The sequence below is a fragment of the Zingiber officinale genome, chromosome 10B (genome assembly GCF_018446385.1).
Source record: "Zingiber officinale cultivar Zhangliang chromosome 10B, Zo_v1.1, whole genome shotgun sequence".
Classification (NCBI taxonomy): domain Eukaryota; kingdom Viridiplantae; phylum Streptophyta; class Magnoliopsida; order Zingiberales; family Zingiberaceae; genus Zingiber; species Zingiber officinale.
The window spans coordinates 6,308,961-6,381,049 of record NC_056005.1 but is presented as its reverse complement, the minus strand read 5'-3'; the positions used below and the strand labels follow the sequence as shown (position 1 = coordinate 6,381,049).

At 38.7% G+C, this 72,089-nt stretch overlaps 3 protein-coding genes and 1 long non-coding RNA gene across 4 annotated transcripts; 2 read left to right on the top strand and 2 right to left on the bottom strand.

Moving 5' to 3' along the window:
* Positions 1-17,082: 17,082 nt before the first annotated feature.
* LOC122030356 lies at positions 17,083-29,790 on the bottom strand. Its single transcript, XR_006125402.1, has 2 exons — positions 29,160-29,790; positions 17,083-17,176 (listed from the first exon to the last, which is right to left on the bottom strand). It is a non-coding gene; the product is annotated as an uncharacterized LOC122030356 (long non-coding RNA).
* Positions 29,791-54,904: 25,114 nt separating this feature from the next.
* Positions 54,905-60,609, top strand: LOC122029564 (J domain-containing protein required for chloroplast accumulation response 1-like). The gene is made up of 9 exons (XM_042588605.1): positions 54,905-55,605; positions 56,096-56,715; positions 57,031-57,422; positions 57,518-57,629; positions 58,417-58,493; positions 59,714-59,779; positions 59,858-59,935; positions 60,165-60,341; positions 60,445-60,609. Exons 1-9 carry the CDS (start codon positions 55,175-55,177, stop codon positions 60,484-60,486), a joined length of 1,995 nt encoding a protein of 664 aa, XP_042444539.1. The 5' UTR covers positions 54,905-55,174; the 3' UTR covers positions 60,487-60,609.
* Positions 60,610-62,063: 1,454 nt separating this feature from the next.
* LOC122028576 (deSI-like protein At4g17486) lies at positions 62,064-67,530 on the top strand. Its single transcript, XM_042587418.1, has 4 exons — positions 62,064-62,361; positions 63,249-63,460; positions 64,947-65,234; positions 67,146-67,530. Exons 2-4 carry the CDS (start codon positions 63,253-63,255, stop codon positions 67,388-67,390), a joined length of 741 nt encoding a protein of 246 aa, XP_042443352.1. The 5' UTR covers positions 62,064-62,361; positions 63,249-63,252; the 3' UTR covers positions 67,391-67,530.
* A 1,692-nt stretch (positions 67,531-69,222) lies between these two features.
* On the bottom strand, positions 69,223-70,224 carry LOC122030421 (UPF0496 protein 1-like). The gene has a single exon (XM_042589624.1). The coding sequence runs from the start codon at positions 70,222-70,224 to the stop codon at positions 69,223-69,225; it is 1,002 nt and encodes a 333-aa protein (XP_042445558.1).
* Between the last annotated feature and the right edge of the window lie 1,865 nt (positions 70,225-72,089).

Sequence of the window (72,089 nt, the reverse complement as noted above, 5' to 3'; positions counted from 1 at the left end):
TTTGGTTTTAAATTTTGAAAAGTGTCATTTTATGGTAGAGCATGGCATTGTTTTAGGTCATATAGTCTCTAGGAAGGGCATTGAAGTAGATCCTGCTAAAGTTAGCGCTATATCTTCTTTATCTTACCCCGCATGCGTGCGGGAGGTGCGAGCTTTTCTTGGTCATGCAGGATTCTACAGGAGATTTATTAGAGACTTCAGTAAGATTGCTCTACCATTATCGCAGCTACTTCAGAAGGATGTCATGTTTGATTTCGATCAGGGGTGCAGAGAGGCTTTTGACAGATTGAAGGAGGCTCTTACTTCAGCACCGATTATCAGACCCCCAGACTGGTCCTTACCTTTCGAGTTGATGTGTGATGTTTCAGATTATGCAGTGGGAGCTATACTAGCACAGAGAGTGGATGGAGCACCACATGTTATTTGCTATGCTTCCAAGACTTTGGACTTAGCTCAAGCAAACTACACAACAACAGAAAAAGAGCTTCTTTCTATTGTTTTTGCTTTAGATAAATTCAGATCATATCTTCTTTGTTCTCATGTGATTATTTTTTTTGATCATGCAGCTTTGAAGTATCTCCTCAAGAAGCCTGATGCAAAGCCTAGATTAATCAGATGGATGCTTCTGCTTCAAGAATTCGACGTAGAGATACGTGATAGGAGCGGGAAGGAGAACTTGGTTGCCGATCACTTGAGCAGGATTGAAGGAGACTTGGACCATTCGGCCATTGATGATGATTTCAGGGATGAGCAGCTTCTACAGCTGCAGGGTGAGTCTCCATGGTATGCGGATCTAGTGAATTTCTTAGTTGCACATGTTTATCCCAAACAATTTTCAAAAGCTCAAAAAGATAAATTAAAAAGTGATTCAAAATTCTATGTTTGGGATGATCCTTATTTGTGGAAATTTTATAGTGATCAGATCATTAGGAGATGCATACCTGACTCTGAGTTTCAGTCTGTACTTACTTTTTGTCATTCTTTTGAGTGTGGAGGACATTTTGGACCACAAAGAACTGCTAGGAAAATATTAGAATGTGGTTTGTATTGGCCTACCCTTTTTCGTGATGCTTATGCTTTTTATCGATCATGTGATAGGTGTCAACGAACTGGGAACATAGGACTTAGAAATGAAATGCCTTAACAATTCATATTATTTTGTGAGATTTTTAATGTTTGGAGTATTGACTTTATGGGTACATTTCCTGCCTCTTTTGGTTTTGTTTACATTTTATTGGCAGTTGATTATGTTTCCAAATGGGTGGAGGCCATTCCCACTCGGACTGATGACTCTTCTGTTGTTGTTAGTTTTGTCAGGTCTCACATATTTTGCAGGTTTGGAGTACCCAGGGCGATCATAAGTGATCAAGGGTCTCATTTTTGTAACAGACACATGAAGGCTTTGCTACATAAGTACGGGGTTACACATAAAGTTTCTACATCCTATCACCCGCAAACAAATGGGCAAGCAGAAGTGTCTAACATGGAGGTGAAATCAATTCTTGAAAAGACTATGAGACCGGATAGAAAAGATTGGAGCAAAAGACTTGAAGATGCACTTTGGGCGTATAGGACAACTTTCAAAACCCCTATTGGAATGTCCCTTTACAGGATTGTGTATGGAAAAGCATGTCATTTGCCTGTGGAGGTTGAACATAGGGCGTATTGGGCGGTTAAAGCATGCAACCTTGATAGTGACACGGTTGTAGAAGAACGAAAGTTGCAACTTCAAGAACTTGAAGAGATTAGATTGGAAGCCTATGAAAACTCACGGATTTATAAAGAAAAGGCCAAGAAATTTCATGACAAGCAAATTGAGGTGAAAGAATTCCAAATTGGTGACAAAGTACTTCTATATCGATCTCGTCTCAAATTGATCAAAGGTAAGTTGAGATCTAGATGGGAAGGACCTTATTGTGTTACTAATGTTTTCTTTTATGGAGTGGTTGAGATTCAGAATATGTCTACTGGCCGGATTTTTAAAGTTAATGGACAAAGGCTTAAAAAGTTTCATGAAGAAGTGAAGGGCTTGGTGGTGGAGGAAATGGAACATGTTGATGCTATCTACCCGAGTTAGAGGGGAGTTTCACTTTATCTTTTGTTTCTTTGCAAATTAATAAATTTTAGGTGTAGGTAGTTTTCTTATTTGTTTAGGTAAAATTTCGGTTTCATTTAGAATTTTCTTGCATAAATAAATTTTGAGTTACATTAGTACTTTTTATTTTTGCATAGTTATAGTTTTGGAATTTAGGTTTTATGATAGTTACCATTTCTTTGAGTTTGTTAGTCTTTGTTTTAGGAATAAATGGTACTTCCTTCTTTTGACATTTCTTTGTATCATTTTTGGGGATTTGAAAAGGAATGTTAAATTTGATTATCAAGTTTAAAGACTATATTGCATGAATGAACTCTAGGATTGCAAGAGGTTGATACTAGTGATGGATTCTTGATTGATGAAATGGTATGATAACTTTTATTTACCTAGTGAGGTTTGAGCCTATTTGAGTGATGCACTTGTAGCTTATTTCACTCTAGAACTTGCTTTAAATCTATTTAATACCATTAGAACAATATTAAGTTATTTTCATGAAGGTTACTCCATTGTCACATTGCCCTCACCTATTTTTGCTATTTCTCTTGTCATAAATCATCATATCTTTATTCTTTTCTCATGTTTTATTTCTTTGGATGTGGTTATCTTGAATGATATGTGATAATTTTATTTTGGCCGGGACGGACAAAAGAGTAAGTGTGGGGGAGGTGTGTAATTGAAAATTGAGTTCTTTTGTTATGGTGGAGAATGTTTTGATTGAGAAAATGAATTCTGCAGAATTAAGTAGTTCAGTGGATGAAAATTGCTGTGTGTTATTGTGCCAATTTTTGATACATTTGAGTGTTTGATGAAGTATTAAATCAGATTGGAATTATGGAAGATGTGGAAAACTGTAGAATTCAAGTTAGTGCTGAAATGTTGTATCAAGTTTTGTATCAAAATCAGAATGCAAGATTTAAAGTGAAGGAAGTTTAGTTGGAATTTGAGAAGATGTGGTAACAAATGGTATGCAGGAATTTGGTGTATTTAACAGTGAGGTAAAAGTGCAAATGCAGAATTAAAAAAATTCTGAAATTTCAGCAACCTTGAAGTGATGTTATTGGAGATAATTGTTGAAGCTTGAATTAAGTCAACTGTAATCTCAGATGAAGATATCAAGAGTTCAAACCTGAAATTCAGAATTCTGTGTGAGGTTTGAGTGAGTTGAAAGCTTGCAAAGCTAGAAATTTTGGAATGAATGGAGTATTAAGAATTCAGCAATGGACTCAAGGAGAAGAGAAGCTCAGAATGAAGTGCTGAATTGAGAAGTAACAAATGGAACGTTAGCATAAATAGCTTCTACAAAAATGCAAATCAATCACTGACAACTAGGCAAGACAAGGCATTTTACAGCATTTTAAGGCTGAATTTTGGTGAAAGGGAAGAGTAAAAGAAGACAATGATAGCTCTCAAATTGGGAAGTGAAACTCAATTCAAAGAAGAACAAGTGAAAATTGAAAGGAATGGATTGGTGAAATGACATGAATGAGTATAGTGTAGAAAATCAGAAGATGCAGTTTTGTAGGAAATGGAAATCAGAAGGCGCAGTTTTGCAGTTTTGTGCCAATTTGGAATGATAATTGCGATGAGCCAGAGCTGCTGGAAAATAGAAGACCTTTGGATATGCATTGTAAAGGTTCTGAAGAGGCAAGATGAAGAAGTGTTGGAAATTTTTAAGGCTTAACAGGGGCAAGTTGGTACAAAGTGCAGCATTGAAGATAAAACTGAAATCAGCAATGCGAAATGGAATTCAAAGTTTTATCTTCATGAAAATTTTAAACCCATATGTAAATTTTGTTGGAGTGTATACTGAAAGCCTAAGCTTTTGTAAACATTTATGTTAAATAAAGAATCACATTTGGTCAATTTATCTACATTTGTTTGTAGTTGTTCAATTAATTTATATTGTAAATAACATAGTATGTGGTGTCACATATAGAAGATGATATTATCAGTACCTTATAAATTATAAACAGAAGCTCACGACCAAAATGGAAAGGAACAAACCATTGGAAGGTCGTAGTGTAATTAGGAATTAGTTTATCTTGACTATATAATTACACTAGTACACTTAGAGTGTATTGAGTAGGACCATTTGAGGTTGTTTCTTTTATACTGACTTTATAAAGGAACAAATACCTCAGTTATTATGGAAGTGTGTGCTCTTAATCCTAATATAATAACAAGCACATATATTTGATATTTATTTCTTTAATTTATCAATGGGTGAGATTTAGTTCGATGAATCAATAAACCCGATAAGTTGGGAAATGATATCACTTATAGTGTGTGTTGTTGATTATAGAAGGAAACTGTGTCCTAGAGATACTAGGTTGATAATGTCCCCAAGAGGAGCTCATAAGGATTGTCATGTTAAACCCTGCAGGTGGACTTAGTCCGACATGACGATAAGGCTGAGTGGTACTACTCTTGGACTAAGATATTAATTAAATGTTAGTAACTCACTTAATTAGTGGACATTCGATATCTTAAACACAGTGAGACTAACACACTCATAATAAGAAGGAGCCCAAAATGTAATTGGGATCGTGCGGTAGTTCAATAATAGTTCTCAGTGGAATGAATTATTATCGATAAAATTAAATTGTGTGTTTGGGGCAACACGGATGCTTAATTTTATCGGAGACCAAACCAATTCCTCCTCTCATTCCTATCGTAGCCTCTTATTTATGGAGTCCTATACCCACCCATACCCACCTTCTATACCCACCTAAAGGGGATGGGTTTAGGATTTAGGCCGACCTAAGCATGGTTTAGGGTGGCCGGCCCTAGCTTGAACCCAAGCTAGAGAGGGCCGGCCATAATTAAATTAAAAAGAATTTTTAATTTTAATTTTAATTTTTATTATGTAGAAGATATAATTTATTAAAGAGAATTAAAATTAAAATATCTCTCTTAAAAGGATCTACAAAAGATTAAAGAAAGAGATTAGATCTCTTTCCTTATTTGTAGATTGGAAAGATATTTTATTTTTTCTCTTTAAAAATTATTCACATGATTGAAAATTAAAATTATAGAAATTTCTTTTTATCAACCATGAAGGGATTTTAAAGGAAAATTTTATTTTTTAAAATTTCCAAAGACAAATAAGGAAGTTTTAATTGTTGATTAAAAATTAGCTTATTTGTTCTCCATGAGGTGGTCGGCCACAATTCAATTAATTAGGAAATTTTATTTATTTTTTCTTAATTAATTATTATCAAATAAAGTTAAGGAAATTTTATTATAAATAAATTTCCTTATTTGACAAAGCCAAGGAATATAAAAGAAGGGGTAGGGGTGCCTTCATGAGGTACAACTTCTATTATTTCTCTCCCTCTCTTATTCCTTGGTGTGGCCGGCCATCCTCTCTTTTCCTAAAAAAAAAAAAAATGTGGAACCGCCACATCAGCGGCCCCCCTAGAGCCGGTCCCACGGATATGGAGGGAGGTAAATGCAGGTACACAGGTGGAAAGTGCATAGCGGAGACGTTAACCCCAGGTAGTGACACCCCGGGGATCGACCCCTGGACCTTTTAGCGACAGAACTATGCACTCCCCATCTGTGCTACGCCCTGGGGACAAAAATATGTCATCCTCTCTTTTCCTCTTCCTCTTTGTGGTGGCTGAACCTCACTCTCTTCCTTTGGAGCTTTTGTGGTGGTCGGATACTACTTGGAGAAGAAGAAGAAGAAGGAGAGAAAGCTTGCATCCCTTGGAGCTTGGTTGGTGTTTTTCTTTCATCCGTGGTGAAGCTTTCTTTGTGTTGGCCGAACCTAGCTAGGAGGAGAAGAAGGTTCATTGGTGGTTTCTCATCTCGGAAGATCGTTGCCCACACAACGTCCGAGGTTAGAAGAGGAATACGGTAGAAGATCAAGAGGTTTTTCTAAAAGGTATAACTAGTAATTTTACTTTCCGCATCATACTAGTTATTTTTTGGAAATAATACCAAATACAAGAGGCTTACGTTCTAGTATTTCGAATATGTTTTTCGAAGTTGTGTTTTTTTGTTTTATTTATCCTTGTGATTTGATTGTTCTTTTCGGTTAACCTAAAGTTATTTTAGGAAATTAAATATTAGATTTCTATAAAAGGTTTTGTCTAGTCGGTGGTGGTTGCTCCCATATCCAAGAAGGTCATGTGCCTCGCCACGTCAGTACTGGGAACCAATTATGGAAATTAATATTTAATGGAATTAATAACTTAAGGTGATTTGGGTCGAACGTGTTAAGTTCCACAGGAGATCCAAGTCAAAACCTGTAACAACCACCCTTCTTACTACTACTCTCTAAGGGCGACCATTACCTAACTCCTACTCTACTTACTAGTGTCACTTATGCTATTATTAGCGACACTTAGATTTATCACGGTTCAGAGAAATTCCTACCGAAAAATTTCGGCAGAGTCTCCCCTGTACCGGTGACCAAATCTATAATACACAAGATATATACACAGCCACATGCGGCTGGATCACAATTTATTCACAACCACGCAGTAATAAATCATATCATAATCAAAAACTAATCTAGCAACATGAACTAAACTCAAGCTCCCAGAATGAAGCATAATAAGCTACAATGCACATCAAACTCAATCATAAACTCATAATTTCATAACAGAAATAAGGAAAATAAACTAGACATAAACTCTAAATAAATGAGTCTTGCTAGTCCCCTCTGGACCTCTCCATAGTTCAGCCACCACACACATCCATCATCACCACCACCCTGTCGCCTCCCTTCATATCTTAGCTTTTCCTTTATCTGCAGTAGGAGGAAAGAAAACAAGATCTATAAGCGAAAACGCTTAGTAAGTACTAATCTATCTCACAAAACTCGAAATGCATAAATGAAATGCATAAGTGCTGAAACTGAAATAATAAAGCTATCTGCATGTGCTCATGGTATACAGAAAATGAACGGAATACAAATCATACTCAGTATCAAGCAGGATAACAAGAAACTAACAATGTAAACTTAGAATCAAAGAAACTAACCATTCTTATTTATTCTAAGCTTGGAACTTATTTCATTTCTTGTATCCTTGTGTTAGAAATTAATCTTTTAATTTCTATCTTTTACTTTCTTCTTCTTTCTTTCTTCCTTCTTACTTAACTTTTCTTTTCTTTCTTAGGTTTTCTTTTCTTGGGCGCAGGCTTAGTACCAACTCATGCGCGTTCCCTAATAGGTTGGGGTTGCGAGCCACCAATCCTAAAAGAGCAGACCTCGGTCTACCAGGGCCAAGATCTCGGAAATGGTCACCTGGATTTGTTTAACGACAAGCTCTTGGATGTCGGGTACTAGCCTCTTACTTTAATTTACTTGTTATCTCTTTTTAATTAGACCTTGGTCTTTTTCTTTACTCATACTTCTCATAATCCTTTATTAGAGCTTATTAGAATCTTTTAGATATATATCTAACAAGTATAGGATTACAACTAACCAAGCATGCTATATAAAGAAAATAACACAAAGGAAAATAAATCTGAACTCCCTAAGCCTGTTATAAAATAGAGCAAAGAAAAGCAAATCTGGACTTTCTAAACATGCTGTAAAATAGGGCAAAAATGCTACTTTAGGGATTCCAATCATGTTATAAAACATAGACAAAGAATACTACTTTAGGGTTTCTTAAGCATGCTGTAAAATAGACAAAGGATGCTACCTTTAGTGATCCTAATCATGCTGTAAAAACAAACAGACATAGAATGCTACTCAACTTCTTAAACATGCTGTAAAAACAAATCTCTAATCAACTTTAACTATGTACAACATGACCTTAAAGCAAGGAAATTCATGTACAACATACAATTCAAAGCATTCAACAGCAAGCCAAGACAATGCATCCTTAAGTGAACTCATGGCAGCGACATGGGATAACCATAGCAATCTGTACGGTATGATCCAAAACAGGGCAGCAAGGAACCAACCAGAAACTCAACTGTGCATGGCAAAATCCCTAGCAAAAATTAAGGATAGAATGCATAACACAACAACCCTAGCATACAATTCTACCCGGCACCAAAATTAAGGTATCGGAACCATGCCTCATGCTCAATTAGCCTAAACAAGTTTGTGGGTTATTCCGTTGTGAAGCTCACGGTAGAACCTCAAAAGAAAACCAAAGTTCCCCAATTCTTTCCACATAGAACTCACGGCAGATTCAAACACAAGGAGAACCAAGACCTCAAACAAGGGATGTTCGGTCTGCTACAATTGGAGCATGTCCATTCCAAAACTCAAAACTCTAATGCAATTAGGTATAACCGTTCGGCTTGACAAACAGAGCAAGGAAGGAAAACCCTAGCATAAAGTTCTACTCGGCACTATGAAAACCGGAAGCAAAGAAATCAAATCGAAGCCCGGAGCAACTCCTACCGCAGGTGAGTAGTACTTACCGCGATGTGCTTGCACTTACAACTGAAGGAGAGGGCTGCTAGGGTTCGGCGAGACTTGAAATCACCGCGCCTTCTTCGCGTCTACGTACTCTTCACGTCGAGGAGGTCACAAGGATGAGAAGGATTCTCGGAAAAACCCCTCGCCGGTCGCCGGAGGAAGCGCCCTACCTCGGCTTCGTCTTCGCCCAAGCACAGCGCCGTCGCACGCGTCGGGAGAGAAAGAAAAGGAGATAGGGTTTAATTTCTGATCCTTACTATAACTTAAACATATTTCGTTTCATATCTTTTCACGAAATACCCGCGGATCAGTTGGTTGGCTTGGTTCGGTTAAGGCTCGGTTCAAGTCCGAGGTCCATGGTTCGAATCTCGGCTTGAATATTATTTTTGCTGAAACTTCTTTCATTTAGTAAAAATACCAAACGATCTCCAAAAATTACGTAAAAATACTCTAAAAATTCCTAAAAATCTCTAGAATATTTTAAAGGTATTCACCAATATTTTTATGGACTTTTAGAACTTGAAATAGGGAAAATTGGGTTGTTACAATCCCCCATACCTTATAAAAAGTTTGTCCTCGAACTTAGAATAGCTCTGGATACTTTTGTCTCATACTGTCCTCCCGCTCCCAAGTGATTTCCTCGTGCTTCTGGTTCTGCCAGACGACCTTCACTAGTGGTACTTCTTTGTTTCTCAATCTCTTGACTGCTCTGTCCTCTATCTGTGTATCTCTTAGATCTGCACTGACTGAGGCTGAATCACTTGGCTCGGGTCATGGAGACACTTCTTTAGCATGGAGACATGAAATACATTGTGTATTGCTGACATGTCTTGTGGTAAGTCCAGCCTGTAAGCTACTTTCCCAATCCTCTCTATGATTAGGTAAAGTCCTACGTAGCGAGGACTTAATTTGCCCTTCTTGCCAAATCTCATCACTCCCTTCATAGGAGCGACCTTGAGGAAAACCGAATCTCCTACTTGAATTCCAACGCCTACTGCGGTCAAGATAACTCTTCTATCTACTCCGCGCCTCATTCTCTCGATCTTGAATAGCCCGAGTAGTCTCATCTATCACCTCGAATGCCCACTCGACTCCATTTCTTTCTCTCACCGCTTGCCAAAGAATGGGTGATATGCATTTTGCCTCATAAGGTGCCATCTTGATGATGGCCTGATAGCTATTGTTGTAGGCGAATTCAGCTAAGCACAAATACTTGCACCAACTTCCTTTGAAATCTAGTGCACAAGCTTTGAGCATATCTTCTAGAATCTGATTTACTCGCTCTGTTTGTCCATCAGTCTGAGCTTGAGTTTGGTGCCTAGTGCAGTCTGAATACACTCCCAAAAGTGAGAGGTGAAGCGCCCATCTCTATCAGAAACAATAGATTTAGGAACTCCGTGAAGTCTGATCACCTCTTTAACATATAACTGCGCCAACTGCTCTATAGAGTGGGACACCTTGATGGCTAGAAAATGAGCAGACTTGGTCAATTTGTCCACTATCACCCATATCGCATCATATCCATTTGTGGTTCTTGGAAGACCTGTTATGAAGTCCATGGATATGTCTTCCCACTTCCACTCTGGTATAGGAAGAGGTTGTAGAACTCCTCCTGGTCTCTGGTGTTCTGCTTTGACCCTCTGACATGTCAGGCAGGTACTGACATATTTAGCTACATCTCTTTTGAGTCCAGACCACCAGAATCTCTGTTTCACGTCTTGATACATCTTGGTAGAACCAGGATGCATGGAATAAGGTGTACTATGAACTTCTTCTAAAATTTTCTTCCTCAGCTCTTCATCATTGGGGACACACAGGCGGCTCCCCTGATAAAGAATTCCACTGTCTGATACTCGAAACTCTGAGTTGTCTTCTTTCTGTATCCCCTGCTTGATCTTCTAGATGTCCGAATCTTCACTTTGCTTTCTCTGCATCTCCACAAGCAATGTAGACTCTAAGGTCAATGCAGAGAGTTGCCCTTCAATAATTTCAGGTCCAAAATCCGACAACTCCTTCTGCAGTGGCAGAGCTAATGATGACAAAGACATCAGGGATGCACTGGATTTTCTGCTGAGTGCATCTGCCACTTTGTTAGCTTTGCTTGGGTGGTAGAGGATTTCACAGTCGTAATCTTTGACCAACTCCAGCCACCTGCGCTGTCTCATGTTTAAGTCCTTCTGAGTGAAGAAGTACTTAAGACTCTGATAATATGTGAAGATTCTACACTGAACTCCATACAAATAATGTCGCCAGAGTTTAAGTGCAAAAACCACAGCTGCCAGCTCAAGATCATAAGTAGGGTAGTTCTTCTCATAATCTTTGAGTTGTCTGGAAGCATAAGCTATGACTTTTCCTTCTTGCATGAGTACAGCTCCTAAGCCCATCTTGGAAGCATCACTGTAGATGTCGAACTCTTGTCGCTCTGTGGAACAGTCGAATGGGAGCACTGATCAATCTCTTCTTTAGCTCTTGGAAACTCTTCTCACATTTATCGACCATTCGAATCTCTTGTTCTTTCCGGTGAGGGCTGTTAGTGGAGGCTATCCCGAAAAGTCCTCCACGAACTTCTGTAGTACAGCTAAACCAAGGAAGCTTGACCTCTCGACGCTCTTGGGTCTACTCCAGTTGTTGACCGCTTCCACTTTGGATCCACTTCAATACCTTCTTTAGAAATAATGTGACCTAAAACGCCACCGATTTAATCAGAACTCACTTTACGAACTTAGCATAAAGTTGCTTTTCTGAAGAGTCTGCAGCATCAGTGCGTGTCATGCTCCTCTGGGGTCCTTGAATAGACCAGAATGTCGTCGATAAATACGATGACAAATTTGTCCAGATATTCTCTGAACACTCTGTTCATTAAATCCATGAAGACCGCTGGTGCATTAGTCACACCAAAATACATGACTACAAACTTGTAGTGTTCGTATCTGGTTCGAAAAGCTGTTCTGGGTATGTCTCTTCCTTTCACCTTCAGCTGATGGTACCCAAGGCGCAGGTCTATCTTCGAGAATACTGTTGCCTCTCTCAGCTGATCAAATAAGTCATGGAAGGGGGTACTTGTCCCTTAACTGCTGCTTTGCTCAACGTTCTAAAATCTATGCATATTAGCATGGATCCGTCTTTCTTCTTAACGAACAACTCTGGGGCTCCCCGGGTGAATGACTAGGGCGAATGAAGCCTTTGTCAAGTAACTCCTGTAGTTGTTCTTGTAACTCTTTCAGCTCTGCTGGAGACATGCGATACGGAGCTTTTGAAATTGGATCGGTTCCAAGAACCAATTCAATCTCAAATCCATTCATTTGTTGGGAGGTAGTCCGTAGATCCGTTGGGAATACCGGGATATTCATGCACCACCCAAACCCCTCCTGCCTTACCTTCTTCGCTCTTCTACACTTACTTGACCGGGTCTCTGCTTTCCCACCGTCTTGTCTTCTATCTTGGTGACTTGAACTCTATAAACTCCTCTTAGTGCTTGTTGGTGATAGAACTCTTCATAGAACTCTAACCGAAAATCTCTGATCAGTCGCTCTCTTGGTCTTTATCCTCTCCCACCACATACGAGCATCTCCAGACAGGCAAAAAGAGACTTGACCTTCTCGACTTCTGGCCAGTCAAGAAGCTCCATTGTGCTCTCAAGTGTCTTGAACCAAGTCTGGGCATCCCAAGGCTCAGTCGTGCCTGAGAATCTTTCTGGTTTCAGCTTCAGCCACTGGATAAGGTATGCTTCTTGTCTTCTAGGTGTTGTGGCGACTGCCAGAGCAACCGATAAGACTTCAATCACCACTGGGGTTTCCACATTAATGGTTGGGGGAGTGGGAGTAGCTGGCTTCTGATTGGCAATCACTTGCTGTTGTCCTGCTACTTGTCTCTGGAGTTAGGCAACAACTTCAGAGAGATTGGGCTCAGTTGATTTAAGCTCTTCGTTCTCCTGATCTTGGTTCTCAGTACCAGCGGTACGAGGACGTCCTCTTCTTGACATCAAGTCAGGCAGAGGAAAAGAAAACTTACAATTATCACTATACTTTCTAGATATATCTTACTTATACATGATTCTTGACTTTCAACACCTATGAGTAGGTACTTCTAAACATTTCTCTATCCTTTCTAAACATACATAAATATGAATAAAGAAAAGGGAAACTAAATCTTCTATCTTACTTTAGTACTCAAAAAAAAGTACTCTATACTGCAGTTAATAATAAGGAAAGCAGAATAAAGAAAGGATTTAAATACTTTCTTACTGGAGACAATGAGGATGATCGATGTGTGTGTGATGTTGAGAATGGAACACCGCTCGATACCAACCAGAATAACCACCCTTCTTACTACTACTCTAAGGGTGTTACCTAACTCCTACTCTACTTACTAGTGTCACTTATGCTATTATTAGCGACACTTAGATTTATCACGGTTCAGAGAAATTCCTACCGAAAAATTTCGGCAGAGTCTCCCCTGTACCGTGACCAAATCTATAATACACAAGATATATACACAACCACATGCGGCTGGATCACAATTTATTCACAACCACGCAGAAATAAATCATATCATAATTAAAAACTAATCTAGCAACATGAACTAAAACTCAAGCTCCCAGAATGAAGCATAATAAGCTACAATGCACATCAAACTCAATCATAAACTCATAATTTCATAACAGAAATAAGGAAAATAAACTAGACATAAACTCTAAATAAATGAGTCTTGCTAGTCCCCTCTGGACCTCTCCATAGTTCAGTCACCACACACATCCATCATCACCACCACCCTGTCGCCTCCCTTCATATCTTAGCTTTTCCTTTATCTGCAGTAGGAGGAAAGAAAACAAGATCTATAAGCGAAAACGCTTAGTAAGTACTAATCTATCTCACAAAACTCGAAATGCATAAATGAAATGCATAAGTGCTGAAACTGAAATAATAAAGCTATCTGCATGTGCTCATGGTATACAGAAAATGAACGGAATACAAATCATACTCAGTATCAAGCAGGATAACAAGAAACTAACAATGTAAACTTAGAATCAAAGAAACTAACCATTCTTATTTATTCTAAGCTTGGAACTTATTTCATTTCTTGTATCCTTGTGTTAGAAATTAATCTTTTAATTTCTATCTTTTACTTTCTTCTTCTTTCTTTCTTCCTTCTTACTTAACTTTTCTTTTCTTTCTTAGGTTTTCTTTTCTTGGGCCCAGGCCTAGTACCAACTCATGCGCGTTCCCTAATAGGTTGGGGTTGCGAGCCACCAATCCTAAAAGAGCAGACCTCGGTCTACCAGGGCCAAGACCTCGGAAATGGTCACCTGGATTTGTTTAACGACAAGCTCTTGGATGTCGGGTACTAGCCTCTTACTTTAATTTACTTGTTATCTCTTTTTAATTAGACCTTGGTCTTTTTCTTTACTCATACTTCTCATAATCCTTTATTAGAGCTTATTAGAATCTTTTAGATATATATCTAACAAGTATAGGATTACAACTAACCAAGCATGCTATATAAAGAAAATAACACAAAGGAAAATAAATCTAAACTCCCTAAGCCTGTTATAAAATAGAGCAAAGGAAAGCAAATCTGGACTTTCTAAACATGTTGTAAAATAGGGCAAAAATGCTACTTTAGGGATTCCAATCATGTTATAAAACATAGACAAAGAATACTACTTTAGGGTTTCTTAAGCATGCTGTAAAATAGACAAAGGATGCTACCTTTAGTGATCCTAATCATGCTGTAAAAACAAACAGACATAGAATGCTACTCAACTTCTTAAACATGCTGTAAAAACAAATCTCTAATCAACTTTAACTATGTACAACATGACCTTAAAGCAAGGAAATTCATGTACAACATACAACTCAAAGCATTCAACAGCAAGCCAAAAGAATGTATCCTTAGATGAACTCACGGCAGCAACATGCGGTAACCATAGCAATCTGTACGGTATGATCCAAAACAGGGCAGCAAAGAACCAATCAGAAACTCAACTGTGCATGGCAAAATCCCTAGCAAAAATTAAGGATAGAATGCATAACACAACAACCCTAGCATACAATTCTACCCGGCACCAAAATTAAGGTATCAGAACCATGCCTCATGCTCAATTAGCCTAAACGAATTTTTTTTTATTCCTTTGTGAAGCTCACGGCAGAACCTCAAAAGAAAACCAAAGTCCCCCAATTCTTTCCACATAGAACTCACGGCAGATTCAAACACAAGGAGAACCAAGACCTCAAACAAGGGATGTTCGGTCTGCTACAATTGGAGCATGTCCATTCCAAAACTCAAAACTCTAATGCAATTAGGTATAACCGTTCGGCTTGACAAACAGAGCAAGGAAGGAAAACCCTAGCATAAAGTTCTACTCGGCACTATGAAAATCGGAAGCAAAGAAATCAAATCGAAGCCCGGAGCAACTCCTACCGCAGGTGAGTAGTACTTACCGCGATGTGCTTGCACTTACAACTGAAGGAGAGGGCTGCTAGGGTTCGGCGAGACTTGAAATCACCGCGGATTCTCGGAAAAACCCCTCGCCGGCCGCCGGAGGAAGCGCCCTACCTCGGCTTCGTCTTCGCCCAAGCACAGCGCCGTCGCACGCGTCGGGAGAAAGGAACGAGAAGAAAAGGGATTAGGGCTCGGGGAAAGAAATTAACCCTTTATAACCTAGGTTTAATTTCTGATCCTTACTATAACTTAAACATATTTCGTTTCATATCTTTTTACGAAATACCCGCGGATCAGTTGGTTGGCTTGGTTCGGTTAAGGCTCGGTTCAAGTCCGAGGTCCATGGTTCGAATCTCGGCTTGAATATTATTTTTGCTGAAACTTCTTTCATTTAGTAAAAATACCAAACGATCTCCAAAAATTACGTAAAAATACTCTAAAAATTCCTAAAAATCTCTAGAATATTTTAAAGGTATTCACCAATATTTTTATGGACTTTTAGAACTTGAAATAGGGAAAATTGGGTTGTTACAAAACCTAAAAGAACAAATAGATTAAGTTTTGGATCAAACGTGTTAAGTTCCGCCGGCGATCCAAAATTAAATTTAAAAGAACACATGGTAGCTAGGAAAATGTTCAGACCTTTGTACAAAATTTTTGTACAGTGGAACCTCTAGACTTTCCAAGTAGCAACCAACAAATTTAGTATTGATAATTGGAGGCCCTTCTTCTTGAGAGTTTTACAAAACTTTTGGATAAAGAATTTGATACCAAATGGAGAGGCACAGATGGAGTTGAAGGCTGAACTTAATATGCAGTTTGAATATCAGATTGTAATGGGCAGTAGGGAATGCAAAATCTAAGCTGAAATTATCTTGCCAATGTAGGTGAAGAGGTTAAGAATTACTGCCTGTCAACTGCAGAAGAGGATTTAAAGTGAACATCTGCAAAAGAAATTGCATCCGGATCTGCTGAGTAAAGGCAGATCAGTTTGTGTCAAAGATAATCTGCTGAATTGAGCCAAGTTTCCTTGCTATCCAGATCTGAAGTGAATGGAATTTGAGTTATCTTGATTCATTGCTAAATGTGACGTCTTCCAATGTTTACTAGCTGGGGAGAATTGGCTGAAATGTATTGGAACGAAAAATAGCAAATTAAGGAACAGATTCATAATCTTGCTGTGCAGAAACTAAAAAAAAAAAAATTATCAGAACTTAGACATTTCTGATCATAAATGTTGAACTCGGAGCATGTGATGAATCAAATCAAAGAATTTCAGATTCAATTGGGAATTTTGAAGAATGTGCGGCTAAGAATCGGCAAAAACAGAGTTTAGTTTCTATTTTCAAATTCCGAAACTTGAGGATGAGAAACTATATAATCTGCACTAGAAATGAGTGGAGTTAAAGGTAGAGTGCAGGTTGGTGTGCTTACAAAGCCAAATTAGTAACAAAAAAAAAAAAAACAGTGGGAAGAAGAAATGCAGAAATTCATGTTTGGTCAAAATTGAACATCACATAGCATTCTAGTTCCATGTCTTCCACCTTGAGTTGAACTTTATTTTTTTATATGCTCCATTAGCAGTAATTCTTTCATTTACATCTGATTTCGATCTCTTTCCCAATGGTGGTAAATTTTCATGATTTTGCCTCTTAATATCTGTGATGGAGGTTGAAATTTAGATGAGAAGCAAGCTTATGGTAGTGAATTAGCTATGAGATGCTTGAGTGCCCTCCACCTTTGCAAGATTTGAGATTAATAGAGAGCCACCTCAAATTACCTTGGGAGAATTAGAAATGTTATCATTTTCACTTTATTCATGATGGATGAAATTTACTAAGTATCGAACCAAGGTGAAAATAGAGGTCATGAATGTGTGAGTCTATGAAACTTGATACTTACTTGTAACTTCCTTTTACTTTCTTTTAGATATGATCAAGAATAGTTAGGAGAAGGAGGTACCATCTTAGTTGATATCTTAGTGGGGTCACTTGCACGAGGCGTGCAAGAATAAGTGTGGGGGATTTGATAAGCTATGAATTGACATATTAATTTTGGGTTAATATTTGGAGTTCTTTATATATTTGCACATGTTTAATTCCAATTTTGATTATATTTCCCCAAACAAGGTTTTTATGAGCTTTATGATGTTTTCCCATCTTATGCATGATTTATTTCTCATTATGTGAATTTGGTCTTGTAGGGCACTAATGGGTTCATGATTCAAGTGGAGGCATGGTTCACTCAACCTGTAACGACCCGCCTTCTACTAACTAAGCTGTAAGGCCGATCACTACAGTTATGCTGGGCTAATCTATTCCCTGACCATTACTAAATCTAAATGTGGAAGCTGTACTAATTAAAATTTTACTAACTACTGACATTTCTTGGTTCTATACATGCTAAGGGAGGTAAACTAACTACTCATAACATGTTTTACCTTCCCCATAGCCAAGGAACTGAACTTAGACACTTCCCCGCTGATACCAGACCTCCCAATCGATCCACGGATCGATTGGAATAGTCGGATCGATCCAGTGATCGATCCAGCCGGCTACTGTATGCGGGACATAGGTTGGATCGATCCAGTGATCGATCCAGCACGCTACTGTGATCGGGACGATATTCTGGATCGATCGGCTGATCGATCCAGACTGGCCAATCGATCCAGTGATCGATTTCAAAGCCTTCTGTTCACGATAGAAATTGCTGGATCGATCGGCTGATCGATCCAGAAGCCTACTGTTCGCGGGACAACTGGCCCAATCGATCAGCTGATCGATTGGGAACCCTCGAATCGATCAGCTGATCGATTCGAGTTTCTGATTTCGACCAATTGTCTGATTTCAGCACTTGCTCGTGCCAAAACTACTTATAACATTTCTAAACTAAATGCCAAACATTCTAACATCACAAAAATAGTATTCTAAACATGATAGGATGCTTGATTAACTAGTTCATAACATTTAACATGCTAAGGTGCAGAATAACAAAATGCTAAAAGGTTCTAGTCTTAAACAAGCTTGCTGAAATTCCCTAAGATCTCAATTCCAAGTTCCATCCACACACATCTTCATCGCATTGTCCTCCAGCCTCCGCTAGTCCATCTTTCCTTTACCTTTATCTGCAGTATAAGGAAAAAGTATCTGTAAGCTTTCGCTTAGTAAGAAACCATCTACCTCACTAAAACATGCATATGATGCAATTCATGATTTTAAAACATGCTATTTGAAATACAAACTGAATATGCTAAACATGGCATGGCATACAACACATAGAAAGCTAACTGATCATGGCAATAAGAGCTAATCATAAACTATCATGTTGTATGAACAGAGGACTAAACTGATAGAAAAGCTGAACTGAGCTAATTCTAGTTAATACTAAAGCTGTATTGAATTCACCTAGCTATTTGGTGAGAGTCTGAAACTATATACATATAATAGGTGAAAATACATAATCATGCTACTGTTTGGGCCCGGCAACTGTACGTGCTACGCGCGCATCCCTAACTAAACCCGGGTTTGCAAGTTCCGAATTTAGTAGGGTTACTAGGTTATTTGAACCTAGGGACGACTGTGGGAGCCCAACCCAATGGATATCTAATCCAGTACAGTGCCACTGAAAAGTAAAATACTAAACACTAGCTAATAAATACTGATCTTGCTTTTACTAGGTTGTCTAAACCCAGAACTAGGTTATCTAAACCTAGAGGCGACTGTGGGAGCCCACCCATTGGACATCTAGTCCGGTAAAAGCTGAAGCAAGACTAAATAAACTGTAAAGATGCTTCTATTGCATTTATCTAAGCTACTAAAATGCCTAAATTGCATTTTACTGAACTACACAATTTATCGAACACTTGGCATGCGCTAATTCGCATCCTTTGTGTCGGAAATCGACGTACTATTAAACTAACACATGGAATTCACACGGAAGCTACTTATACTGCAGGTGAGGGGTTTCTTGTTAGGGTGTATACTAAAAGCCTAGCTTTTGGTATAAAGATTTATCTAGTAATAAGAATCACATTAGTCAAATGTCTACATTTATGATAAATGTAGTTGTTCAATTAATTTATATTGTAGATAACATGGTGTGTGGTGTCACACACAGAGGATCATGTTATCAGTACCTTATAAATTATAAACAGTAGCTCACGACCAAAATGGAAAGGAACAAACCATTAGAAGGTCGTAGTGTAATTAGGTATCAGTTTATCTTGACTGTATAATTACACTAGTACACTTAGAGTGTATTGAGTAGGACCATTTGAGGTCGTTTCTTTTGTACTGATTTTATAAAGAAACAAAGACCTCGGTTATTATGGAAGTGTGTGCTCTTAATCCTAATATAATAACAAACACATATATTTGATATTTATTTCTTTAATTTATCAATGGGTGAGATTTAGTTCGATGAATCAATAAGCCCGATAAGTTGGGAAATGGTATCACTTATAGTGTGTGTTGTTGATTATAGAAGGAAAGCGTGTCCTAGAGATACTAGGTTGATAATGTCCTCAAGAGGAGCTCATAAGGATTGTCATGTTAAACCCTGCAGGTGGACCTAGTTCGACATGATGATAAGGTTGAGTGGTACTACTCTTGGACTAAGATATTAATTAAATGAGTTGTCAGTAACTCACTTAATTAGTGGACATTCGATATCTTAAACACAGGGAGACTAACACACTCATGATAAGAAGGAGCCCAAAATGTAATTTGGGATTGGTGCGGTAGTTCAATAATAGTTCTCTAATGGAATGAATTATTATTGATAAAATTAAGTTGTGTGTTCGGGGCGAGCACGGGATGCTTAATTTTATCGGGAGACCAAAACCAATTCCTCCTCTCGGTCCCTATCGTAGCCTCTTGTATATAGAGATTTATACCCACCACATACCCACCTTCTTACCCAACCAATAGGGGTCGGCTAAGCTAAGGTTGAAGCTCAAGCTTAGGGCCGGCCAAGCCGGTTGGCCAAGCCTAAAGCTTAAGCCTTAAGGTGGCCGGCCACATCATATTAAAAAGGATTTTTTATTAAAATTATTTCTTATGTGGATATCATAGTTTTAAAAGAGAGTTTAAAAATTAAATCTTTCCTTTTAAAGCTTTCTACAAAAGATTAAGAAAAGATTTGAAATCTTTCCTTATTTGTAGATTGAAAGGAGATTTTATTTTTAAGAAAAACTTTCCTTTTTAACCATGATAATAATTTAAAAGAGAAGTTTAAAAATTAAATATTCTCTTTTATTAGTTTCTACAAAAGATTAAGAAAAGATTTGATATCTTTCCTTATTTGTAGATTAAGAGAGATTTTAATTTTTTAGAGATAACTTTCTTTTTATCCACATGTTTAAAAGAAAGATTTTAATTTATTAAATTTCCTTTTTATTAACCACCATGAAGGGAAAAATTATTTGAGAAATTTTTATAAATTTCCGAAAGCAAATAAGGAAGTTTTAATTCTTGTGTGAATTAAAATTTCCTTGATTAAAGGGATTAAGGTGGCCGGCCATTACAAATAGAAAAGAAAATTTATTTTTAATTAAATAAAATTTCCTTTTTAATGGCAAAAGAATTAAGGAAGTTTTTAATTAAATTTCCTTATTTGCCAAGACCAAGGATTATAAAAGAGGGGGTAGAGGTGCCTTCATGGGTGATCAACTCTATTTTATTCTTCCTCTCTTTTCCTCCTTGGTGGCCGGCCCTAGCTTCTTTCTCTTCTCTTCTTCTTGTGGCCGGTGGCAATCCCTCTTGGAGCTCTTGATGGTGGCCGGTTCTAGCTAGAAGAAGAAAGAGAGAAAGGAGGTTTTGTTTCTTGCATCCCTTGGAGCTTGGTGGTGGTGGCCGGACCTCTACTTCTCTTGGAGAATTTTGGTGGCCGAAACCTAGAAGGAAGAAGAAGGTGCTTGGTGGTTCTCATCTCGGAAGATCGTTGCCCACACAACATCCGAGGTTAGAAGAGGAATACGGTAGAAGATCAAGAGGTCTTTCTAGAAGGTATAACTAGTATTTTTCTTTCCGCATTATACTAGTTATTTTTGGAAATAATACCAAATACAAGAGGCTTAGGTTCTAGTATTTCGAATATGTTTTTCGAAGTTGTGTTCTTTTGTTTTCTTTCTTTTCCTTGTGATTTGATTGTTCTCTTTGGTTAACCTAAAGTTATTTTAGGAAATTAAATATTAGCTTTCTATTAAAGGTTTTGTCTAGTCGGTGGTGGTTGCTCCCATATCCAAGAAGGCCATGTGCCTCGCCACGTCAGTACTGGGAACCTTTTATGGAAATTAATATTTAATGGAATTAATAACTTAAGGTGATTTGGGTCGAACGTGTTAAGTTCCGCAGGAGACCCAAGTCAAAACCTAAAAGAACGAATAGATTAAGTTTTGGATCAAACGTGTTAAGTTCCGCAGGCGATCCAAAATTTAATTTAAAAGAACACATGGTAGCTAGGAAAAGGTTCAGACCTTTGTACAAAATTTTGTACAGTGGAACCTCTAGGTTTTCCGAGTAGCAACCAACATTTCTTACCTTGTGTGCTAGATTTCTTACAAATCTAATCGCTAGAAATTCTGGTGGAGACGACCTCTCGACGGTTCGCTCGCGTCCACGTGCTCTACTCGCGGAGGGGAACGTCCTTGTGCCCGAGATGTCACCGGAAGGCACTCCTATGGCCCTAGGGATAAAACCCTAGGCTTGCTTGGGTGTTGGTGCCGAGAGAAAGAGAGGAAGAAGGAGTTGGCGTCGGTGAGGGTTTGGAGAGGGAGAAGTTGCCGAACCAAATAAGAGAAATAACCCAAACCAACTTAAGTTTTTAATTTATATTAAGTGGGTAACTAGGCCCAACTCAAATATAAATATAAATGTTTCCCTTCTCTTTCAGCACGACCCTGCTGGGTTCACCGGTTACTAAGGCTAACTAAAGGTTTAGCGGACCCGAGAGGTCCCGGGTTCGATTCCCGCTTAAACCATTTTACTTTTCTTTTTATTTTTGCTACTTCCGATACTCCAAAAATTCTAGAAAAATATCTAATAATTCCAGAAAAATCATAGAATATTCCTAAAATAGTTTTGAGAATATTCGGGCGTTACAATCCCCCATACCTTATAAAAAGTTCGTCCTCGAACTTAGAATAATTCTGGGTACTTCTGTCTCCCAAGTTGCCTCTTCTGCTGTGTGACTGTGCCAAATGACTTTGACTAATGGTACTTCCTTGTTCCGTAATTTCTTAACTGCTCGGTCTATTATCTGAATAGGCCGACTGTCGTAGCTGAGGTCTTCGCGGATCTGTACCGACTGAGGCTCAATCACCTGGGTGGCATCTGGGGTATGCTTCTTCAGCATAGAGACATGAAATACGTTGTGGACAATTGACATTTCCTGGGGTAGCTCTAGCTCATATGCTACCTTGCCCACTCTTCTGCTGATAAGCTATGGTCCCACATATCTGGGACTAAGCTTGCCCTTCTTCCCAAAATGCATCACTCCCTTCATGGGAGCTACTCTGAGGAACACTGTATCCCCGACTGAAAACTCTAAGGGTCTGCGCCGTGTATCGGCATAGCTTTTCTGGCGGCTCTGAGCTGTCTCTATCCTCTGGCGAATCTGCTGTATAGCTGCTGTGGTATCTGCTACTAGATATGTCTGAAGTTCTAGTGCTTTCTGTTCACCACTCTCATACCAGCAGATTGGAGATCTACACCTCCGCCCATAGAGAGCCTCGTAAGGTGCCATGCCGATAGTGGCCTGATAGCTGTTGTTGTATGCAAATTCTGCTAAGCTCAGATATTTGCACCAACTTCCCTTAAAGTCTAGGGCACACGCTCGGAGCATATCTTCGAGTACCTGATTGTCTGAGGATGGAATGCTGTGCTGAACTTTAACTTAGTGCCCAACGCTGACTGTACACACTCCCAGAAGTGTGATGTGAATCTGCTGTCTCTGTCTGAAATGATGGTTCGTGGGACTCCATGTAGTCTGACGATCTCCTGGAGATACAACTAAGCTAGCTTCTCCATGGAGTAGGATATCTTGATAGCTAAGAAGTGGGCTGATTTAGTCAACCTGTCGACTATTACCCAGATGGCGTCAAAACCATTCGTGGTTCTGGGTAGTCCCACTATGAAATCCATAGAGATATCCTCCCACTTCCATTCTGGAATCTGTATAGGCTGCAGAACTCCTCCTGGTCGCTGATGTTCTGCCTTGACCCTCTGACAGGTGAGGCAGATGCTAACATATCTGGCGATGTCTCGCTTCATCCCGGGCCACCAAAAATGGTTCTTCAGGTCTTGATACATTTTGGTGGAACCTGGATGCATCGCATAGGGAGTCTTGTGAGCCTCATCTAAAATCTGTCTCCGTAGCTCCTCCTGATCTGGAACACAGAGTCTGTCACCAAAATACAACACCCCGCTATCGGACACTCTGAATTCTCTAATTTCTGATTCCGCTAGCCCTTGCTTGATTTTTTGAATTTCAGGGTCCTGCTCCTGAGCTGACTGAATATCACCAAGCAAGGTAGACTCTAAGGTCATAGTAGAGAGTTGTCCAACGATGAGTTCGAGACCGAAATCTACGATCTCCTTCTGTAGGGGCGGTGATACGGCTGTAAGAGATAATAAGGTAGCACTGGATTTTCTGCTAAGTCCATCGGCTACCTTATTTGCTTTCCCTGGGTGGTAGAGGATGTCTATATCGTAATCCTTGACCAGCTCTAACCATCTGTGCTGTCGCATATTCAGATCCTTCTGAGTGAAGAAATACTTCAGACTCTTATGATCTGTATACACTCTGCACTGAGCTCCATATAAGTAATGTCTCCAAATTTTGAGAGCGAACACTACTGCTGCAAGCTCAAGGTCATGAGTAGGATAATTCTTCTCATAATCCTTGAGTTGTCTGGAGGCATAGGCGATCACCTTGCTGTTCTGCATCAGTACTGCTCCTAGTCCCAACTTAGAGGCATCACTATAGATGTCAAAGCTGTTGGTGTTGTCTGGTAGAGCCAAAATGGGAGCACTGGTCAATCTCCTTTTTAGCTCGCTGAATCTGTTCTCACAATCCTCTGTCCACTGAAATTTCCTGTTCTTTCTGGTAAGAGCTGTCAGTGGGGAGGCTATCCTGGAGAAGTCCTCCACAAACTTTCTGTAATATCCTGCTAATCCCAAAAAGCTCCTGATTTCGCTGGCGTTCTTAGGTCTCTTCCTGTTACTTACTGCTTCTATCTTGCTGGGATCTACCATAATACCATCCTTTGAGATGATGTGACCCAGGAAGGACACCTGATCTAGCCAAAATTCACATTTCGTGAACTTGGCGTATAGCTGGTTCTGCTGAAGGGTCTGCAATACTAGTTTCAGGCGCTCTAAGTGTTCTTCCTGAGTTCCTGAGTAGATAAGGATGTCATTGATAAAAACAATAACAAACTTATCTAAATACTCCCTGAATACACTGTTCATGAGATCCATGAATGTAGCTGGAGCATTGGTCACGCCAAAGGGCATGACTACGAACTCGTAGTGTCCGTATCTGGTTTTGAATGCTGTCTTGGGTATATCCCCTTCTTTAACCTTCACCTGATGATAACCTGATCTGAGATCTATCTTAGAGAACACTGCTGCTCCCTTCAGCTGGTCGAACAGGTCATCGATTCTGGGAAGGGGATACCTGTTCTTGATCGTGAGTTGGTTCAGTGATCTGTAGTCTATGCATAGTCGCATGCTTCCATCCTTCTTCTTCACGAACAGTACAGGCGCTCCCCATGGTGAGTGACTCGGGCGTATGAAACCCTTGTCAAGCAGCTCCTGTAGTTGCTCCTGAAGTTCCTTCAGTTCTGCTGGAGCCATGCGATAAGGCGCTTTGGAGATAGGATTTGTACCGGGAATGAGCTCTATCTCAAAGTCAATCTCCCTGTCTGGTGCTAAGCCTGGTAACTCTTCAAGGAAGACTGCTGGGTAGTCACATACGACTCGAACCTCTGCTAGCTGTTGGTTCTTGTCCTGGCTGGCGTTGACTACGTGTGCTAGGAATCCTGTACATCCTGAATCCAGTAGCTTCTGTGCTTTCATAGCTGAGAGAAACTTCTTGGCCTTTCTCTTTGGTTCCCCGCTGTATTCAAATTGCACTGCCGCTTCAGGTTGGAAGATGACTTTCTGTTTACGACACTCTATGGTAGCACCGTATCTGATCAGAAAGTCCATTCCAAAGATAACGTCATAGTCGGTCATCTCTAGCACTATCAGATCACAAAAGAGCTCTCTGTCTGCTATAATGACCGGCACTGCTCTGAGCCAGTGCGTGGATGCCATGATCTCTCCTGAAGGTAGTGCCGTCAAAAACTGACCACTGAGTACCTCTGAGGGTATTTCTAATTTTTCGGAGAACATCCTGGCTATATATGAATGGGTTGCCCCAGTATCAAATAGAACAGTAGCACTATACTGTAAAATGCTAATCTGACCTGTGACAACTGTCGAGGCATTAGCTACGTCCTCTCTGGTGAGTGAGTAGATCCTCGCATTCGCCATAGCTGGAGGGGCTTCTAATCTGCCCTGGCTGATAAGTGGACCTTCTAGAGCGGCCTGCATATGATATAACTGGCCTGCATACTGAATCTGCTATGGCTGAGGAAGACCGGTCTTGTTCGGGCACTGCTTAGCCATGTGCCCTTCTTGTCCACATTCAAAACATCCTCGTGTGCCCTTGCGACAAACCCCTGGGTGGAATTTCCCACAAGTAGCACACTTTGGATAACTGGGTCGCTTGCTAGATGGTCCTCCTTTTGGGTCACTCCCTGATTTGCGCTTGCTGTTGGAGTTCCCTTTCCAGTTAGAGCTGTGGCCTTGCTGTTTTTGAGTGTGAGAGTTTCCTTGGCCTTTGGACTCTGAGGAGACTTGCTTCTGCTTATCTTTGGTAATGCTCTGTGGTCAAGGCACTGCTCACTAACTCCTCTGTGGTTTGTGACCTATGTATGCCACCAGCCACGTTCACTGCTATCTCTGGCCTCAGCATCTTGAGCATCAACCGGATTCGTTCCTTCTCTGTGCTGACTAGCTCCGGGCATAGACGAGCCAACCTGTTGAATTTCTTCACGGCTTCCTCAACTGAAAGGTTGCCCTGATGAAACTCAGTGAACTCGTCGTAGTGGCGGTTTGTAACCCGTATGTGAAAGAACTCCTCAAAGAATTCCTTCTCGAAGTCAGCCCATAACATATGGTTCACTGGGCGCTTCGTTCTGATTCTTTCCCACCACATGCGTGCGTCTCCTGTCAGGCAGAAGGAAGCACACTTCACCTTCTCGTGTTATGGCCAGTCCAGAAGCTCCATCGTGCTCTCCAGTGTTTTGAACCAGGCTTGTGCATCCCATGGTTCACTAGTGCCTGAGAAGTTCTCTGGCTTGACTCGCTGCCACTGGATCAGATAGGCTTCCTTTCTTGGCTCAGCTGCTGGGACTGCTGGTGCTGGCGCTGTAGGCTAAGCTGGTGGAACCTCTAAGACTTCTGGAGTCGTCAGGTTCGATTCCGGGGTGACGGTGAGGGTACTCTGCTGATTAGCCTTGAGGGTGGCTATCTCCTGTTGCTGTTCAGCTAGCTGCTACTGTAATTGAGCCACTAATGCTGTAAGGTCTGGGGGAGGCACTGAACTGCCTGCCTCTTGTTGGGGCTCAGTAGCTAGTGCCCTTCTAGCTGGGCGTCCTCGTGCCATTGCTAAAGACATAGAGGACAGAACATGAATAACTATTACAATCATAATTGTATAACTATCGTTATCATATTATATACTATCACATACTATAATGCAGCAGTTTATCTATACACATGAGCTATACAAGAAAGCAAGAAACATAAATAAAGTAGAGGTATTCTTACTTGGAAGCTGCAGGTTCAATGCTGATGTGTGTGTAGGAAGTATGGAATGCTGCTCTGATACCACTCTGTAACGACCCGCCTTCTACTAACTAAACTGTAAGGCCGATCGCTACAGTTATGCTGGGCTAATCTATTCCCTGACCATTACTAAATCTAAATGCGGAAGCTGTACTAATTAAAATTTTATTAACTACTGACATTTCTTGGTTCTATACATGCTAAGGGAGGTAAACTAACTACTCATAACATGTTTTACCTTCCCCATAGCCAAGGAACTGAACTTAGACACTTCCCCGCTGATACCAGACCTCCCAATCGATCCACGGATCGATTAGAATAGTCGGATCGATCCAATGATCGATCCAGCCGGCTACTATATGCGGGACATAGGTTGGATCGATCTAGTGATCGATCCAGCACGCTACTGTGCTCGGGACGATATTCTGGATCGATCGGCTGATCGATCCAGACTGGCCAATCGATCCAGTGATCGATTCCGAGCCTTCTGTTCGCGACAGAAATTGCTGGATCGATCGGCTGATCGATCCAGAAGCCTACTGTTCACGGGACAACTGGCCCAATCGATCAGCTGATCGATTGGGAACCCTCGAATCGATCAGCTGATCGATTCGAGTTTCTGATTTCGACCAATTGTCTAATTTCAGCACTTGCTCGTGCCAAAACTACTTATAACATTTCTAAACTAAATGCCAAACATTCTAACATCACAAAAATAGTATTCTAAATATGATAGGATGCTTGATTAACTAGTTCATAACATTTAACATGCTAAGGTGCAGAATAACAAAATGCCAAAAGGTTCTAGTGCTTAAACAAGCTTGCTGAAATTCCCTAAGATCTCTATTCCAAGTTCCATCCACACACATCTTCATCGCATTGTCCTCCAGCCTCCGCTAGTCCATCTTTCCTTTACCTTTATCTGCAGTATAAGGAAAAAGTATCTGTAAGCTTTCGCTTAGTAAGAAACCATCTACCTCACTAAAACATGCATATGATGCAATTCATGATTTTAAAACATGCTATTTGAAATACAAACTGAATATGCTAAACATGGCATGACATACAACACATAGAAAGCTAACTGATCATGGCAATAAGAGCTAATCATAAACTATCATGTTGTATGAACAGAGGACTAAACTGATAGAAAAGCTGAACTGAGCTAATTCTAGTTAATACTAAAGCTGTATTGAATTCACCTAGCTATTTGGTGAGAGTCTGAAAACTATATACATATAATAGGTGAAAATACATAATCATGCTGCTGTTTGGGCCCGGCAACTGTACGTGCTACGCACGCATCCCTAACTAAACCCGGGTTTGCAAGTTCCGAATTTAGTAGGGTTACTAGGTTATCTGAACCTAGGGACGACTGTGGGAGCCCAACCCAATGGATATATAATCCAGTACAGTGCCACTGAAAAGTAAAATACTGAACACTAGCTAATAAATATTGATCTTTCTTTTACTAGGTTGTCTAAACCCAGAACTAGGTTATCTAAACCTAGAGGTGACTGTGGGAGCCCACCCATTGGACATCTAGTCTGGTAAAAGCTAAAGCAAGACTAAATAAACTGTAAAGATGCTTCTATTGCATTTATCTAAGCTACTAAAATGCCTAAATTGCATTTTACTGAACTACACAATTTATCTAACACTTGGCATGCGCTAATTCGCATCCTTTGTGTCGGAAATCGACGTACTATTAAACTAACACATGGAATTCACACGGAAGCTACTTATACTGCAGGTGAGGGGTTTCTTACCTTGTGTGCTAGATTTCTTACAAATCTAATCGCTAGAAATTCCGGTGGAGACGACCTCTCGACGGTTCGCTCGCGTCCACGTGCTCTACTCGCGGAGGGGAACGTCCTTGTGCCCGAGATGTCACCGGAAGGCACTCCTATGGCCTTAGGGATAAAACCCTAGGCTTGCTTGGGTGTTGGCGCCGAGAGAAAGAGAGGAAGAAGGAGTTGGCGTCGGTGAGGGTTTGGAGAGGGAGAAGTTGCCGAACCAAATAAGAGAAATAACCCAAACCAACTTAAGTTTTTAATTTATATTAAGTGGGTAACTAGGCCCAACTCAAATATAAATATAAATGTTTCCCTTCTCTTTCAGCACGGCCCTGCTGGGTTCACCGGTTACTAAGGCTAACTAAAGGTTTAGCGGACCCGAGAGGTCCCGGGTTCGATTCCCGCTTAAACCATTTTACTTTTCTATTTATTTTTGCTACTTCTGATACTCCAAAAATTCTAGAAAAATATCTAATAATTCCAGAAAAATCATAGAATATTCCTAAAATAGTTTTGAGAATATTCGGGCGTTACACAACCAAATGAAGCCCAAAACCCTAACTGACCCCAATTGAGCTTGGATTCTAGTCAAACCCCAGCTGGACTAAACCCTAGATATAAAAGGGGAATTTTTGGCACGGTGAACAGTGAGCTCGCGCTACTGTTCATCGTGCCAGTTTTTGTGATGGCGCGGTCGCGACTCCTCCCTTCTTCCAGAGCTTCGAACTAGCTTGTCTTCACCAGCGTGGAGTTCCTCAACCTCCGACGATCAGATTCCGACCATCAGTTCTCATCAGCGAGTGGATTTGGCGAGCATGGTACTATAGCTGTGGGCTGCGATTTTCAGCTCAGATCAGCAGCGTTCTTCTGGTCTGAGTTTCCATTCCATCACAGGATTATCGGCGGTGGTCCTCCGGGATTCTGAGCCCTTTTCCGACAGTTTTCCATCCATTTCAAGCCTTCGTCCAGTTCGTGACTCCAGTGTCAGCGAACCCAGCAGCGTGCAGCAGAGTGACACTTCAGAAACTGATCTCGCTGTATTTTTGTGAGCTGATACAAGTTAATCTGAGTTGTCTCGAGTTCAAGGACACCATCTGACTTCTGTTGGAGTGTTCTCTGCAGATCCTTGTGTGACGGCAAGGAGAAGACAAATTTGGTTTGAGATTTGGGTGTAGGGATGTTAGATTTTCTTTACAATTTGTTTCTAGCTTAGGTTTCCTTGTTTACACAATTTTGTTTCTGAATCTGAAAGTTTATAGATTATATTTATTTGCAGTTTTAATTGCTAAATGAATCTGTTCTTGCTTGTGTTCTATTTTTGTATTCTTTTCTTCCTAGTTTTGTTTTCGTGTTCTGTTTAGCACAACAGGGTCTGCTATGTTTTAGTTTAAGCTATTCATTAGTTTATAAGTAAGTTTCATAAATGAGTAATTAATGTCTAGTGTGACTAGTTAAATGTGTGACAAGTTTTCGTTGAGTTCTGTTTTGCAATGTACAGAGCTGAAAATTCTGCATTTTGATTCTGCATTAGGTAAATTAGGTTAGCTAAGAAGATTTAGTTTTTTTAATTGCTGGTAGCTTAAGATTAGTTTTCTAGTTTAATTTAGATGAATCCAGAATGTGCAGGTTTTAATAATTACAGCAGGTTGTGTTTCATTTAGTGTAAGTTTATTTTTGTAGACTTGCATTTTTGCAGTTTTATAGATCAGTGCAGAAATAGTTGAAGTTTTGTTTCTTTTGGTTCTTAGAATTAATTCTGCAGTAGGGTAATTGAAGTTCTTGAATTCATTTCTAGTTCTATGATTTTATTTTGAATACCAAATCCCCAATTTATAACTAGAAAACCCAAAAAGAGTGTTCTTAATCCAAGACAAGCTTGTTTCTAGCATAAACCTCGCAAATTCGACTCGGCCCTTATACTAGAACATTTCTTTGTGTAGTTGTGAGTTTTCGATCATAATATTAATTTGGGAGTTTATTTGTGACATGAATTTGAGAGCTTACTAGTACTCTATCTGAGAGATACTTTCACCTCGATTTTTCGATAGATGTTGACTCGTATCTATCAACGTTCGTGCCAACACTGTATCACCCTTGGTGAATTTTTCAAAAATCTTGTCCACGTAATGGGACTGACTAAGAACAAATCCTTCTATCATTCTAAGAATTTTGATTCCTAGAATCACATCAGCTAGGTCCATGTCTTTCATGTCAAATCTTGAGTTCAATATATCTTTAGTGGATTTGATTATTTTATCATTATTCCCAATGATAAGTATGTCATCTACATAGAGGCACAAGATGACATAGTCACTCTCTGTGGCTCTCATGTTGACACATTTATCACATTCATTGATCTTGAATCCACATTTCTTCATGGCATTATCGAATTTCTCATGCCACTGCTTTATTACTTGTTCAAGCCATATAATGACTTCACCAATCTACAGACCTTGTTTTTCTGTCCTAGCACAGAAAACCCCTCAGGTTGGTCCATGTACATTTCCTCTTCTAAATCCCTATTTAGAAAGGTTGTCCTTACATCCATTTGATGTATTTCGAGATTCCATAGAGTGGCAATAGCCAACAATACTCTAATGAAAGTTATTCTCGATACTGGAGAGTATGTATCGAAGTAATCAAGGCCTTCTCGTTGTCGGTATCCTTTGATTACTAATCTGGCCTTGTATTTATCGATTGTGGCATCTGATTTCATTTTCTTCTTGAAGATCCACTTGCAACCTAGTGGTTTACTTTCTGGAGGAAGATCCACAAGTTCCCAAGTGTGATTTTGCAAGATAGATTCTATCTCAGATGCAATTGTCTCTTTCCAGTGAGGTCCATTAGAAGAGCCTACAATTTCTGAGTAACTTCGGGGCTCACTCTCCAAGATGAAAGTGATAAAATCCGATCCATAGGATTTTTCTACCCAAGCTCTTTTTCTCCGTCTAGGCTCAACCTCCACGGGTTCCTCGCCATCATCATCATCATCTTTTTCACCTTGTGTTTCGATTGCCCGTTTTGAGGAGCTAGCATTCTCACGGGTCTTATACGGAAACACATGCTTGAAAAACGAGGCATTTCTCGATTCAATTATCGAGTTCTTGTGTATCTACGGTATGTGTGACTCCTACACAAAATCGATAGGCATTGCTGTTATGTGCATATCAAATAAATATGCAATCAACAGTCTTTGATCCTATCTTAGTCCTTTTCGGATCAGGCACCAACACTTTGGTAAGACACCCCCACATTCGTAAGTATTTGTAGGACGGTTGTATTCTATTCCACAACTCATAAGGGCTCTTATCTATTTTCTTTCGGGGTACCTTATTTAAAAGGTAATTAGCTGTTAACACAGCTTCCCCCCACATGGACTCTGACAATCCAGAGCTCAATAGAAGAGCATTCATTATCTCTTTTAGAGTTCGATTCTTTCGCTTAGCAACTCCATTTTGCTGAGGAGTATAAGAAGCTGTTGTTTTGTGTCTGATCCCATGTTCAACACACAACTCAGCGAATGGTGACACATATTCACCGCCTCAGTCACTTCGAACCACCTTAATTTTCCTATTAAGTTGGTTTTCAACCTCAGTATTATAGAGAGCAAATTTCTCTAAAGCTTCATCCTTACTTTTGAGAAGATACACATAACAATATTTTGTGTTATCATCTACAAAAGTGATGAAGTATTTATTACCACCACGTGTTGGTGTACCTTTTAGGTCGCACACATCAGTGTGGATTAGGTCAAGTGGTTCATTACTTCTTTCAATATGTTGAAAGGATGACCTTGTCATTTTCGCTTCAACACAAATCTCACACTTGTGTTTTGGGTCAAGGTGGAATGTAGGTATGTTTTGCATATTAATTAATCTACGCAATACATCATAGTTAACATGTCCTAATCTACCATACCACAAACATGAAGACTCAAGCATATAAGTGGAAGAACTTTCAGTTTTATTTATCTTAGGCCTAATCGTCATTACATTGAGCTTAAACAACCCATCAGATACATAGCCCCTTCCTACAAACACTCTATTCTTGGACAATATAACTCTGTCCGACTCAAAGATAATGCGAAAGCCATGCTTGCTTAACAGTGATCCAGACACTAGATTCTTTCGAATCTCCGGAACATACAGCACATTATTCAGAGTGAGATCCTTGCCTGAGGTCATCTTCAGCACCACTTTTCCTTGGCCCATGATGTCCGAGGTTGCTGAGTTCCCCATGAACAGTTTGTCTCCAGCGACTTCCTTGAAGTTGTGAAACAGCTCCTTGTTGCAGCACACATGTCTGGTGGCTCTAGTATCGATCCACCATTGTCGCGGGTTTGAACAGACCAGATTCAGTTCTGAGACCACAGCGCAGATGTCGTCCATTTCTAGTCCCTCGTTCAGGTTGACCTCTTGCTTCTTCTTCGGCTTTCTGCACTCCGAAGATTTGTGACCCACTTTATCACAGTTGAAGCACTTCCCATAGAAGTTCTTCTTGCTAATGCCTCCTCTGGGTCCTATCTTAGAAGATTTGAGATTCTTTCGTTTCGAGCTTTGACCGTTCTCGACCACATTGGCTTTCACAATAGCCAGAGAGAATAGCTTTCTCTCTGAACTCTTGTTGTCTTCTTCGATGCGAAGTCGAACAATGAGTTTCTCCACATTCATCTCCTTCCGCTTGTGCTTCAGGTAGTTCTTGAAGTCCTTCCAGCCGGGAGGTAGTTTCTCAATGATGGTAGCCACCTGGAAGGTTTCACTCAGAACTTTCCCTTCCGAGTGAATCTCATGCAAGATCGCCTGAAGCTCTTGGACTTGGCTAATCACCGTCTTGGAGTCAACCATCTTGTAGTCCAGGAATCGACCCACGATGAACTTCTTTGCCCCTGCATCATCCGTCTTGTATTTCTTGTCCAGGGACTCCCACAGTTCCTTAGCCGTTCTCTTCATGCTATACACAGCGTACAGTGAGTCGGTAAGGCAGTTGAAGATGTAGTTTCGGCAAAGGAACTCAGAATGAGTCCATGCCTCCATTGTACTGATGGTCTACGCATCAGCATCCTCAGTTCGCTTGGGAGGGTCCTCGGTCAAGAATCGAGCCAGATTGAGCGTGGTCAGGTAGAAGAGCATCTTCTGCTGCTACCTCTTGAAGTTCAGTCCGCTGAACTTCTTTGGCTTTTCCTCATGACTGATTGGCACTGTAACGACCCGACCCTTTGGCCTCTTGGGCGGCCCTTGTGGCGGCCCAACTGGCGGCCCTTATGTCGTCGGCCCATTTGGCGACTCTCATGTCATCGACCGACGACCCTTTGACCGTGTCGTTACTCACTAGGACTTTCCACCATGGCAGTGGATTTTTGCCTCCCCCAGGATTCGAACTCTAAACCTCCAGGCTTAAGTATTAGAGTTTATGAAAAATGCAAACGACAACGGATATTATCCGTTGTCGTAGGGTAAAAAAACCGTTGTAACTGAGGGTGTTGTAGAATGTATTACCCTACGACAACGGTTTTGAATCCGTTGTCTTTGTACACATTTGACAACGGTTTTTATCCGTTGTTGTTTATATGCCCAAAATTTGGCTACGAAGGATACGACAACGTTTTAAAACCGTTGTGGTAGATAATTTCAACAACAGAAATAAACCGTTGTGGTAGATACGTTTTACAACAGATATACACTGTTGTGGTAGATAATATTTGACATGTTTTGTTTTTTTTTAACAACAGTTTTAATATATTTTACAACGGATAAAATCATTGTCTTTTAGCACTTTTTACAAAAACAATTCGTTGTGGTTTACCTAGTTTTTACAACATTTTTAACTGTTGTCTTTAATGTTCATTAATACCAAACAACCAATCTTATTTAACTATAAGCAAACCACCAATACAAAACTAAATATTTACTACATTAAATCCAAAATAAACATCCATATATAATTCATCTTGTAGCCACATATATAAAAATATACAAAATGAGTTGTTACTCATCAAAATACACATGTTTTCCATTACTCTCCATATACACTAAATTACATGTTTCCCCTTTGCTGTTCTCCATATGGATTTTAATTTACAAAATAGCAAGGCAAGCTACATCTAACAAAGCTCACATCTTGCATAAAAAAAACTCAAGCCGCCTCACGAATTGGCAGACCTGCAAGAGAAAAATGAACAATGCTAATAAGTAAAAATAGAGAACTCAGACTTTTGCTAGGGAAGTTCTGATGCCTGAGGAACCTATCAAGATGTCATCTATGTCTCTCTTAAAAATTTTACAAAAAGTTATTATTGTATTTAACTAGCAACTAAAAAAGATTAGTATCACTCATACGCCTAGATTTAACTGACAGTGGATTTTGGCATTGGTTGGTGATCACTAAATATCATCTGCATTGATAAGATATTACTCCTAACAGTGGTAGTAGAATGAAGAAGGAAGATAGTGAGCTTGTAGCAATGGAAATCAGAACTATCCACAACAAGGTTGTCTTAAGTAAAGAGGAAGGAGAACGTCTCTTGAACATGTATTGCCCTTGGAGGAATATTAATACAATAAAAAGAGGCAACCATAGATGTATGCAAATGTGATATAACCATTATTTTGTGTCTATAATTATGAATTAAACTTCCACATCATAGCAATGCAGTAGTGAGGCAAACATCGTTTCTAACTATCGAAACCATGCACCTTATTAAAGAGTAAATTTAAGTTACCCTTTATAATAGTGGTCATGATTTCATGAAACATAGTGCAAGTTTAAAACCAGCATAAAATGTACCAGAGAATGTATATAGTGAAAAGGTATTATTACCTTTAGAAACTGAACTAAGATATTGTTGTTGTGGCATAGGAGTTGATTTCTGCCAAAGTTTCTAGGAGCAGTGATATCTAGCTTAGCATAGTTTACTAAATAATTAGCACTACATGCAGCTAACATTATTTAAGTGAACTATCATGCAAGATCAATATAATGCCTTTACAAGCTCTTCATTTCATTATTCTCAAGGAATCACTAACATGCATATAGATTAACATAGTTGTGCTTGATGAAGCATCATAATTGTCATTCGCGCTTGTAAACAAGAAACAATAATAAATTATAGGAGGAAAAACAAGATGAAGTCATGGCATATAGACGAAAACCATAAGGAGAATACAAACAAGAAGCAATTGTTTTCACAACTAAATAAGCTACTCACACAACCCAGCCATATTAATTTTGGACCACAAAGAGAGGCAATAAATAAGGAAAATGTCAACTAATTCTGCTCATGGTAGAAATGCAGAATTATTGGCAGTAAGGAATGACAATCAATAAGTCATGGAGTCACAAATAAAGTGTTCAACCATCTTTTGAAGTCTAGAAATTTATACCTAGTAATGAATATAGTCTAGTACGCAATCCGCCCATTCGGATCGCACTTCGTCAATTTCTTCGTTGGAGTAAATTGTTTTCTTGAACTGTTAACAAACCCAGATTAATTTAATAAAAAAATCAGTAATGAAGAAGCAAAGCCAAATATGGGGATTGATCGAGAAAATTGAGAATATGTCAAATATTACCATTGAGCTAAGTGAATCCATCTCGCCGGTAGCATTTCCTTCAATAATTTCTCTCATAAATTTCATCACATAAAACCCACATTGTTTAGCATCAGGTTGTCGAGGACCCTATGTTAACAAAAAGTTATCAACGAATAATGTACAATTAAATAGTTTTAAATTAATCACAAGTAAACATATGTGTGTATATAAAATATACAAACCTTTACGACTTCCCACATAGGCTTCTTTTTCCCTTTCCTTTGCTTGTTCGAATTGAACAATTTCAAGCTCCTTTGTACAACAAGAGTTGACAAATTCCTCAAAATTAAATTAAATGCTTAATTAAAAAATAAATATGTACTCACATATCCACTACATATTTCCAGTCCTCATAACGATTGCGATGATTAAGTGAATCGAACAAATAAACCATCTCCACATAAGGGTCGATGACAGTCAAAATCCAATGACAACTATGCACAAAACAGATAGTCAATGCATAAATTCAACATAATTGTTGAAATAAATCTATTAAAAATGAAATTGTAATATTTATTTACCCAACATTGTGAGGTGCCAAAACTAGCTGATTTTTTGTTGCACCACTCAGCCTATCAGCCAACACACTTGCCCAGTTATTCAAGTATTCAGTCTTTTCATTTTTGTCAAGTTTAGATACATATGGCATTACTGGAAGTGTTTGTGGATCCACAAATCTGAACTTATCGACCTTGTTTTCTTTTTTCATCTTTTTGAAGAGAAACCTTCCATTCAAGCAAAAAAATGTTAGCCGGTTAATACAAATAAAATGAAAAAAATGAGTGATGTGAAAACTTACCACATGTAAGCAACCAGACAATTAGCAGATATTGGCTCCAACTCATAAATAGGTGTGATGTCTTCAATGTTCACTAGCAGTTCGTACTCATGGTCAAAGAAATCATGATCAAAAACAATTGATATAGTTTTTTCGGGGCTGTCCAAAACATGCATAGAGTAACAGTACAATAAATGTAATGACCGTGGCACATTTGATGGCAAGACAAGATTACTTCTTTTTGCAACACTTTTCTTCCTTTGAGGCTTCTACAAATTGCAAATGTAAATATGTTAGTAGAAAGTTTTATCTCTTATGTTCAGCATCTTTCTGAACAACCCTTTAATTGGGATTCAAACACCATCAATGTTCTTGTTCATGCATGTAACCTCAATGTACAGATTACATGTGTGTGCTAGCTCTTATATATCTTGTATTACTAAATTGTATCCAACAAATACGTACAACCTTCAATCAAAATCTAAGAAGGTTTGGTTGGAAAAATCCAGCTAAACAACTATGCCAAGCAAATGAGTAAAAAATCAGAAAACCATACATGTAACCAAATTAGAAGCTGGAAATTTGTGGTTGTTGAAACGATTCCTCAAAAATTTCCACTGAAGAATCAAATTTGTACTCACAATGTGGTGGCCGAATGAGTCAGAAAGTTACCTCATTTTTCATCACTACCCAACGTGCAGGCCAAGCAACATGGGTCCCAATTGCACCACCAATGGTGTCACATTCATTTGGAATGGGAAAGGGCAACCTTGCTGAATTCTCCACAACCTCATCAATCGAGACGCGCATGCAATTCATGGGTAACGGGACACCATGAAGTAATTTTCCATCCCCATTGGCATGAATAACTGTACCATATGCCACAATATTGGACTTTGATTCCAGTGACAGTGCAACTAACATACCCTAGAAGACAATCAATCATGTCACACATTGATGGACTCATTATTGAAAATAATATTAAGTATCCACAATTAAATACATATATACCTGCAAAAACTCAGTCTTGCTTAAAACTTGCATGTCCTCATCATTCAAAATTTTACTCTTCTCTGGTTTGATCTTATCCTCACTCGTGGTAGGCAACTTCACCGAGCAACTACCTTTCTCCTCAAACTCAAAGTCGCATCCACCCTTTTTGAACATTGCTTCAAGTTTCTGTATGCGTGTATCTTGTTCTACTATCTGTGCACTTTGTTCTGAGATTAGCTTCTTTGCATCTAACAACTCCTTTTGATGATGAAGGATTAAGTCACCATCCTGCAGAGTAGTATTCCAGATTTTGGAAACATTAAAATAGGTTGTTGGAGTAATATGACCTCCAATCCCCCTAACACGCCCAACATGTTCTTCAGAATCTAGTGCGTTTGTGAGGATATCTTTCCTAGCCCCTTCAAACCGCAACTTCCCCTCCTTTTTTTGTTGAACATAATCATCCTAACATGCCCAGACAAACAAAATAGTTACTAACAACAAAATTAATCAATAAAAAATAGTTATTTTTCATGTGTCACATACAATTTTTTTTGCTGTAATTTTGAGATCATCGCCTTCAAATTCACCCTCCTTATTGGCTCGTCCTCTCTTCCAAACAATAGCTCGATTTATATCATCATCATTACATAAATCAGATGCCTACAAAAAAATGAATCATGCCCTGTTCCTACAAAATCAGATTCAAAAATAAACCACCAGCTTCAACATACTCACAATTTCGTCAGCGAAACGTGCATATCTTTTACGGGACAGCCGATGAGGGTATACGTTCTGCCTTCTTCTATTCTTTTGTTCATCACTTACTCTCTACTTAAAAATTAAAATCAATTAAGTTCACTATCAACATTCAAAATATATATATGTGAACTTTAATGCAAATTGTCTGTGGTGTAGAGAAAAAATAACAATCTATGGAAGGTTCAAGGAAACAAACAGTTAGAGAACCCTTACCCTTAGAATTACACAAGGAAACAATTAATGTTATCTGTTAGAAGTATTGTTATAACAATACTTCTCTCTTCTATTAAGAAACAAAGCAAATAAAAGAGAGATAATGTTATCTAAGCCATTATCAAAAACATATTGCTTGTTTCTTCGACTTTATGTTATCACAAAAGTAAAGATTTCAGAAAGGAGTAAAAGTATTAACCCTAGCATCGAGTAGATTTGCATAAGATAAAAACCCCCTAGTATGGGTTTTTTCAGAAGGTGGAGAACTGGAAATTTTAAAACTGACAGCGAATAAATGAATCACACTATGTTAAATAAAGATCCTATTGTAGAACATCAGTTAAGGACCATTAGGACTATCTTCTAAAAATTAAAATCAATTATGAATCTTACCCTGAAGTCGGGAGACATGCGAGTTATTACAAAGGAACTCCAATCCTCTTGTGAAATACCATAGCCAATCGGGGGATCTTTCAACTCATCAGGTTTATCTAGCTTGCTGAAAACAAACTTTTGAGTGAGAAAAGCTTTATATTGACGCCATTTATTATTTGCTGAATTTAAACATCCTTTCCTCCAAGTTGGGTCAATATTGTACGTCAGCTGTAAAAACACATAAAAAATTTAACAAGAACGTTAAATATAGCATAACCACAGCCTACTGCTCATTTAAGTTCTCAAAGCATTCTAACTTACATTCACCGATTCCCATATTAACTCTTTAACATCATTTGGCACCTGCTTCCATGATTTGTAAGTTATTGAGATCTTTTCTCGCACGAGAACGCCAATGTAGCTTTGCATTTCACCCGCAAATTCTCCAACTGGCTGTCCAATTTTATTGAAGCTAACATCCTTTTTAATTCCTTGGACCCTTAGCCTAACAAGCCTATCCAAACGTGTACGCCCCCTCGATGTTCTAGTTGACTCCGTTTCTGTAGATTTCATTGAAGATTGACCCTCGCAACTATTGTTAGTGGCAGAATAAGAAGAACTTTCTTTAGCCTTCTGAATCCTCAGTAATCTCTTTGCATTAGCGGCCATATTGTCCACATCCAAATTCTGATGAGAACCCTATTTCCTGCAAAAGGCAGCAACCTGTTAGGCATTTAAATTATAGAGAAAATAAAGCGAGAATGAAGACAAATGATAGTTATATTACAATAAGAATAAATATGTTAACAAAATAGATCAACAAATAAAATTTACACACAGGTTAAACAATAGATTACACTTAATTATTGTCAATCCATGTCCCATCACAGTCTTCACGAATGCATGATGGTTCATTTTCATCTATGGCGTCAACGTCCATTGATTCCATTGATATAAACCCTCCTGTGAAACTTGGATAGTGGATTGTATCATTTTCCAACTCATCACCATTTATGTATTCCATGTGATCCCTAGTAGGAGTGGCAAGTACAACATGCCAGGCAGGATCTTGAGGATCTTCAATGTAGAATATCTGCTTTGCTTGACTCCCTAAGATAAAGAGTCAGATTTAAATCCAATTCTGTTGAGGTTTACCAACGTGAAACCAAGGTTATCAACTTTAATACCAGTATTATTCTCAACCCAATTACATTTAAACATCGGAACTTGAAAATTGTGATAATCGAGTTCCCAAATTTCTTGAATAACTCCATAGAAAGTCATGTCTGACACAATTGGATTTTTGTCCTTCGCACTAGCAACTTGCATTGTCTGTGCAACTAAGCTTACTCCGGAGTTTTGAACAGCTCGTGTATCATCGCGCTCTTTTGTATGATACGTAACTCCATCAATCAAATAACTAGAGTACTTCAACACTTGATTGCTAGGTCCACGCGCTATCCACTTCAATCTTTCTGATATTTGAGAGCTGGAATTGCCAACTGCTCTCACACGATCACGTAACCACCCAATAAACGTCCGGTTATGCTCATCTTGTAGCCACTTTTTGGATTTGGCTTTATGAGGAAAGCTTGAGTTCAAAAATTCCATGTGCTCCCTAATGAACAGATTAGGGATAAGTTAACTAATGGAATACTAATAAGTTAATTAGTAGAACGTTAGAACAGTGCAATAAATATAAATAAGTAAGAGAATTACTCGATATAAGGATCAACGTCAACATCATTTTCCAAGACATAACGATGTGCTTGATGCAACTCATCATGACAAGTTGAGTGTAATATTGAGCTAGATAGAGGCCTAGTAAGTTGTACTTGCTGATACCTTGATGGGATCCCAATTGTATGCACACTAGACATGTAATCCGAGCAAAATTCCACAGCCTCTTCAGCAATATAACATTCGGCTATACACCCTTCAGGACGATTGTGATTTCGCACATACCCTTTCAAGATCTTCATGAATCTTTCAAATGGGTACATTTGCCTATACCAAACCGGTCCACACAATTTGACCTCCCGTACAAGATGAACGGTTAAATGAATCATTATATCAAAAAAAGATGGGGGAAAATATTTTTCAAGCAAACAAAACACTGTCACAATCTCTCTTTGCAAATCATTCAACTTCGAGACATCTATCACTTTATTACATAGCACGTTGAAGAAGCCACAAAATCGAGTGATAGTATCTCTAACATGTTTAGGCAAGACATCACGGATGGCGACTGAAAGTAATTGTTGCATCAAAGTGTGATAGTCATGTGACTTAAGGCCAATAAGTTTCAAGTCTTTCATCGACACCAGATTTTTAACATTGGATGAATATCCTGTGGGGACCTTTATTCCAAACAAAGATTTGCAAAGTTTTCTTTTCTCATCCTTACTTAGTGTATAACAAGCCGCTAGCAAAAAGGTTCTCTTCTCCCCCATCTTTGGTGCCAAATCAATCCTCAAATTCATCTCCACAAGGTCTAGTCTTGCAGCTACTCCATCCTTTGATTTTCCAGGAATGTCAAGCAAAGTATCGATCAGACTTTCACATACATTTTTTTCAATATGCATTACATCAAGAACATGCCGAACATGTAGATGTTTCCAATAATGAAGTTCAAAGAATATAGATTTCTTTTTCCAGCATGATACAGTTTCACCTTGCTTTAACTGAAACTTCCCATTTGCTTTTCCCGAACGATAATTAATTCTTTCAACTCGATCCAAAATTTCATGCCCAGTTAATGGTTTCGGTGCAGGGTTAAGCTCTGGGTTCCCATTAAATGCTTTTTTGCCTTCGATAAGGATGATTTGTAGGAAGAAATCTTCTATGGCCTGTATAACTCATTTTTCTACTATGCTTCAACCTTGTCGAATATGTTTCTTCACCACAAATAGGACATGCACAATATCCTTTCACAACACAACCTGACATGTTCCCATATGCAGGAAAATCATTGATTGTCCATAGTAAGACAACCCTAAGTAAGAAATTCTCTTCTCGACATCCATCATATGCATCAACACCTATATCCCATAATCTTTTTAAGTCATCGATCAAAGGTGCTAAGTAAATGTCAATATCATTTCCCGGTTGTTTGGGACCTGAAATCAACAAAGTCAGCATCATAAATTTTCTCTTCATACACAACCATGGAGGAAGGTTGTAAGTGATCATCACAACTGGCCAACAACTATATGCAGAACTCATCAAACTATGGGGATTGATCCCGTCTGCTGATAAGGCCAATCTAAGATTTCTAGGTTCAGCAGCAAAATCTGGCGGATGACGCAAGTAACCGTCAAGTACTCTTTTATCAGCATGCCAAGTTAAATCCTTACATATCTCCTTGTTCTGAAATAATCTTTGAAATCTTGGAATAGGCGGGAAGTACCAGAGGACCTTTGTCGGAACTCCATTTATCATACCTTTTTTACCCAACTTCCACCTAGACATCCCACATACAGGACAATTAGTCAAATTCTCATGCTCCTTCTGGTATAAGATACAATCATTAGGGCAAGCATGAATTTTCATATAATGCATCCCTAATGTACATAAGCTTTTCTTTGCATCATACAATGATGAAGGCAATTCATTATCATCAGAAAGCATTTCTCCAAACAAACTTAGTAAATCTGTGAAACTTTTGTCACTCCAACTATATTTTGCCTTCAAATTATACAATTTCACAAGTGCAGATAACTTTGTAAATTTGGCACACCCCGGATATAAAGGTTTATCAGCATCTTCAAGTAGTTTATGAAATTGGTTTGGATTCTCTGAATAACTATCAAATGCAGCATGTACCATATCAATAGGTTCATCGCCAAAAGATTTCTGTTCATCTTTCATTGAGTTATTGTATTCAGTCTTTTCACCATGCCAAATCCATTTATGGTATGTTAAATCTATACCATTACAACACAAATGTGCCCTTATAATGTCAACATTTCTCTTCTGCAGATTACCACATCTTGAACATGGGCAAGGTATTTCATTCGGATCAGTAGCATTTTGTAATGCAAATTGCAAGAAAGACTCTACCCCAACCTCATATTCATGTGATAACCTATTCTTTGACATCCAATCTTTGTCCATTTTTTATAACTATCAGCCCGAAACGCGTCAAAACCTACCTTCAAAAAACTATACATCATACAACAAGTTCAAAACACAATCTCAAGTACCAAATACTATAATAAAACATTCAAGGTAATAGAGTAATACACGACATAAACCAACCGGACAGAAATGTGTTGTGTGATTTTGTGAGAACTAATTAATAAATAAATGGTGATATTAACAAATCTTGGGTGTACATATATACAAGAGGATCAATTGGAAAGATTATTGGCTAACAAACCCTCACCCTAGTTGTTACAATGCCTCTCAACTTATTTGGTCATGTTATTATCTCAACTCTTGATCTAATCTAATGTTTGCGTTTATGTTTAAAAATACATGTGTCTTGATCTAATCTATTTTTTTTTAAAAAAAAAATATTTCGGCAGAAAATTAAATGAGCATAAATAATAAAGATGACATTAATTAATTATTAAAATAATGAGGAAAAAATAATGAACTTCAGATTATGAAATTCAATAAGAGAACAAGCTATAATTCAATGTACAGTTGTAAAGGATGTAAAAAACATAAACTTGCAGTAGATAAGAAAAAAAACCTAAAAATGAGCATGAACATACAAAAGTGTCAACATATGTCTAAAGAGTCAAAGGAAACAAAATTAAAAGTGCATTGAGCAATTACCACAAGAAACCAACTCCGTTCACATGGAACAGAACAAAAAGCCAAGAAGCTCATGGAAATGGGAAGAACAATCAAACGGGCAATGTGCGAAACAACTATAAACTTCAATCAGTAATCAAAACAAAAAGGAAGAACTTTCTTCATTTCCCTTCTACCAATTTTCTGTTCCCCCAAATTCCATCTCCGTCCATCAAGTGGCAAGCCGTGCAAGACCTAGAAAACCTATCCGAACACACTATTTCGACCAATACAAGTGAATAACAAACAAAAATCGATGCTTAAAACCAACACCTTCAGAGATCAAACACCACAAACTTTGACATATGAGCAGCCAAATGGCATGATGAAACAAATCAAAAGGCTAAAAATAAGAAGAAAAGAGAATGTTGAGCTTGCAGATACAAGCTTAGTGGAATCAAAAGTAGGTTTTAATTTTGAGACAACATTTATGAACGAAGACAAGACCTAGGTTATGAATCTACCTTGACTATGGCTCTAGCACAAATCCAAAGAAGACAAGACCTAGGTTATGAATCGACGGACTAGGAGTGCAACCTTTGCCGAAGAAATACACCTCGTCCGATCAAAAGGTTCCACGAGCGAAAGAAGCAGCAATGGAAGGTCAAAGGGCCTCGTCGAACTCAGAAACCCGCTCACCAGGGAACGAGAGGAGCGCACCGTCGTGGAGGAAGATCTAGGGGAGGCGTGAAGAGATTGGATGAGGAGAGGGAAAGAAACTTGCCTTAGGGTCGGGAGCGCAAAGGAAAACACGGCGCCGAAAAGAAAACAGCGAGGGAAAGGAAAACAGTGAGGGGGAAAATTACCAAATTAAATTACAACGGTTTTTTTCAAAACTGTTGTCGTAGCCGCTAAAAACGCGGATAAAGACAACGGTTTATAAAACCGTTGTAAAAAGTGTTGTCGTTTTAAAAAAAAAATTCTCAATGACAACAGTTTTGCCAAAACCGTTGTCTTTTATATTTAATGGGGAGTTCAAAGACAACGGTTTTGGCCAAAACCATTGTCTTTGAGCAAATATGCAACGCTTTCTCTTAAAACCGTTGTCGTAGGGGTGTTGTCGTTTGCAGTTTTTGTTGTAGTGACTTAAGCCTGGAGGTTTAGAGTTTGAATCATGGGGGAGGCAAAAATCCACTGACCAGGGGTGGAAAGTCCTAGTGAGTAACGACACGGCCAAGGGTCGTCGGTCGACGACATTAGAGGTCGCCAAATGGGCCGACGACATAAGGGCCGACGGTCGACGACCCGAGGGTCGCCAAATGGGCCGTCAAATGGGCCAAGAGGGCCGATTCGTTACAATAAAAAGGTGCCTTTTTATTGTAACGACCCGGACCTCTTGGCCCATTTGACAGCACATTTGGCGACCCTCGGGTCGTCGACCATCGGCCCTTATGTCGTCGGCCCATTTGGCGACCTCTCATGTCGTCGACCGACGACCCTTGGCCGTGTTGTTACTCACTAGGACTTTCCACCCCTGGCAGTGGATTTTTGCCTCCCCCAGGATTCGAACTCTAAACCTCCAGGCTTAAGTATTAGAGTTTATGAATCCTGGTAACTAAGTGAGATCATCCGGGTCATTACAGGCACAGTTCCAATCGGGGGCGGAGGGGGCCTGCACGTGTTGACTCTGTTGCATCTCAACATTTTGTTCCGTGGCCATCTCAACAGAAACGAGTCTGTTTCAAGATTGTTAGACACAAACAATCTAATGCCGGAGATTTATGGGTACTTAGTTGAATTTAAAACTTACATAGAATTTAAATTCAACTTACAGTCGAAATGACCTGAGCAGATAATCTCAGGCTGCTAGCAGGGGCTGGTTTCCGTAACGCAACAGAGCTGAGTGACAGGGCAGGTCTGCAGGGCGGCAGACCAGAGCGGAAGATCAAGGCAGGTCTGCAGAGCAGCAGACCAGAGCGGCAAGACAATTATGCTGAGCGGAAGAGCAGCAGACCAGCGCTGCAGTGCGGTAGACCAGAGCAGTAGAACAGATCTGTAGAGCGGCAGACCAGAGCAACAAACAGATCTGCAGAGCGGCAGACCAAAGCAGCAGGTTTGCAGAAAGGAAGACCAAGTCTGCAGATCAGAATAACCAGGTCTGTTTGAGCAGGTCTACAGAAAAGGAAGACCAGGTCTGCAGATCAGAATGACCAGGTCTGTTTGAGCAGGTCTGCAGAAAAGGTAGACCAGGTCTGCAGAAAGGGAGACCAGGTCAGACACTAAGGTCGTGTGAAAATTCCGACCGGGCAAGCTGATCGAGGCCTGCGAGTAGCAGTTTCCTTGAAACAGATTCACCCACCTCCGGCTGTGCTTCGAGGTTTACTCGGGTCGTCTGTTTCCCAAGATACAACGATCGACCGTGAACTCCACCAAGCACTGGTGGTCACAGCGAACTGAATGACACCTGAATGCTACCACGGGCGCTCTGGCAAGCAAGAGTTACACGACAGAGGAGGAGAATGAGGATGAGAGCTTCTACTTTTTTCATTGTGTTATCTACGTAACCTTTTGCCTGTGGTCGCAACCTCCTTATATAGGAGCTCAAGACCAAAGGACAGCAGTAATGATCAATTAATGATCATTACTCAACACCAGCTTTTCACTTGGCCATTTTGATTCTGCATTAATCTTTTTTAATGCATCCGTTACACAAGCAGTAAAAAGATATATGTGTTGGTTGCTACTCGGAAAACCTAATGGTTCCACTGTACAAAAATTTTGTACAAAGGTCTGAACCTTTTCCTAGCTACCATGTGTTCTTTTAAATTAAACTCGGATCGCCTGCGGAACTTAACACGTTTGATCCTAAGTTTAATTTATTTGTTCTTTTAGGTTTAGACTTGGATCTCCTGCGGAACTTAACACGTTTGATCCAAATCACCTAGGTTATTAATTCCATTAAATATTAATTTCCAAAATTGGCTTCCAGGACTGCATGGCGAGGCACATGGCCTTCTTGGATATGGGAACAACCACCACCGCCTAGACAAAGCCTTTTAAGGAAAGCTAATATTTAATTTCCTTAAATAACTTTAGGTCAACCGAAAAGAACAATCAAATCACAAGGAAAAGAAAAAACAAAAGAACACAACATCGAAAATAAATTCGAAATACTAGAATCACATGCCTCTTGTATTTGATATTTTTACAAAGAAATAAAACTAGTATGATGCGAAAATTAAATACTAGTATACCTTTTTCTTTTGCAAACAAAAATCTCTAGGTCTTCTACCGTATTCCTCTTCTAACCTCGGACGTTGTGTAGGCAACGACCTTCCGAGATGAGAACCACCAAGCACCTTCTTCTTCCTTGCAAGTTTCGGCCATCAAAACTTCTCCTAGGATGAAGAGGTTCGGCCACCACCACCATGCTCCAAGGGATGCTAGAAACAAAGCTTTCTTTCTCTCCTTCTTCTTCTTCTTCTCTAAACTTGATCCGGCCACCATATGAATCTCCACAAGAAGGATGAGGTTCGGCCATCAAAGAGAAGAGAGGAGGAGAGGATGGCCGACCACACCAAGGAAGAAAAAGAGGGAGAAAAATAGAATAGAGTTCTTGTCATGAAGGCAAATAAGGAAATAAGGAGGAGAGGATGACCCTCTTTTATAATCCTTGGTCTTGGCAAATAAGGAAATTTTAATAAAAACTTCCTTAATTCCTTTGCCATGAAAAATAAATTTAATTGATATAAAATCAATTTCTCTTTTATTAATCAACATGGCCGGCCACAATAATCTAAGCAAAGGAAATTTAATTCAATCAAGAATTAAAATCTTCCTAATTTGTTTCCGGAAATTTTAAAATAAAATTTCTCTAATAATTTTTATCCCTTCATGATTGGTTTATAAAAAGGAAATTTAATAAATTAAAATCTTTCTTTTAAACATGTGGATAAAAAGAAAGTTATCTCTAAAAATTAAAATCTCTTTTAATCTACAAATAAGGAAAGATATCAAATCTTTTCTTAATCTTTTGTAGAAACTTATAAAAGAGAATATTTAATTTTTAAACTCTCTTTTAAATCATGAACATGGTTAAAAAGGAAAGTTTTCTTAAAATTTAAAATCCACCTTTTAATTAACAAATAAGGAAAGATTTCAAATTTTAAACTCTCTTTTAAACATGTAGATGATTTACAAATAAGGAAAGTTTTTACCAAAAATTAAAACCATCCTTTTAATCTACAAATAAGGAAAGAGATTAATCTCTTCTCTTAATCTTTTGTAGAAAGTTATAAAAGGAAATTTTTAATTTTTAAACTCTCTTTTAAAAACCTTGATATCCACATAAGAAATAATTTTAATAAAAATCCTTTTAATACTCTAGTGGCCGGCCACCAACTTGGCTCATCCACTTGGTCTTGGCCGGCCCTAGCTTGGGTTCCAAGCTAGCTTGGCCGACCCCATTGGATGGGTAAGAAGATGGGTATGTGGTGGGTATAAATCTCTATATACAAGAGGCTACGATAGAGACTGAGAGGAGGAATTGGTTTTGGTCTTCCGATGAAATTAAGCATCCCGTGTTCGCCCCGAACACACAACTTAATTTCATCAATAATAATTCATTCCACTAAAGAACTATTATTGAACTACCGCACCAATCCCAAATTATATTTTGGGTTCCTTCTTATTATGAGTGTGTTAGTCTCCCTGTGTTTAAGATAACAAATGTCTACTAATTAAGTAAGTTACTGACAACTCACTTAATTAATATCTAGCTCCAAGAGTAGTACCACTCAACTTCATCGTCATGTCGGACTAAGTCCACCTGCAGTGTTTAACATGACAATCCTTATGAGCTCCTCTTGGGGACATTCTCAACCTAGATTACTAGGACACAGTTTCCTTCTATAATCAACAACACGCACTATAAGTGATATCATTTCCTAACTTATCGGGCTTATTGATTTATCGAACTAAATCTCACCCATTGATAAATTAAAGAAATAAATATCAAATATATGTGCTTGTTATTATATTAGGATTAAGAGCACACACTTCCATAATAACTGAGGTCTTTGTTCCTTTATAAAGTCAGTATAAAAAGAAATGACCTCTAATGGTCCTACTCAATACACTCTAAGTGTACTAGTGTAATTATATAGTTAAGATAAACTAATACCTAATTACACTACGACCTTCCAATGGTTTGTTCCTTTCCATCTTGGTCGTGAGCTACTATTTATAATTTATAAGGTACTGATAACATGATCCTCTGTGTGTGACACCACACACCATGTTATCTACAATATAAATTAATTGAACAACTACATTTATCATAAATGTAGATGATCCGGTGGTAAGAATCCGGAACCCCATAACGAGGGGTCAACTCCACGGGGAGGTCAAAGGGCCCAGTGGCTCGCTGGAGAAGGACGAGGCGACCAGATTTGGAAGAAAGGGACATCTGGTAGTAAAAAGCACCCTGGTAAGGACCAGGGTTCCGACGCTCAATGAAACAGTACATAATGACCGAGTGGAGGGACGTGCCGCCCGGCCGACGAAGGGAATTAAGGCCGTCCGGACGCCGTTCTTTGCCCGGTCGGTCTGACGGATGTCCTAGCCGGGCGGTGGGTAAAGGAAGGGAAGACCCTCTGACAGCCGTCAAGTCGCATGGCTACGTCATACTCCTAGTCTGGTAACGGGGTGTCCTGTTGTCCCATCGAAGACATGCTCGGACTGTAGCAGTATGGTGTCAGGTAAGCTCTCTGACAACTACATACCGAAGTATGGGTTGCTGACACGTCTACACCTCGGTGAACGTGCATTAGTTCTCTCCTCGCTCTATAAATAGAGCCTCTTACTTCGCCGCAGGTACGCGCAAGAAACATCTCTGGAGTCACCCTTTTACACTGTTTGCTTGCCTGACTTGAGCGTCGGAGGGTCGCCGCCGGGAACCTTTCCCGGCCCGACTTCTGTGCAGGTTCGCCGGAGCTTCGAGTGACCCGACGGAGGCCTACGTCATCGACTAGAAGCGCGCCACGTGCCCAGCGTCCTTTGGTTTGGCGATTCGGACAGGATCAGTAGACATTTGACCAATGTGATTCTTTATTTCTATATAAATGTTTATACCAAAAGCTAAACTTTTAGTATACATCCTAACTATATGTGGTAAAATGTTGGTTGTTCTGCTTGGGCAAATTTTACCCCGACCGGTCCGGCATTCGTGTGCGCAGGTCACGCTCGCGCACGAGTCAACTTGGTTCAGTGCAATCTAGACCCTAGATTTGCACCCCCTGCACACCCACGCGTGAGAGAGAGCCTCTTCCCATGCATTTGTTCACATCCTCAATGTATGTGAATCAATATAAACCAACAAAGATGCCAAGAAACTCCCAATGTGGGACTAAAATCCCATGCACAATAGAGCTTCTTCTCTTCCTCCTCTTCTCCATTCACACTTATTCAACATGTTCTACTGTGTGTATATGCTATAATAAGGGAATATTCTTTGTTGAGTAGCTGTTATTCTCTGACAAGTTATTATGATTCCCTGATAATATTGTCTCCTAGAGAAGATCCAACCGATGTACTCTGGAACTAGATGGATATTACTAGGAGCCACACATAAGAGAAATGAGGAACTAAGCCTAGAGGTCCGATCGGCTCTGAGGCCAGGCGGATATAGGCGAGGAGCCGTGCCAAGAGAGATGAGGAAATGAGTTTAGAAGTCCGACCGGCTCTGAGCCCGGGCAGATGTATGCTAAGAGACTTGCACAGGAGAGTGGGGAGTTGAGCCCCATATATTCGGCCCACTATAGGGCCACCTGGGTTTATGATGGGAGTCTTGCCCATGAGAAGTGGGGAGCTGTGTCCCGTATATCCAGCAGGCTCTGTCGTTGCCTAGGTTTATGTTGGGAGTCTCGTACAAGAAAAGAGGGGATATGAGACTCATATGTCTGGCCGACTCTAGGGTCGTCCGAGTTTATGTTGGGAGTCTTAGCCATGGGAAGTGGGGAGCTGAGTCTGGAGGTCCAATCGATTATGGGGTTGGGCGAATATTGGTGGGACTTAAACGTCTGACTAGAGGGGGTGAATAGCCGATCACCACTTCTTCACTTCATACTCTTGTTAGTGCACAGTGAAACTACAAAACAAACTAATAAGATGAAAGCTAAAACCTAGAGGCAATAAACAAGACAATCAAACCTCTAACAAATTGCATTTAACGTGGTTCGAAGATTAGGGCTCCTATTTTATGGCTGTCCGTAAGGTGGACGATCTCGATCCATCGGTGGATGACTTCCCAGAAAACCTCCGGCTAGCTCACATAGCTCCTTATGGGTGGAGAAACCTCGCCAAAACTCACACAAGTACGCTTGGGATGCTAAGGCACTTGGAAGACTACTAATAAGAGTTAATCACCTCTATTTCGTCAATTTTTGTCAAGCACCCTAAGTTATTAAATAGAGCTCGGGAGGAAACATCTAACTGTGTTTTCCGTCACCAATCGACTGGTAAAGACATCAGTCAACTGGTCCTTTGACTTGTTGAAATTTAGGGCTTCAAGCTTCAAAACTTCTTCTTCCTCCTCTACCTCATTGTTCTTTTGACAATTAGTCCAAGAAGAGCGGCCTCGCTCTGACACTATTTATTATGACACTTCGAGAGTTAGAGGGGGGGGGTTGAATAGCTTCTTTCGCTTCGTCTTGTTGATTTGTTGCAGCGGAAAACTTGAAGTAATGCTAACACCTTTGTTTACTTGGTATCTACCTCCTTGAGGTGACTAATCCAAGAATCCACATTGTGCACACAACTTTACTATAAACACACTCATTCTCGGAAATAATCTAAAGGCGAAGAATCCTCTTACAAGCTTATAATAAGAATACAATGAAAACAAGGAAGTAAATACATGATCAATGAACACCTTATTAGCTTGATCTCTTGTTGTTTGTAAATGTCTCTTGATCAGTTAGAAATACAATAACACTTCTTCCCCAATGTAATAAGAACTAGTGCCTTTGAAATGTCCACAAAAACCCTTTTCTAGGGTTCTTCGACGCCTCCCAATTGATTCAGTTTTTCCCTAATCGATTGTCACATTATTCAACCATTCAAACACCTAAAGAACAACTCTTTTTTCAAATCTAATAGATTGGTAAGTTATCCAATCGATTAAGAATGCTTTAATCGATTATCCAACCTTCCGTTCTCTCGTGAAAAGTTTTAATCAATTATCTCAATCGATTAAAAGAGTCTTAATCGATTGCCCAATCGATACTGAATCCTACTGTGCTTCGTGAACTTCTCCCAATTGATTGACTTGGGCTGAATCAATCGGTCAATCAATTCTCCAACTCACTATGCTTCTCATGACAAATAACTCTTAATCGATTAGCAAACTATCTAATTGATTAAGATATTCTTAATCGATCAGTCCAATCGATTAACATGGCTAGAATTGATTACACGAATTGATTCGACACCTTCACGAGAAATGTCACTCTAATTAATTACCCAATCGATTATTCATGTCCCAATTAAGGGTGTAAATGAACCAAGCCACTTGTGAGTTATTTGAAGTTCGATTCGATAAAAGCTTGTTTGAACTCATTTAATAAGGCTCGTTAAGATAAACAAACCAAGCTCAAGCTTTAGAATACTCGACTCGTTAGCTCGTGAACACGTTCATTAAACTCATGAATCAACTTGTAAATAAAAAAATAATAATTTTGATATTGAATTTATAGATTTTACACTCTACTTATGAAAAATATAGACAACTATATTAAATTTATTTATTAGAATAAAATTATAAATTTTAATAAGAATATTATAATTTTCTCTAAATATATAATTTAGTTTTTAATAAATATTTAAATTTATAATTTATATTTATTAAACTCATTTAGGCTCGATAAAAACTCGAGTAAACTCGTGAGCCATGAATATATTCGGTAAATAAAGGTCGAACTCGGCTCGATTATAAACGAGCCAAGCTCAAACTTTCAAGAGTTCAGCTCGGCTCCGCTCGATTACACCCCTAGTCCCAATGGATTCCCTAATCGATTGACCAACCCTAACTCACTTGATTGGAGTCAAGGGTTCTCCTTGTCCAACATCCGGCATGCCATGTTGGGTCCCATCAAATGTTTGGTCAAACTTTTGACTCACTTGGACTTTCTCTTATGCAAGTATCATGTCAACTTTCGATCCACTTGGACTTTCTCTTTGTCAACTTCCAATTGGACTTCTGATCACTAAGTGCGGTCCTCCTCGGCCCACTTGGATTTTCACTTGCCTAACCTTCAGTTAGGTTTTTGCCTTATCTAACTTTCAGTTAGGACTTTACCCTTGTCTAACCCTTGAGTTAGAACTTTACCTTCTCTAACCTCTGGTAGGACTTTCCAAGTCAAGTATCCGGTCTTCCATGACTTACTTGACTTTTCTCTCATATATTGTCAAATATCCGATTAATCTTAACTTACTTGACATCTTCTCACATATTGTCCAAATATTGAAACTCAAGCTCGAATCCACTTGAGTTTGGTCAAACTGATCAACCTTGACTCAAGTATATGAGAATAATTATACCAACAATCTCCTAACAGTCAATATGAAGATAGCTAGACAATTCTTCTAGAGACAAGTTCTCCTTTTCATGCTTGAGATTATTTTTATAATCTTTTCATGAATTAAGAAGTTTGTCCATCACCAAAGATACAACAATAGATTCATCTATATGCATTCCATGTTATACAAATTGATTGTAAATGTGTATGACTTCATGAAATTGCTTAATAATTTTTCTAGTATCGACCATGCGATATTAAAACAAAAATTGAAAATCAGAATTTTCTTACTTGTAGCATCTTCAGATTGATGCTTCGCTTGAAGTGAGTTCCATATTTCCTTTGTGATTTCCTTGTTATAGTATTGGTTGAACAAAGTATCAACCATTGCCTTGCAAATATGCCCCTTACACATATAATCATCTTGATCCTATTTTTATCTTACCCTTGTTTGTGTCACAATTTCATTTTATTTTTTTGTCAGTTGTGTGGTAAGAACACATACCACATTTAGCAAAGTGAAAAAGAAATCCAATTTCTTTTACCAATGCCGAAAGTTTTTTCCATCAAACCTTTCCAACTTGACAAAATCCGTAATAAAGTTACAAAGCGAATTTCCTTGACAAGCCATAAATAGTTTCTTATGATTATTAGTAGAAAATCCGGTTGATACTATTTCAATTAGGAAACTTGTTATTGTCGATTGTTGCAGGATTTTACTTCTTCAAATCTGCTCTTGCCGAGAATTGTCATAGTCACAGAACTCTATAAATCTTTCAATAAATTAGAAAATGAACCTACGACGTGTACACTCATTTTTTTTTAAGAAACTATTTACTCTCACCGTAGTGATACATTTAGACCAAACAAATGTTCCAAGTTAATTTGTGTACTGGAGTTGCAGATGGGTGAAACGAAGTGCATTGCTCATGACCTTTGTTACACTGATTTAGGTGCTTTGGTCCTAATTGGTAAACAAAACGAGTCAAATTAAGGTTTGAGCTTGAGTAATCTATTTGAGGTGAGGTGAGGTGAGGTGAGGATACATGGAGAGATATCTGGATTCTCATATTCGACAAGCATTCTACGGCATCGTGTCTTACTTAGGCTTACCAGCGGATTAGTTTTCCATATAATGATATAAATCCTTCCATTTTGCGGGCCCCACCTGATCCGTCGCCCGCCGCTTCTCGTCGGTCCCACCTGTCGCCATTCCTCGTCTCCTCTCCATTCGTTCGTTCGTTCGTTCGTTTGTTCGTTTCCGGGTGGAGTCCCCCCACTCCGAACTTCTCCACGCCATACGAAAACTGGCGACCACTAGTGGCGCGAGTTCCAGCTGTGCGTTCGCCCTTCGCAACCACAACCACAACCGCAACCGCAACTCCAATCCTTCTTCGTTCTTCTCCACTCCACTGGCCCAATCCCCCCTTTCCCTTTTCTCTTGTCTTGTCTCCATCCCCGTCCCTAACTCCATTCCCTCTTCCGTCGATAAGAAAATGCCCTCGCACTAGCCTTTCTCGGACGCCATGGCGAAACTCGGCGAGAGGGAGCACGTCCTGCTCGGATACACCCACCGCGATCCCTTCGGCAATCACCACCACCACCAGCAGCCGCAGTACCACCGTAATTCCGACGTCGACTTCGCTGACGTGTTCGGCGGCCCCCCAAGGCGGTCCTTCTATGAGAGACGACGCAGCCGGGAGGAATCACTCGACGCACGCGCACGACCTCGCACCCCCTCCACCGAGAAGCCCTCTTTCGGGGAGCTCGGCAGTCCGGCCCGAAGGCGCCTCCTTGGCGATGATTTCTATGACGACATATTCCCTGGCAGCGAGTCCGACCTCTCCATGCTGGGGAAGCTCGATCGAGACCCTTTCCCTTCCTCGCCTAGTTCAAGAATTGCCAGCCCTAATCGGCCTGTTTTCGTTGGAGGCTCGTCGCTGCCGCCGCATCTCAGGTTCCATCTTTTTGTTCCCTCTTTTGATACCTCTTTTCAGATTGAGTCGATTCCCGAGCCTGTTTCTCAAGTTTCAATTTCGGTAATTTCGATTGACCTCCTTAATTATTGTAGGATTAATTATACGACACCACAGGGATACACTCCTTTTGGATTTTAACATTAGAATCTGAAGTAGCTTCGCATCGTGATATTAGCATTGATATGCGCGATCATAAACGAAAAGCAAGTTGCGAGAATGAAGATCTGATTACGAAGAGATCCAAAGCTACTGATACCCACCCACCTAGGTTTAGAAAGTGAAACAGATTGGTTTTTTATTTTAAAGGCGTTAAATTTGTGCTATTGTTATTATAGACGCCCATCTTTTACTCAATAAAATACTAATCCTTAGTTAAAAAAAAAATTAATCTACATCAAATTCTTTGTTTTTTTAATGATATAATTCATGCGTATATTTCTGTTGGTTTAACAAGCATGGCTATTCCAGCTTTCCCATGACGAAGTTGGCAAAAGGAGTAGAACATCCACCATTTGGTTCGCCAACACATCACCCTCCATCGAAGATTGAGGATGACAATTTTAGCTTTCCACATTCACCGAATGCTTCGAAAGCAGCCTCAGTTCATGATGACCTGAGAAGTTCTGGTCATTCATTTTATCGGCAAAGCCCTTTAGCTAGTCAACTCTCTCGGGGCACCATTAAATCGTCAGAAACTTTCAGCAAGGGGAGTCAGTCTGAAAGATATGCAACCAGCTTAGAGGGTTATATCAACAACAATCAATTTCACTTCTCTATATACAGATGGGCTGGCAAAGGAGTGTCACTTGGTCTTTCTTCTCTTTCAGAGGAAACTAATGTTGCTGGTAGATATAGTAGATTACCTGAAGTGGTCATACAATCTGTTGAATACCCATCTGATGATGATGATGATGATTATATGTCTGCTTCACCTGGAATATCCAACAATCAAACTGAAACCAACAAAAACAAGGTAATAAATGACATCTTTTCAGAGATCAAGCACGGGGTGGATTTGTCATTTCGTGAGTACAACTTGTCTGAGCTTGATCCGAATTACTCGAGCAAATCTTATACTGGAAATGCAGGTACTTGTTTTCAACATCTGTGTTATTTAATCACTGCAGTAGTAATACTGCTAGTTTTTAGAAGTTACGGAACTAAAAATAGAAAGTTGTCAATGATAACAAGCCATCTATGACATTTCTCTTTGATAAAGATAATAATACAGGAGAGTTCCGCGGTACAATAAATGATAATGAAAGTATGGCTGTAAAAATTCTTCATCAACTCTTTCAGGATAATAATTGCAAAAACAGCAACACTTTCACAGAAGTTAAACTTCACACAAGTTAATCTTATGGTTGGTTTTACGGTTCTATATTGTTTCTCTGTCTACTCAGGATCCGAGACCTTGAATGAACACGAGAAGGAAGATGGAGGACAACAAGATGCAACTGATGGCTTTAAAATTAAACAACAGAAGCAAAAAAGAAACTCTGAGGATGTCGGCACAAATAACACTAAAAAGAAAGATATCCCAGTATCTTTGGAAGAAAAGATGAACACTAGGAGAGTAAAAGGAAGAGTTAAGGACTTTATTAAAATCTTCAATATAGAAGGTTCCCCAAAACGCAAAGGCATATTTGAATCTGGGGATACAAAATCCAAAGAAAAAGATGGAGTGAAAAGTGAAGCAGACGTTCAAGTTAGTACACCTGCTGCAGAAGCAAATGACAAAGTGAAAGCTGTCCCTCCACATAATGAAGGAACCTTTGGAACTTACTATGCAGAAGTATGTTGCTGCTATTCCAGAAAGTTATTATTAAATTTTGTGATGTTGAATTACCTTAATGCATTTAACTCCATTACATATTGACAACCTTTTAGGTGAATGAAATGTTAAAGAATGAAGGGATTTCTCCCCCTTATACGAGCTCAAATGATCCCCTTACTAAAGATCCTTCTCCAGAAAGGAGTAACACTTCAGGACTAAACCCCAGTAAGTTTCTTACTCTTTTCTGGAAAAATTCTCTGAGATTTCAGATATATTTTATCTGTAATTAATCAGTTTAACATCTTTTCACTGTTGATTTTAATCAGTTACAGATACATTTTATCTGTAATTAATCAGTTGCTTTAAATCTCGTTACAAACTCTTTCCTCCTTCAGTTCTGCAATAACTGTAATATGCTGGGATAATTCCACCATATTCTGTCCTTGCAAGCTATTGGTGATGCTAGTTTAGGTTTATTTGCTATTAGTTGATTGCCTACGTTCTATTATAAATTTGTACACCTACATATGCAAAGACTCCACTAATAAATCTTTTGTTACACTTCAGTATGGCTCCACTGTGAATAAATCTTTTGTTACACTTCAGTATGGCTCCACTGTGAATATATGTATGCTTCAAAAAGATAAGTTTATGCTATAAGGCAACGAGAAGAAACATAACTTCATTAGGTCGCTTTGCTGGACAAACAATTGAGGAGGGGGTTTTCACCATGGTTTTTTGTGAAGGCATACAGAGCTGTCTAATTAAGAATGGGAATAAATTCTGACCATTGATTAATCAGTAGCTGAGATTCATTTTATACGTATGTAACATCTCTGGAAGAGGCCACACACAAAATAAAAAATTATTTCATTTGCCACAAAAATGGTCTGGCTGTTCATATTGAACACAGCAAGATGCTTTAGCATTCAATGTATTATAATCTCTGTTTATTCTGTTTCAGTTATGATTATAACTTTCTCCTCTTCTGATTTTGTTCCTTTTTATTCAGCTGCCGCAAAAGAAAACAATAATGTTTCTGCCTATAATGCTGAGGAATATCACTTTGAAGATCTTGAAGGATGTTTGGTATGATTATTTTTTATTTTTACTTTTTCGTAGTTATAGGGCATAACTAGAAGTGCTTGAAGATTAGCAATACCTAACTTCAAGTATCATTTCGTTTGAAAACTATGCCATCTTTTAAGTTCCAATATTTTGATACTAGTTAGTGCGAACAATTGTGAAATACATAATGGATATGACTTGATTGTGCGTTGTTTGTAGGGATGCAACTTCTATATAGCTTGCAGGATATTCCAGTATTAGTAACATAATTTTTTGTTTTTAGATATTTGCTATGCCTTCGAGGTTTCATGCTTTATTAGTACTTTCTGCTTAATAAGTTATTTAGTAGTGGCAGACACTAGACATGCCTGTTGAATTGTTCTTGCAAACAATATTGTTTGATGATCAATGTAGGCATTTGGGTCAACCAAGGGCACGTGTGCGACAATTAAGGAACTTACAGTGCGTGAATTGACCAAAATAATAACAGAGTAACTATTTGGGTATAAATAAAAATAATGAAAAGAGAATGCTCAATCTATAATGGCAGTTCTTACCCTTCCTTGTAGCTGATCAAAGTGCAACCCAATGCTAGAAGTAAACCATTAAGTTAATTCATTCATCAAGGGCTGATAAAGAAAATGAGAAGAGCATGTTCTACAATATGGATTACAGATCACTTATATACATTATCATATTGCTTTCCTTAGCCGTCAGCCTTTACCCTCCTAATTATCCATCAAGGTGAATCCACCTTAATGTCACAACTTGTAAGTGTGGTAGTTGACTAGATTGATCTTTCGTTGGCTTTTTTCATTGCAACATTGACACTCAAATGATTTTTTGTCTTGTTATTGGTTAAAAAAAGAAGAAAAAGAAACTCAAATCTTCCTCTTCCTCTCCTCAACCATACTTTTAATTGACTAATCTTAATTGGGTTTAGTGTCTCTATCGTTGAATGTACTCGGTGTGTTAGTATCACTATTTTCCCTCCCTTTCGCTTCCCCTCCTATTTATCCTCTCAACTGATGAAACCTAAGTCCTGTAAGATCTCTGGTTCTACTTAGAACAAGCAAAATATACTGTACGTCCTTGGTTTGTTACTCTGTGTTGCTTAAGAAAACCTAACATGCTCAACTATTCCATTCTTGGAGTTAATACTAGGATTTCAATCTGTATTCTCTCAAAGTTTTTTGTTTTCCTTGAAATAGCAAATGATAAAAATCATTATCCATATGCAGGTGGAAGAGTTACCTCAAACACCATTCGAAAATCAGCAATCTGCTTCACAACGGGAAGAGATAGAAGTAAATATAAGTCTATTCCATTAAAAAGAAATTGGTAAATGAATGTTCACATAAGCTTGACCAGCTTCCTCTTTCCAGATTGCTAACCGTAAGATTCGGGAGTGGTCAAAAGGAAAAGAAGGAAATATTCGATCATTGCTATCCACTCTCCAATATGTGAGTTCTATTTTCATAATTGCAAATTCAACTACAAAACTCCTTTCTCTTAGTTTCTTAACTGGCATCTCCATGTTTCTTGTTCGATTAATTCATCAATCTGCCATTATTGACTAATTCTGTCTTGCGAATCTGCTGCAATCACGCTCATGTATATTGTTGGGAGCAGTGTTTTCAATCTGTGATTGCATATTCACATTGTCTAATTGTATGACGCAAAATTATTCAGGTTCTTTGGTCGGGCTGCGGATGGAAGCCAGTTCCACTTGTTGACATAATTGAAGGACCTTCCGTGAAGAGGGCTTACCAAAAGGCGCTACTATACTTGCATCCGGATAAACTACAGCAGAGAGGTGCTGCTGAGCACCAAAAATATATTGCAGAAAAGGTTTTCGATATATTACAGGTACCAATTACTCCCTAGATCCTTATACGATATTTGTTCAAGCAATCAAACCGACCAATTTGTTGAAATCCCAATTTATTCTTTATTTTCATTTTTCTCGCAGGAGGCCTGGGATCAGTTCAATTCTACGAGTGGTGTGTTCTGATTGTGAACCAGGAGCATTTATCAGCTATTTTATTGGTTTGTCAACATGGCACGGGTTGAATATCGATATTGCAAAGTTATAATACATAAATTGGTTATTTAATCTCATCAGAGTTGTGTGTAATTTCTGATTAGCTTTGGCAAAACATTGAGGTTTCGATCGACGTTAAAATCGAAAGTATTCAACAAAAGACACTTTCAATAAGCGAACTTTACATAAAATAAGCAGTGATACAAATACCACCGAGCAACACAATCAAGATTCGATTAGAATTTAAATGTAGCTATAATCCAGGAACCATTTTTCTCTGTGTTCTTCAACTGCGATGATCGTTCCTTTTTTTTTCACACACAAAACTTTGCTTGTATGTCTGTCTGTACGTTAGAAAGTGGGCACAAGAGAAAATCGAGGTGCATGTGAAGAGTACAATCAAAAGCTCTGGAAAAAAACACAAAGTATACACTCCATGTTCCAGATGTATTGAAAGCTTCTCACATCTCCGTCATATTTATTTTCTAACTCGAAACATCTCGATCCTATTTAATCTGTCGACGTTTGACGTATTGTCGTTAAAATTTTGGAAATGCTTGCACGTATTTAAAACTAATTTTCTGAAATGAGAGTATCTTAACGAGTCAATTTCTATCAGCAATTTGCCAGTTCGGATAACCCATCAAATTTAATACTCGGCCATGTCTTTTAATTGGAATGTTCAGCGATTCAGAATTTCAGACGGAGTCAAACATAAATAATACAATTTTTATAGTCGTAATATGAAATAAAAAAATATATAAAAATCATTTTCTTTCGACTACAAATCTGGAATGCCTTCAATTTTTACACATATTCCCTTATTCTTTGTTATATGATTTTAAAATATCTTTGAATACTTTAATTAAAAAATTGGTAATGTCAAATTTTTTTTTTTGAAGATATTGACACGGACTGAATTGATTTGAAATTATTTTTTTAAAAAAAATGAACTTGGAATAAGAATTTTCATTTAGGGGGGTAAATGCAAAATATTAAAAATATTAATTTAATTAAAGTTCCACTAATATAATATTTTCATTTATTTGTTTTTATAATTATTCCCACAATAAATTTAAAAATACTTATAATAATGGATAGTTGTAAATCGGAAATTCCTACAAATTGAGTTGTGGATAGCCAGTGTCCTGAGACTAATTTAGGAAATTAAAGAGGATATGATTATAAGACTTTATCAAAATTTGACGTAGTTATGATGAATTTATAAAAAAAATTTTTAAATTGGGCATACAATTAAAAGTTATTGGACTCCTGAATTATCCGTTATAAATAATTCTTGATTTATCCTGATGATTGATATGAAATTTCCTAGAATCGGATTATACAATCTGATTAATCTGTTTTTTTTATCGAAATTCGACCGTTCTTGTTTTTTATATCAATGGGCTATTGTTTTTTACAATTGGTCTTGACACTTTTTATTTCTTTAATGAAGAAAATCAACAAATTTGTCGATAGCAGAAAATATTAAAATAGCGCGCTTTCAGATGCAGTCTGTGTCTGTCTTTTCCTTATTCTACTGTTTCTCCAACAGGCAGGCACACAGTGCCGAGCCTCGCCTGCTCCTCTCTCTCTCTCTCTCTCTCTCCCTCTCTCTCCCCTTCGATCGCGGCGGCAGGTATAGAGATATCGCATCTCGAAACGAAGCCAAAACCGGCGTGCAGATCTTTCTCCAACTTCAAATCTTCCGATATCTCCCCAGACTCCCCTCTGATCGGTGTCGCGGAGGGTGGCCATTGTCCCTCGAGCTCCCAAAGTGATGTCTTTTCCTTGTGGGTTGCACGCTCAGCGATGACTTGATTGGGCGGCCTTTCCTTGACGAAGGTGTGTCTCGATCTGTTCTCTGATTTATTTTCCTCCTTCGTCATAGGTGTTTTCTCTTGCAATTTCGGTCCTTGCGAAATTGCCAAAAAGTATTGTCCTTTCCGTGGTATGTTGGGTGGGTTAAGTTGAAAATTGCATTTTGTTCGTTTGTTGCTCCACATTCAAAATCAGGTAGTTCGTGCTTTAACTCTGGTCGACTTGGTGGATGAAGTATCACTATCCTTGATTGTCATTGATGTTTCAAAACTGCTGTCAGTTCGTCAATGGTTTCTTAGTCGAAAACGCTTCAAATCTTTGGAAAATTTAACCATCTGGTTTCTGCTTTTTCTTCAACTTCTGCGTTTTCCTACTGTTGGCTGGCGTCGACGTCTTCTACTAATTTATTTATTGCATAGTTCAACTTGTCTTTGAGTTTGAAGAAAGGTTTTTATTATCATTATTTTTTATTTTCTGTTTATTATTATTATTTTTTCTTCAACTTCTGCATTTTCCTACTGTTGACTATGGTCTTTATACTTTCAGTCACCTCGTTTGTCCAGGAGTAATATTATGTTTGTTATATATTCAAAATTGCTTAGGTTCTCTTTCATTCCTTCCGGATTTGGGCGGAAATAAAATAAAATAATTGAACAAAATTCTTTCTCTTCTCATCTTTTTCCATCTAAATGTTACTTGAGAAATCAGCAAATTCATTTTCTTTCTGTTGTCTTATTTTCATCCAATCAAATATACCATTAACATTGGGGAATTTTGCTTTTTTTTTTTCCAACCTTTGGATTCAATGGTTCATCTATTTCCTATATTGTTACCATTATCAGCAGCAGTCGAAATATTGACTGTGGTTGGGAACTATATTTTAATTTTCCTATTTTTTTACTCAAATATAGGAATATGAAGCTGCTTTTAAAGAAGGGGAAAAATCCCTTTTTGCCTTTTCGGATAAATAGAGCTTCGAGCGGTTTTTCTTTGTTCCTAAAAGCTCGATCAGCTAGCAAAACATCAGGAAATGTCCCTGTTTATCTCAATGTTTATGACTTGACATCTATAAATGGCTATATGTACTGGGCAGGCCTTGGGATATTTCACACTGGCGTTGAAGGTACTTTTTTTTGGCTTATACCATTGAAAGAACATGGGGAATGCATTAGTCTTTATATAAGTTGCTTATAGTCAAATTATGAATGGGAAAAAATTCTTGAACTATCTAATAGACTCTTAATCTGCCTAAATATTTATATTTTTCCTCCTTTAATGTGAGACCATGGAAGAGTTCTTATGGTTATATGCATCTGATTGTAGTCTTTTACCTGTGAAACTATCCTATCATACCTATTAACTCAAGTTGGCTAAGATAATATTTTCTTTTGTGTGTTACCTTAGTTAAATCTTACATTCTTTAGATAAATATGTGTACGGTGTTACATCAGGGACAAGGGACTCGAGCATGGAGTTGCCACATTCAGGAGAAAAGGAAGAAAAGATAGTGCAAATTAATACTGTCATAGTGTTTACATTAGTCAACTAATAGGCCTACTTCTGCTGTTCTGTAGATACTAGCGGTAAGGATTTCCAATAGGTTGGAGGCACAAGCTTGTGCCAGCATTGACCTTCTTAAGAGCCCTCATAACTAAGTGGGTAAACGACTTGTTTATAGGAAATCTTATGATAGGCTTGATTAATTGCTGAACATGATATTGTTGTAGGCAAGCTAGAATGGTGAAATCACTTTGGTATTTGTTTATAGAATTATAGGTTGATTCTACATCTTATTTGGTTTTTTGCACCCAACAAAGGCTAGGATTTCTGTATTCATCCTGCTCATCAGTGACTGCTGATTTCCATTGGCTGAAATGACTTACCTGCTGGTTCAACCAGCCTTCCTGAACTAGGAAGAGGGAATTTCAAGCTTTGAACATGCTACAATGCGGCATTATTTGATTAAGAACCTTTTAATTAGATTAGTTGCTTGTAAATGTGTAGTGTAGAGATTCTAACTGTACAATGATAAACAGATAAAGGTAGTATTGTCTTAGCCACTTAGGTCCAATTGTAAGACTTTCTTTCCTTGTCTTTCATAACAAGAAGGCCTATTATACTATTGCTTTGTGTTAAATGGACACAGATTATCAGTTGAAGGTGAGTTGTAGATGCCACATGGAATCTTTAGCTCATATCATCCCATGGATGCACGTTAGTAATATTTTGACAACAAGGATTATCAAATTTTAGACCATAAGATCACAGAATTTAATTGTAAATACCTCAATCTAAAACTGCAAAAGATTATTCAATGCAACTGCAGATACCACTGCCATTAGTCTGATTGAAGTTCCTGAATTTGTTCTATGAGGGATAATAAGGAAAGCTACTTAACATAGTCATACTGCTGTTATTTGACAGGAAATTTTGCTGCTTGATTGCTTCTTGTGTTGCGTAGTTTCTGATTGGATTATTATCTAGAAGTGAGTATTGTAGGACCATTGTTCTTTCCCTCGCCTTCTTTTGGACTTTTGAGTTTAAAACGTTCTTTTTTGTCATCTACTAATATAAAAATTTACCCTCACTCTATAAAAATATTCTTGTAGTTCATGGTGTGGAATATGCATTTGGAGCACATGATTATCCAACAAGTGGAATCTTTGAGGTTGATCCTCGTCAATGTCCAGGCTTCAGGTTTAGGAAATCAATATTCATGGGCACAACACATTTAGACCCCTTGCAGGTCAGAGAGTTTGTGGAAATTCAATCTTTGAATTACAATGGAGACACTTACCAATTGATCACAAAGAATTGCAATCATTTCTGCCAAGATATCTGTTACCAGTTGACTGGTAAGTCTATTCCTAAATGGGTGAATAGACTTGCTAGGATAGGTATACCTCTCTTCTTTTTATAGTGTTCTTATTTTTCAGAAATAGGTATTTATGGCGATACTGGACAGATGCACTTTGTTGTGGAGAGGACTAAACCTCTTATACATCTCAAATAATCACCTTCTTAAGATAATTATAATATCATGCTAAAAGCATTACAAGAGACTTTGAAATAATGGTGAAAAGAGTCGTTTAGCTTTCGATGTTATTAGAACAATTCTTAACATTATATTTGAAGCAAGATGAGGAAATTTTGGTTTCATATTGTCTCGAAAGGAATAATGTTTAATCATTTTCCCCCAATCATTTATCAATGGCTGGAGAAAAATAAAATAAAATAGAGCACAACTCAGTAAACAGAAGCATTATATACCTAAGAAGCTCCAGAAACTCAAAGACACGTGCATTCTATGAATGAAGGTGATCAATTTGATATATGTGGACGTATCTCCTCTGTCTCCATTGCTTGTGATTTTTCTTATATTAATCTTCTTTGCCCTCTATTTTCTGTATTGTCCTCTTCCTTTGCTTAAGATGACTAAGATGAATCATATTTTTACAATAACCAGCCAAGATTGGACCAGATACAACCAGAGTAGAATTTTTTCAGATTGGTTTTTCAAAGCAAGAAAAAATGGCATTTGCTACTTGGCAATTCAAAAATATTGATATGATTACCCATGCTAAAATGTTATTTTATGGTTTTCCAATTATGTTTCCACTATGTTTTGATTCATAGAATATGATAAACCATAGGCTTGACAAATTAATTGGTTAATCTAATTTATAAATTTTATGCCAATTTAATCAATGATTTGAGCTTCATGCAAACCCTTCCAAATTTACAGATGTCAAAGTCTTGCATAAACAACTCATTATGCTCTTGTATGGTCTACTTTCATTTCTCTTGGTATAGGTTGCAATTTGTTTCATTGGCAATCTGGATTAAAGTGTTTGTTTAATTGTGAATTTAGAAAACATATTATAAGGAAACCATGATGTATTACTATGGTTGGCTTGGCCCGGAGAATTTTGATAATTCAATGATCCATCAAAAAGCAAGTTTTTCCCATTAGTCAACAATAATAAGTGATTGTGGTTCAATCGAGCATTCATGATTCAGTTAATGCTAATTGTGAGTTTCAATGCTTGTGTTTTTTTGCTAAAAAAGGCAGTCTTACCTGGTATGTTACCTGCAACTGCAAACTTTGATGCTTTACGTGGAAATATCTGTCTGAATGGACCATTATGCCTTGGTTTTTTAGTAAACACCCATAGACAAGCTTGATCTTGCTCAAAGTTATAGTTTTTCTTTGGAATTATATGATTCTGCTAACTAGGCTGAGGTGCCCTGTACAAATAATTTCTTACTCAAGTTAAGCCTGATCAACTGTGATATTCAGCATACCATGTTTGCAGAGCTGCTTGTAAGTTTTTAGATCAACAAAACTTCCTGTGACAATAATTGGCAGAACATTGCCTGTGGAGAATATTGTTTAACCATTGTGGATACTTTATCTCCTTTGTCTTGTGAGAGATGTTTCATTACTAATTTATATAATTATGGAAAAAGAAGGGGAGATTTGACGCAACGGTAAAATTATTATTTTATGATCAAAAGATAATGGATTCAAATTTTGAAAACAATTTTTTACAAAAAGTAGAGTAAGATTACGTACATTGGATCCTTCCCCGAACATCGCATGGCAAGAGCTTCGTGTACTGTCCTTTATGAAAAAAAACTCAAAAATACGAATCTAAACACTGAATCTTTGTTCTGTTTTTTCATCTGCCAGTAATGCAGCCTATCCTCGTAAATCTTGATTTGTTTCTAGTTTTTTTTTATTCAACAACAATACAATGCTATTAATCTTGTATACATGGAGTCCCATTTGACTAATTACTCTACAGGTTCCGTCTGTAACTTCCTACTGCCTGAGCCCCTTAAGACAACTGTTGTTCGTCATGATCCAGATTCTCAAATAGAGGATGGTGAGAGGAGGAAGTTGACGAGTCCTTACAGTTGCCCATCTTCAATATCGACGTGCCAGAAGCAGTTCCGTGCCTCTTCTCTGTTCTTACCTTCTCCCTTTAAAGGCTCCCTTTCCCGTTGGGAGTTAAGGAGGTCCAGTTCCTGTTCTGTAAACTGTAATTGAACATGAAAAGATAGCTCTTTCTAGAAGGAAAGTTTGTCATATTGCAGATCACAGAAGATGACAGTCTATTATTCTCTATGCTCTGATTTGTATAAATTTGTAAAGGCTTGGCAAATCAACTGGACAAAGGCTTGTTATTCTTTCTTTCTCTTTTTCATGGTTTGCCCACCAGAATAGAGCTTTGAAGCATTGATCATTGTGCATTTATCCTTGGCCGGGTTAGTTCGAGCCTACTTGTACACAATGGGAGAGGTGAGGGCACTATCTGGAAATTTTCCCCTTAGCCGTTAAAGTGAAAGCTGTTGAATTTCTGTCACTGAAACCTCACTATTCTATCAGGGATTTATGCTTCCAAAAGTAAATAATTATGTTGATGGGCTTTCTAAAGAAGCATCCTGAAAAAATTGTCTGTTTATGTTTTTTCCACTCCATATTGGCCTTTTGCATAGTTAATGAGCTTAGAGGCCTGGTGAAAACACAATCCTTACCTCCTGGTGAAAACACAATCAAATTCTCCGAAAAGAATTCATAAGCCAACCTACATGGTAACTCAGTAAAAATCTCACTTTTCCATCAGGAATTCAGATAGACGAAGGCAATTACCAGCCAGTGCCAGCCTCCAAGGCCCACAGCCTTCTTGACGACCCCCTAGAGGCCGACGAGCACCGATTTGGTCCGGTTGTTGGGAGCACGGCCAGCTCCTCCTCGCTACTCTCCCTGAAATGATGCTGGCATCCACCACTCATCCAGCTCTCCATGGCCGCCAGCATTTCTTCACTCCCGTAGCCACTCCATTGAACCAGATTTACCACCAAAACATAGCGCAAAGTCTAAGGAATCAAGGGATCAAACAATTTCACGCAAGATTATGCAGCGAATAAGGAAATTGATCGAAAAAGAATGGAAATCAGAGGGAACCGTTGAATGGGAAGAGATCAGAGTAGTTTGTCTCTGTTTTCCTTTTTCTAACGCTGTGTTTGTTCGCTGCTCTGCGCTTCCCTAATCGTAATACTTTGGCTGCTCTGGTTCCCGACGATCAGGGCCTCGCCAACGGGAATCCGGCACGTGTCCACTCGAAGGGTCAACTCACGAGCGCGATGTGCAGCATACGGCGACGACTCTGGACGGTAACGGAAGCGAGCCACGAAACACGGGGGGTGGGGCGGGAAGGATGATTCATTGCCACTGCCGTTTTCCCGGCAAAATAAAAAAACAATCGAGCCCTTCACCTAGTAATCGACTCATGAGTCATGATACAGTCGAAAGAAACAAAAAAAAAAAAAAAAACGCGTTAAATACGCATTTTAATACTGCCCAATTGAATAAATTATCTCTACAACAAGAATTTAATTGAGCCGTCTAACCGGTTCAGCTCAATGAAATCTGGACCTAGAAATTTGCCGTTTGGACTTTGGACCTCCGGTCGGATTTTGATGTCGTTGACGCTCGTCTTGGATATTTATATCATCCGCTTAAGATCCAATTGGGCCTTTCGAATACTCCCACTGCATCTTTTTGCTTGCTTCGCCAATTCTCCCACGCCCTCCGTAAGCTTCTTCAGCTTTCCCCTAATCTTCTCCATCTTCAGATCTTCTCCATCATGAATCTCTCGGCTTCCTCGTCTCTGAGCACGAAATCGTGGGTCATCCGAGATGACATGGGGCGGAAGTTGCTGCAATGAGGCCACCGGGTCGAAACTCATTGGCAACGGGAAAATAAATCCCCTATCCCTGTATCCCACCCGGTCCGTCTCATGTTAACTCGGGTGTTGTAATTTACCTCCCTCACAATGACCGTGGGTCCGGTCGGTGGGGGCCCTGGGGGCGAGGGTTTCACTTTTTTGCTACAACGAAATCGGCATACTCCAACATAGATTTGATATGCATCTCTAACCTCTCCACCTGCGACGGAATACGACTCATGTCTATTTCAACGAGGCCGTGCTCTATGGATTTCACAACATCTCCATCCCTTCCCAAGGATTTCTGGTATTCTTCCAGCAGGAAGTCGATCAAGTTGCCCATCGGGATTGGCATGGCGGCGGCCAGCCCCATAGCCGTGGCCACTGGCCGAGCGGCGGCCACCTCAAGTACAACCGAGCAACTTATTGCAGCTGCGAAAACTGACACGAATATGAACTTGGATACTCTCCTCGACGTTGTCAAGGTCTTCAACTCCTTTTTGAGATTCTCCTTTCTCGAGCGGAGCTTCTCCAGCATCGTTTCGTGCTGCTTGTGAAGTGTTCGAAAGCATAGATGGGAGAACTCTTTGGTGATCGGATTGCCTGCCGCCTTAAATCGACGTAATTCGTCCAACGTCCTCGCGTATTTCTGCTTGCTACCTTGATCTGCTTCTTGCGCATCATCTTCCGTGAAGCGCTGGAGGGCGGAGCGGATGATCGATTGGCTTTCGGAGGCTTTATCGAGGCAGCTCTGGAGGGTGTCCCAGAAGTGAATGGTCAGCAGGCAATCGTCGAGGCAGTCGTTGATGAGGTCGGCGTTCTTCAGGATGTCCTTTTGCTTCAGGATGAGTTGGTACGCCTCCTGGTTCATCTCCAGGAGGTCGGCGGTGGCGGCTCGCAGGTTGTCAAATGACAGGGAAGGGACCTCGTCGCCCACAGCGAGAGTGTCGAGGACAAGATTCATACGCTCTTGCAGTGGGACCTCGAAGGTCTTGAGCTCCTGGTCGAGGATGCACGCCTCCTCGTAGGAGTTCATCTCAACGGAGATATCGACGTGGCTGACGGAGGAACTTGCGGCCGGAGAACCGGTTGCATTTCCAACTACAGCATCGTCTGGTGGCGAGCGAGACCTCCTACTGATGCTGCATCCCATCTGGAAATGAGACACGGATGGAACGAATCCGACGATTTTATAACCCGGGTGTGCGGGATGTGCGTTGAGTGGACTGTAGGGGATCCGGATTGACAAATCATTCCCGAAGTGGCAAATGGAAAATCCTGATTGGACGAAACCCCAAGACTCTGTAGTAACACCCCCGTGTTTAAAATCATCCCACCGCCCCTAAAAAGACCCTACACCAAATTTCATACAAATATAGTTGGTGAGGGTGAGGTTTTTTATTTTTAAATTTTATTATATAATTAATAAAATTAAATATAATTAATTTGTAATTATTATTTGCTTTGTTTGAGTATTTAAATATAATTAAATGTAATTATTATTTATTATAAATTTAAATTAAGTGTATTTAGTAGCATATTTGAATTTTATTATGTAGATTTGTAAAGATTTAATTTATTAAAATTATTATTTTAATTTATTTAATATATTTTAATTATAATTATATTTATAAATTATATCACTAATTTTATATCAAAGGATAATAAAATATTAAAATTTTATACTGAACAATTATGTAATCAAAATGAAAATTATAATTTTTTATATATATTAGTTGAATGCTAAAAAAATCAAGCATATCGAATATTAATAAAGTATTAATTTTAAATATAATAATTAACATATAAAATATTAATAAATTTAAATGCATATTGATAATTAAATTATGAATAAAAAATAGAATATTTTTTTTGATGTGATATGGTGTGGGTGGATTAGACTAGTTCGGATCCTCTGTCCCGAACTTTCTCTGTTCCCATGTCCCACTGTCGATCGGACGGTCCAGATTGTATCTCAATACATTATAACATCTTTAAGATGTGTGCAATATTCTTGTGATATGCAATGCATCCTTGAGATGTAATCTGGACCGTCCGATCGACAGTAGGACATGAGGACAGAGAAAATTCGGGACAGAGGATCCGAACTAGGATTAGACTGTAATAATATTTTGCGTTGAAATTATACTATTTTGATATAAAATTATACTAAATATGATGTTATGGATTGGAGATGATCTAATGTCTTGATGTCTCATTCATTCAGAATACTAAATTAAATATTTTTAAGGACATAATTAAGTTGATAGTTCAGTGATAAATTATCATATAAAAATAAGAATGTAATCTCTAAAGAATAATTTCTTACTAAATAAAATCTTTCTCTTTCTTATAAAGAAGTAACTATGATCTACCCGTTTTATATGGTGGTGGGACTGATGTTAGGTACTTTGAGATTAGCGACTTACGTTTTATTATAAAAATAATGAATTAAATACCACCATAGTTGTAGAATATTATTGCTAGATTTATTAATATTGAAAATTATGTCTACAATTCATTTAATTCGAAATATAAATGTGAAATATATGTTTAAATAAAAATGATTAGATTATCTTTCAACAAGTTTAAAGAAAATAAATACTTTATCATTTTAATAGATGATAAAAAAAATTATTATGTGTATCTTTTTAAAATTAATAATGAATATATAGAGAAATTTACTTTATATAATAATGAGATTGAAAAGTAGTTTAATAAAAATATTAAGATGGTTTAAAGTCACTGAGCTGAGTTGTGTATTGAATATAGAATTAAATACAAAATAATAACTCCCTATACTTTTTACTAAAATGATGTGTTGAGAAACTGATGAATATTCTTACATTAAATTTTAGATTGTCATGATATATACAGAGCAAGTTGTGTTACCAATTAATTACGTTTTAAATAAAGTGTCCTTCAAAAAAATTAAATAAGAATTTTTATGAATTATACAACTGTTGATCGAGAAAGGTGGGATGATTTATAGGATAAAATTCGTCAACGACGAACAAA

What these genes read in the sequence shown, in the direction of transcription:
- LOC122029564 (XM_042588605.1), top strand. Translation starts at nt 55,175, where the DNA reads ATGGCGAAACTCGGCGAGAGGGAGCACGTCCTGCTCGGATACACCCAC. An exon ending in CACAACGGGAAGAGATAGAA is followed by an intron (nt 59,780 to 59,857) that starts GTAAATATAAGT and finishes TCCTCTTTCCAG; the next exon opens with ATTGCTAACCGTAAGATTCG. An exon ending in TGCTATCCACTCTCCAATAT is followed by an intron (nt 59,936 to 60,164) that starts GTGAGTTCTATT and finishes AAAATTATTCAG; the next exon opens with GTTCTTTGGTCGGGCTGCGG.
- LOC122028576 (XM_042587418.1), top strand. Translation starts at nt 63,253, where the DNA reads ATGAAGCTGCTTTTAAAGAAGGGGAAAAATCCCTTTTTGCCTTTTCGG. An exon ending in ATTTCACACTGGCGTTGAAG is followed by an intron (nt 63,461 to 64,946) that starts GTACTTTTTTTT and finishes ATATTCTTGTAG; the next exon opens with TTCATGGTGTGGAATATGCA. An exon ending in GAATAGACTTGCTAGGATAG is followed by an intron (nt 65,235 to 67,145) that starts GTATACCTCTCT and finishes ATTACTCTACAG; the next exon opens with GTTCCGTCTGTAACTTCCTA.
- LOC122030421 (XM_042589624.1), bottom strand. Translation starts at nt 70,224, where the DNA reads ATGGGATGCAGCATCAGTAGGAGGTCTCGCTCGCCACCAGACGATGCT.